This window comes from Colias philodice, chromosome 2 (genome assembly GCF_061535455.1).
Source record: "Colias philodice isolate Cphi_HAF_F1 chromosome 2, ilColPhil1 Martin Lab GWU primary, whole genome shotgun sequence".
Classification (NCBI taxonomy): Eukaryota; Metazoa; Arthropoda; class Insecta; order Lepidoptera; family Pieridae; genus Colias; species Colias philodice.
Window position 1 is genome coordinate 10,599,571 of NC_143087.1, and position 58,720 is coordinate 10,658,290.

Genomic DNA, 58,720 nt, shown 5'->3' on the forward strand with positions numbered 1-58,720 from the left:
TACCAGCCATCTGGTTTCCATAACACAAGCGAAAGCTTAGTACCTATGGGATCAGATCGTGCCGTGTGTGAAAATTGTCCTGAATATTTATATTTGAATATTTATATAGAACCTTAAGGATTAGGTACGCCGAGATATCCGACCTTCAAACTCCTACACGTTAACTCTTCTAAACGCTCTATATCAAAAACTTTTAAGTATTGTATAAAGGTGGGACTTAAAAGTGTTCTAATTAAGGCTTATACATGCGCTAATAACCTTGACCATACTTGACGGATCTCAAACCTCTCCCGCTGCACCTTCTTTTTTCCTCGCATTTTGTATTTAAAAAGATACCAATCAGTGAAACAAAAAATCCTCGTCAGGGACTGTTGTGTAACTGATAATTTATTAAACATAAAATTTTCAGAGCTCTAAGTCAGCAGGTTACGAAGTTTATAGAGTATTTGCGGAAAAATCGATGACCACGGCACATTTTTTTTCTAGAAATCTATTAACTTTGGAAAAAAGTCCTCGCGAGCAATTAAAGATCAAAGACCATCCTATTTTATATATTGTTTTCGGTATTGTGCTTTATGTTGTACCAGACTTTATAGAGGTTGAACATAGTCGAAATTGCCGGGTAACGCCTTAAATCTCTACATGTTCCTCTACATAGGAAACCCACTCATGAAATGTGTAGATAATCATATCTTTAAAGTCTTCTTTATTCGTCACCAGTGACCACATCCTACAGACTAAACTTAACAATGATCTGTAGCTTATTCTACAAATATTTAAATGTAAATCATACATTCCAGACCGTTTGGTATAAACCAAAGTTTATATGGATTAATTATTTTCAAAACAAAAACAGGTCTACCTGATATTGACACGATGTTCTGTTATGACCTAAAATAGCTTCATTGTAGGTACAAAAACAATTAGTATTAAGTTATTTAGTATGAAGTACAATCGCCAATCACTTTACCTTACCTTACATTGTAGAGTCGGCACATAAGAGGACTTCGCATACATGTGCAATATTATTGGTTACCATAAAACCTCGCTAATTTCGTGAGATTTCCCCTCATTAATGTCTAATATGCAATTTGTATTTAGTTCCAAAAACAGTTATTATATCTATGAAACTATTTATTATGTGCACAGTGCATCTAACGGCCGCCGACTTCTTCATAATTTAGTGCACGTGATTTGTAATTTATTTATCGTAATATGTATGATTGTAGTCCGTCTATTTGCATCAAAGAATATGCAATATATTTTAAATGCAATATTAGAGAAATGTAATCAACAAAAACGTGAGATACCCCGGGAGAAATGATCGGTTGTAAATTATATTACATAAAGGTATAAACCGACTAGCCATGTTATGCATGACTAGATTTCAAATAAAATTGCAATTGTTTAATAGCACTTATGTAAGTATTCACATTTCGCAATTATGGATTAAGACTTAAAGATGTCAATAGGTAATTCATACAAAAACAACAGTTTTAAAATTCTATTGAGATTCACTGCAGATAATAATTACATCCTTTTAATTGGATTTTACGTAATTCAAGCAATAATAAACATAAACAATAAACATAAACTAAGCTCTACTTAGCCTTATCTTAATTTTACTTATATGTATTTCGGTTCTACATATTATTTATGTAGCTAAACGTTAAGCTATGTAGACCAAGAAGACTGTGGCTAACAAACGCATATTTATATGCAAAATCACATCATGTCAGGTCTGCCATCAGCCTTACACATTAGCGGACAGGAAAGAAAGTTATTATAGCAGAGGCGCAAAAAGTACGTTAGTGATACGCCATTATTACCTCAATATAGTCGTCATCCACACGATTGACAAGTACACAATCTGCTCGGACTATTGTAATCGCATTCGTATGTTTGATTGCTTGTGATTTCTCTTAGAAATGTGTGTAATGAAAAAACACATTCTTTACAGTGGATAGGTTTCAAAATTGAGTATTAATTTAGTAACTGTGTGTTGTTTTACGATTTAAATTAGTTAAACGGTAAATAATCTTCAGCTTGATTCAAAAACCGTCTCTTTCTTATGAAGGCAAATTTTCAAACAATCTTTTTGTTACTCTTGCATATTATGTATATCAAGAAAAGCTATCCAAAACCACATACCTACTATTATATCTTCCACACTTAAAACCTCGGGCCTATTTAACCTATAGTTCATGTCATCAAATAAAAAACACTAAACGTTTACGTCTAATGAACAAACATCCCACGTAAACCATTTTAAATACCCACAACACATAATGCCTGTTGACATAGAAAGTCCCATAATATGAAAAATTCAATTACTAAAAGAAAGGCAATCAAAGATGCTATTAAAAGGTATTAATAGAAAATAAACATCGTTCAGGAACAAACTACGAGCGTGATTAGGGCCGATGTCACGCCGATAAAGGCCCGAGCCGAAAATTGAAAAGGCCGCTTCATTATAAATACTATATATTACCATTTTTAAACGGGCAGGTGAATTTTACGGCAGATGACCGGGTGACCAAATTAAGGCAGAACTTTTTGTACCGTCAGTTTGGGTTGAAATTAATTCCAAGTAAAGTTCAGTTGAAACGAAATTTTGTACATTTTCCTCCTCGAATAACAATTAACAATTACAACAAGAGTCATTTATTTGATTGTTTATCAATTTTTACACAGATGACTTTGTCCAGATAATATGCTACCTATACTTTTATCACGATTCACGTGCGAATTGATAGATTTTAAGTAAGTAGGTATGCCTAGATTTTTAAATCTTTGTTTTATATTTGTTTTTGCTTTAACAAATTAATCGATATATTCGCATATATACGACATAAAACTAATCACACAACTTTGCACTAAACTTACCTACTTATAAATTAAGGTATAGTACTCGAAGACCTCCAACAATATCTCCACAACATTTATTTACAAAATACACAAAAATCATATATTTTGTCCCAATAGAGTCCGCAAGCATGGTCACTCTACACAATCGAGGCGGACTGAACGCCCCGTGGCGTTGATCTAATGAAATAAACTGAAAATCAACACCGCGCCTCCCGCGCCGGTCGCTTTGAGCCGCCGATCACGAGATAATTAACGCTATAATTTATTGGGACCCGGGCCTATAATATCTCAAATCGTGGTCATGCTATTGTTTTTGTTACATGATATTTTGTGAGCTTATGTGGATATGTATGACAAGATTTGAAGGTTAGCAAGAAACGGAGAAAGAAAATTTTGTACCTACTAGAAAATACTGTAATATTCGTAAATAGTGTATTCAATGTAAATAATTCTTATATTTAAATTATTAAAGCACAGAGTTTCAGCTGAGTCCATAAACATCAGTCCAATATTGAAAATCTTGTTTCACTGTACTTAGTTGCTTGTTCATGGTACTAACTAAACATGTAGGTATTATTGATAGGTAAAATAAATATCGATCGAATAGAACAAGCATACTATTTTGTCTGGCATTCGTCTTACAATCATTGAATATTCCTATAAAATTTCAATATAAATTAAATCAATAAAACATAATGAAAAACGATTTGTCTTTTCATATCTCATAATCGGCTACTATACATGGCAACATACTGATTGAATTAAACACATTTATCATTTAAATTAAAATGGACCAATGTGCATGGGCGTATTCTGATGGTTATATTTTTTAATAATAATAAGGCAGTAAATCAATAAGTTGGAAATTGTATTTGCTCAGTGGATCTTTAAGAAAATTGATATTGAACTTATCTATGATGTCATTTATGTAAAAAAAATAAGTCTGTTTCCAAAGTCTGTTTCATATTTTGTTCAATAGGCATAAAGTAGTTACCTATGCATTTAGGGCTGTTAGGTATTATGTGTGTTTGTATATTGATAAGAGCTAGGTTTGGTTAGGAATTTAGAAAATAACGATAGTCCATACAAATTATAACCGCCTTTACCTTGTTTTTATCACCCTTTTAAATATGGTGATACCAAAACCTACTCACAAAAATTCCTCCACTATCTACAGAATTTCTTTACAAATAAAGTGCGTTATTAAAATAAATAAATATATCTTCAATATTCAGAATACACCCGTATAATAATATCAATACAAAACAGCGATAGGGTGCGCGCATTCTCAGCGTGATGTCCATTTCCTCACGTGTCTCACAAAAGAATTATTAATATAAAATCGATTACGATTCGCAGGTGCTATTTTTTTATAAAATAGGCAGATGTTTTCTAAAATGCATGATCTATCAAATTTATATTATAATGTCTCGGCAAAATAACCTTCATTTCAAATATTAACGCAAGGAATTTAATGTGAACATTAATTTATTATTTAACTCTACTTTTTTATGATTATGTATATCGTTGTTTAATTATTTAAATAGATAAAACTTTAAATTTAAACTAATGTATTATTTCAATTTAATCACTGAACAAGTACATGAAGATGTTAAAAAGAATAACAACAACATATAACCATAAAGATCTTTCAAGAACTCTGGATAATTTTAATTCTTTGAAATATAATAAACTTTCCAATATTTAATATAATCCTTGATGATGAATCTATAACAGAATTATAAATACTTATATATTTTTTCCCTGACAACTTTTTATATTAAAAAACTATCAGTACTAACATTATAGGTTATAAGGTGAAGTCCCGTGTCCCCGTAGTGGGGTAGGGGGCAGATGCATTATTCATACATCTGTTTCACTGATCGATTTTTCTTTAGGGACAAGTAGGTGATCAGCCTTCTGTGTCCTAGCCTGCCAGACCGAGACATTTTTTTTTTCGTTCGTTTTATAGGTTATAGGTAGGTAAATATTCTCCTAATACATTGTATAGGTATTACTAATAATTTATTAACATTATGAGGACAATATAAACACATAATAATGTAAAAATATAATAATACACATACAATTTCTTTCCATTTAATAATAACAACACACTTGGACGTTTCATCCCATACATAATTTATTACCTTCGCCACCCATCGGTTGTTGTATGTAAATATTGTTTGAAGGTGGACTGCAAGCCGAAATCAAATTCACTTTTTAATATAGGCAATAGGCATTGTTATTCTCTGAGGGGAAAGGAGGCAAAACATTTTATTGTACCTAAACGATATACGAAATATTACTAAGTTTTAAAAATATGTAAAAGTAATACTGAAATTAAAGTAAAACAGGTGACTTATTATAATATATCTTTTCATTTTCCTATATCCCAAGGCTGCCTGGAAGAAATCGCTTCAAAGCGATAAGTCCGCCAATTTGTACGGTGAAGTTTCATTTTGGATGTTATTGTATTTTTATATCTGTGCATTGTACAATAAAGTGTTTTTTTATTTTATTTATTTATTTACCTAATACAACAGTAAAACCAACTAATGTCTTACACGTAAATAAACTAAAAACTTCACTTAAATTACCTTGTAGCTAAAAAGTAACATGGCAGCTCAATTTGCCATTACATAGATTTCTCCACACGTAATAATTTACCGGAAAACTGTGCCACGATTATTGCTGTCCAGTGTAAGCCGATATTATTATCGTGGTGAGCGATGGCCCGCCCTAGGCATCTGTCATTCCACGCCAGAATAACTTGACCCCTGCATATCTCCTTAGATTAGAAATAAAACTCAAACAGTCAGATATCAGGCTTGAATGGACGGATAACCTGTAAACCCCATTCATTTGCGTTGTAAAATGATTGACACTTTCAATTAGTAAGGTGACCGAGAGACCTCCCAAGTGGGTTCAGAAAACTTCGACCAATCCAACCTGACCTTTGAACGCGCAAACTTCTCGCGATTCTTTTTCTTTATAATACATAACAAAGGTTCTCGTTGTACTGGCTGTTTGGAAAATAGTCCGTTCGCGGTTTAAATGTTGTTTTCTGCAATTAGCTGCTGAACGATAGCGTGTCTTAGAATTAGTATGCCTTTCATTAATTATTATTCGCTTTGCGATAAAAACTGCCGAATCGTGGCTTGGATCTTTTGATAAACAGTGAAGGTACTCAAGTTGGGGTTTTTACTACAAAAACCAATACACAAAAGGTTAGGCTCTCGACGTGATCCTTAAAAATGGCACAGTTACTGCCCCAGAACTCGTAAGTTCTACGTGATCTTGCTTTTTTGGACAGTACAATGTACTATCGCAAATAATGATTTTACGTGATCCGTAAAATCTAACTCGATTTTCCAAAGACTTTCAAACACGTTCCGAAATTTATTATCATTCAATTTTATCCTCTAAAGCTTGTGATAGACAAGCATCTAAGAAGTATCTCTTAATCAATCCCATTTCTTTTCAGCGGCAACACAATTAAGTTATTTAAGTTACAGTTAAACGTTACAAAGCAATGCAAGAATCACGCCCCGAATGTAATTACATACAGATGACTTTATTAGTCTCCATTAAATTAGATCATGTCTTCTACTTTTTATACGATCCGTCGATTTATATGACAAAGACCTCTTGGGGTATTCTATCTGCTCCGTAGAATGAGCTACTATTTGGTCTAGTTTTTATAGACTTACAATTAGAGATGCTATGCAGGCGATTGCTTGGTGAAGCTGTCATTGTACTTTTGATGTTTTATTTAAATACGCCCTATTTGTGCATATATCTTTTGCGTTTTAGAACGGTGTATGAAATGGGTGTCGAGAATCGCTTTCATTTTCGATTAATTTACAAAAAACCTAATTACGATCCAAACTCTCTCAATCTTAAAAAACATTATAATAATTTTTAAAAATACATACTCTAAACGTTATAGTTATAATCGTCCCAAGAAGAATAGTCCTATAATTGATCTACCGTATGTGTCATCGAACATCATTTATGAGCGGCGGCCATCTTTAAATCGTTGACGAATGTTGATTAAAGCGAGAAGGCGCCTTTCAATGCATTTATTAATAGACTTATGATTGCCGCCTTTTAAGTTATCACAACATGATGACGGGTTGGACATGAAAAATGTGTTTGAGCAACGACAAAGAATCATCTTGTATGTGTGTAGAATGTAGAGTTATAGGTATTGCCTTTCATAATATAAATAAAATAATATAAATAAGTTGTATCCTTGACAGTTAGAATTACACCAAAATGTTAAAAGCATTTCATTGCTGTTGTATAAGAGAAAATCGAATAAATACTTATATTTAATAGTTTATAATAATTATTTTTCAATGAATAAGTAAACCAATATAAGTTTCTGAACTCTACCCAAAACTTAATTAGTTTTGTACATTCTCTTTGTAATCTCAAGTGAAAGCACAGTAAAATAACTTGGTAATTGTTACCAGATTGCACATAAAAACAGAATCCAAAGCTTTTCCCTAAATCTTTGACAAATTTAAACATTTAAACATAACTTTAGCAAACCTCGCGTCTCTTTAATTATTCTTTGACTTGACGCGCCTTAAGTGTAGCTCAGTGATTGAATGCGAGAGTAAATTATAGGTTAAGCCTGCATGGACACCTTATTACTGCTCTCGATCTGTTAAAGCAATTTATCTGACATTTAAATAATTCCGCAGTGAATGGGAGCGAGTGTAATGATGCTTTATTTAATGCGCTGTTCATTAACCTCAGCATCTACATGTCTGTCAATAGGTAATTCAACAAATTATTCCATTTTAATTGAAATTATTGACGTGACTTACTTATCAAGTCCAGTACACCTATAAGATCAATATTGTAGGTACCTAGTGCCAATAGATTGTACATATTCAATCTCAATAGCAATAGATTTAACGAACCTCTATTTTTACGTTTGAAGTATTGACGTTTTAAGTGCTATTTCGGGGTCTATAAATTCTATGCTAGTCGTAAAAATTATAAGATTAGGTATGGTACATAGGTATGGTATATTCAGAAAACAAATGCTCCATTTTGGTAGAGCGTTGGGTAGAGCCCATACGTAAGTATAGTGTTTAATGTTGACTTATATACTTACAGGCAAAATTCGAGATCATAATATAAATACTAAGATAATATAAGGGGAATATAATTATTATGATGAATGATCGATGAAAAAACTGTTAAATTGAAAGTCAAAAACTATTATAAAACATTGCGGAAAATCAAATCCAAATAGAGACAGAAAAAGGCAGTTGATAGATATATACAAACATGCGCCACACATGCATTTCAAATATTAACAAATACAATGTAACAAAAAATACATGAAAAAAAGACAATCTTAAACAAATTCAGTGTCAATTACAAGCCCAGAGGTGCGTTAGCGCAAAGTGAACTTGAGCATAATGATAGTGGTAGAAACATGTTATGAAACATAATTATGAGGCACAAAGTCCGGTAGTTAATTGTCCTAAATTGTTTAATAGGCGGTGGTTCGCGAACACAATGTATGTAATGCGCTTGGAACAGATTCAGTTTTTGTAAACTGCTAAAATATACACTTGCCATATAAGTGTGGGAATTAAAATTTCAGCTTGGCAGCGTCGGGCTGTTTTTTTTTTCTTTTACTTCGTAGGTATCACAATTCCATATCTTAATTCAATCAACTAATTGATATTTGTGACACATAATGAAAGAGAGTTTGTTTGGTTTGGGAATTACGAATGCAGGTATTAAGTAATTAAAAGTTACTCTCACGGCTTCTTGGCATGAGGCCTTGGTAGAGTGGATATTAGATATACATATAGCTGTTATATATCACTGTACCGATATCCTTAAATATTTGAAATTTATCTGTAACAACTCATAGTTCGTAATAATTAATATTATTATTTAATAATGCCAAAGTTGGATGATAAGATGGATGATGATTACATAGTCTTTGTTTTAAACTTTGAATCTTGCTGCGCAATAATTACCTACACAATATGAATAATTTACCTAATTATTAAGACAGGGATAGGTATACATAAAACGAATATAACGAGTACATTATAAATGCATCAAACGAATGGGTAAACAGTAGATAATATTTTCATAATCTTACTAAAAATTAAAAACTATCCTTCACGAGTAAAAGATAGAAGACAAACGATGGGTAAATAGACTTTAGGATGATCTTTGTGTTTTATATCTATGTAGGTAGATTTACTGGTACCGATTTCTAGGTTTTCTCTTTCGTACACTTTCTTATTTGTCTATAATATTGTAAATGTAGGCAACTTCCTAAAATTTCCATTAGGAATTTAATAAGTACTTGGTGTTGATAATTAAGTGTTCTTTCTTGAATTGAATCTTTCACCGCTTCATTAGCCTCTGCCATTAAAATATCTAAACATGTAGTAACCATCTTAAAAACTACACAAGTCAACTTCGAACAAATTACACGTACTTAAAAATCACATAAAAATTATTGAAAAATGAACCATACACCTACGTGTAATTGGCTTCTTAAAATCGAAAGGAACCCATCCCAAGAATATCTTTTAACCAACATAGTAACGAAATTGCTTTTAACACGAGGCTATAAAATAAATAATAATAATATAGTCGAAGAGGTAACTTTATTGGAGGTATATTCCAACAATGTTTATATTTTTTGCATTATTGAGAAGGTCCAATGGACTGTGACTCTATTCCTTTTTTGTATTATACGATTATTCAACCAATTATGAATTGATTTTGATGATTGTTTTTTTATGAATTTGGGTGGTCCCTTAAGTTTCATCAACATTTACATATTCAACAATTATTTAGATTCGTATTACGAATAACCACATACATACAGTATTTTTGTTCCATTATAGTTTATTTTTTCCATTAGGTATATCATTTACATCATCTTAAAATGTATGAGAATTTGAATAAGAAAATTAAAGATAAAATCTAAAATTTTAGATAGTGTTACAAATTCTTTCTCATGCTCCTAGACTATTCGGTCTCCTCATCCTTTATTCTTCACTAGCGACCCGCCCCGGCTTCGCACGGGGGCAATGCTGATACTAAATACACTACAGAAAAACTGTGAACGTTGTATATAAAAACATAGCGGCCCGCTCCGGCTTCGCACGGGTATAAAATAGATAGCCGGGCGGCCGGCCGGTACCGCCGCAAACGCTACGTCCCGCAATTTTTAAATCTGTAATATCTTCGAAAATATTCACTTAAATCATACGGTGTAAGGGGCAATATAGATCTATATTAAATGAACAATGTATTCAAGGTATTTAATTGGTTAAGGATTAATGCTGTATTGGTTAAAATGGCATCGAAAATTAGCCATTATTTGTCGTAAAAAGTAAATGACAAAAAAAAGTTATTGTGGGTTATCCATAAGAGATAGACATATACCATCGCGGACTTTTCTGTAGACCTTTTCAATGTGTATAATACTTAGTACATTATTTTGATAAAACTCGTAGGGTTCAGCCTGCGCTTGCAATGTAAGCCGTAAAAATGTAATTTTTTACGACATCACATAAGAAACCTCAAAAATAACAGTACTTCTCCACTATTTAATGGATGTTATTATACATATAAACCTTCCTCTTAAATCACTCTATCTATTAAAAAAAACCGCATCAAAATCCGTTGCGTAGTTTCAAAGATTTAAGCGTACAAAGGGACATAGGGACATAGGGACAGGGAAAGCGACTTTGTTTTATACTATGTAGTGAAGAACTTATAGAGTGCTGACTTATCTGCCTCCTGTGTAACCCTTTTATAACCAAGTGTTAATCTCTTTTACATAACTACGTAAAAATGTATGAAAACTTTACTTCAATTTGTGGGACGTCCTATTCAAATCGGGTTGTATGAAACATATATATAAGAACTGCATTATTATGAAAAATTTATCTTTGAAACACTTAGCCAAAAGCCCAAAAAATGTACGTACTTGAGATTTCATAAATGCTGATTATTGTCAATATACTTACCTCTATAAGCTGCCGTTGTTATAATCATTTCTCCTAACCCAAAAGAAATAAATAAAAAGAACAAAAAATCATTTGAAGTCAGTAATTGAATTTTAATACCTTTCGTAAATGATTGATACCTACGTGGATTGAAAAGTTTCAACATTGTAATTAATATAATTGCAAATTTTCCATCAACATAATACGTTGAATTTAACAAAATGGTGAATCAACCGATAATTACTGTCGACAATCAAGACAGTTTATAAATATAGGAATGCGCGGTATTCAGTGAAATCTCTCTGCGAAAGACCATCTGCTGTAAAAAAACGTCGAGTTTGTAATTAACATACAAACGGCGAAATCGCAAGAATGAATCAAACTGTTCGCTATAATTGATTAATTGCCAATTGTATTCGGAGATCGAATAACCGATCTTAACTTTTAAATTAATAAAAAGAGGCACTAATTACACAGAAGATGCAGTTGCCCGTCGGATGTTGCACGTGGTGACTGTATATTACTCGTTTATATATCAAAATCTATTGAAGGATTTCATTCAGTCAATATTATGATATTGTTTGCATTTTTAATGTATGTAATTGAACTCTTTATTGAAGGATTAAAAATTGACATCTATATCTATTAATCAGAATTCATTTTTCGTTTATTTTCCGAAAAATTCGCCGCATAGGCTTTATCAAATTTAAGTACAGAAAGTAAAGTAATAAAAACATTATGCTTATGTCTAAAACGTAGATATAACGTAACGTAGGTATGTCCTACTTATAAACTAAGTATACATATTACATATAAAATAAATATATAATGTTGATAAAATATGAAATAATCTGTAGCTACTTAACTATTCTAAGCTATTTCCACGACTTAACAGTTCTCCCCTTTTCCTCATTTACGTTTACTGTTATTATCTAAAAATTGGGAACATTAAACAGGTTTTGATTTAGAATTTTACCATAAAAATTACTATTTGCAAAGCCAGTGCCACCAGAGCAAAGAAATGCAGTAACAATATCAGACAGAATGAATGTGCACTCTTCGTGAGTTATGAGCCGAGATGATAATTCCTTATCACCAGTCCGAACCCAGACAGATTTATGTTCGCGTATTACTACGGGATTGCCCTACTAATACTGTTACTCATTTTGTTTTGTTAACAATTACATAATGTTTTAATATCATCATGGAATTGAAACGAATTCTATTTTTAAAAAACATCAGCCCCGCTCTTGAGAGTGACTCTATGTTAGCTCTATGTAAGAAAGTTTGCAGTCTATGTTTTAAATTTTTAGTCGACAATAATTAGTTTGATCTAAAACAATGAAATCTTAATTCACTCAGCAAATATACTGATAAAATAATTTTAATTTATTATTTCTTGTTATTTCTGTAGCAACTGCCATAATGTCCTTTCAATTTCATCGACTGTGGTGATACAGAAAATTTCAGCATCAAGTTACGTAACAACTTCATAAGAGCTTAAAACATATCCTTATCATGTTTATAAATGCATCCATTTAAACTGTAATGTATTTGTCAATAAAATCTAGGGCAATAAAATGAATACTGAAGGTCACACTGGTGACTGGATTATAAGATGCAGCCGCATCTGGTGGTTCGTAATTTAATTAAAAAATTCACAGAATCGAGGGTCGGCCGCTTGCAATCTTCAAAATTACCCCGCTCGTCGGCTTTAAGTATAATTCTTGCCTTTATCGTAAATTTGAAATTAACCGGTGAATATAATAAGTGTTATGCGCTGTTTTGATTAAATTCCCCAAAACCAATATTTTCAAGTTACTGACGTTCCACGCTGACGGTTATCGAAGGCCTTGTTGATTCGAGGTGTTCCGTACGTACCTTTTTATGTCCACATAATAACATCTAATTCAGATTTTGGGAAATTAGAACCTTCTTTCATAATGTTCAGAATGTAAAGTAACCATTGAATACCTATAGGTATGCACCTTAGGTATGCACAAATTGTTATTTTATTTACTGGCAAAATGTTTGCATTGCTTGTATGTTGTATCTGTAATTATTCGAAAGTTTATTTTGGAGAGTAGTTTTTTTTTTCATTACCTAGGTAGGTAGGTACATAATATGATAGCTGTATGTAGTTTTCTTTTTCGATCAGGTATGATCTTACATAATATTGTTCGGATACCCACTTACACTCTAATTTCCATTACCATAAAAACATTCGCTTAATAAGCCCGTCAATATCAACTGATTGCTGTACTTACGCCGCATTACAGGTTCCCGCCATTTTTTAGCGGCGCCATTTTCTCCACTTGTCTCTGGTAGCGGTTGTAATTTGAACGATTATGGCTGGCAACACTTTATGCTGCATTTGCATAATGAAATTACCAACAACCACTAAGGTATCATCAAAGATTGCAAAAAATATCGATCTCAAACGATGCAGATATCGTTTACGGTATTAAAAAGGGGCTATTTGAGGTTGTTAATCGAATATCCTGTTTTGAACTCCTCTCGGTGCTTCATCACTGAATGCTACTAGTACCAACCGGTTTTTGTGTTTATTAATGATTTATAAAATTCATTTTTGTATTACCTAGACTTAATTAGATGGTAATTCTAATAGATATTAGAATGTACAGTAGACTTATGGTTTAAATTTGTTAATACACAACAATAATTTAGGAAAGCAAATCTTCGGGTATTTTGAACTCCAGCAAGTTTAATTTTAATAATGGTAGGTAGGTATCTGTAATTGAACGTGTCTTTAAAGTTCGTATGTAGGTGTGACTGTAATACCACGTATTACCACAACCACTTAGTATCAATTTACGCATTACTAGTTGTTAATAAATATAGAGCGGTTACAGCCTTAGAAACGTTTCGAAACTTTAAAAGTAGTTAACGTGATTGACACTAACTTCTAACATAAAGATAACGAAACTCAGCTATTTCCACCACATTAGCTAAAACCTTATATTTAACTTAACACTCAATATACGCCTGAGACGAATAATTAACGCTAATGTTTAGTATTTTACGGTATATTTATTATATGAATTTAGCATTAGCATACGGTATTAGCTCATAACTATTAATTTCTAGGATAATTGGTATAATTTGAAATAGTTGTTACTAAAACGCAACGGTAAATATTTTATTCTAGTCAATAGATATACCTAATAATAAAATTCAGACATTCGATTCAAACCAATTTGCTCATGCTTACATTTTTTTTCAATTAATATTTCCCTCGCATAGGTTAAGGATATTAAATAAATACAAAAAATATAGTTCAATCAAGAACCGAATATTACGTGCAATTATCCAGAAGCGATACAGAGTGGCCAGGATTAAGCAATTTGTGGTAATCAAGGGACAACCCAGTAATCGTTATTATCCTTTGTCGGTCTTAGCTAAACAACGGTTGGCGGGGAAAAAGGCAGCGAAGCTCTATTACGGAGTTATTAGATGTAATAAGTCTAATTAAGTTATTATACAAGCCTAGACAGCTGTAAACAAACAAAGCAACTTCCTATGTTCATTCAAAAGAATTTTAATGGTGTCATTTATGGCGTGCTTTCGAACAGGGTGATGCGAATTCCCAACAAATGGAATAAATTGACGGCTCTGTTAGTAAGGATCGCGTATAAGTAATTTAATAGCCGGCTAGCCGCTTTACTATTAATTTATTACCTAATATGTAGACTTATTCTATACTAATGATTATAAAAAATGCAAAACATCTAACTTATTAAAATATAGTAATAGGCTTATGTCTATCTAGATGTGTGATAGTGTGTCTGTCTATAATTCTATATATTGTACACTAGCGGTCCGCCCCGGCTTCGCCCGTGGTACATATTTACGTTTTCTCTACATAAAAACCATCCTCGTACTTCAAGGAATATAATAAAAAAAGAATTATCGAAATCGGTTCAGCCGTTCTCGAGTTATGCGCTTACCAACACATTTTGCGATTCATTATATATATTGTACACTAGCGGTCCGCCCCGGCTTCGCCCGTGGTACATATTTACGTTTTCTCTACATAAGAACCATCCTCGTACTTCAAGGAATATAATAGAAAAGAATTATCGAAATCGGTTCAGCCGTTCACACGTGATGCCGTGACAACGCGAAACGGGTGCAGACCCGCCGCCTTTTTATAGCTCCCGCCGCGAAGCGCGTCGAACGCGGCAACTGATACACAAAAATAATCCTTATGGCATGATTCTGTATTCACGCGCGATGACTTATAGCGTATTTCATGTATAACTTTGGTGTTTCTACACCGATTTACATGATTCTTTTACTATAACCTGCCCAGGAGTATGAAGAATAATTGTGCCAAATTTGGTTAAAATCCGTCGTGTAGTTTTTGTTTCTATAACGAATATACAGACAGACAGACAGACAGACAGACAGACAGACAAAAATTTTACTGATTGCATTTTTGGCATCAGTAGCGATCCCTTATCACCCCTTCATAGTTTTTTTTTAAATATATTTCATGTACAGAATTGGCCTCTCTACAGATTTATTATAAGTATAGATAGATTATTCTGAGGGGCAGTGGGCACTAAATATTTAATTTAAAATTTTTAGTTTTGAAGCATCAAAAATCTTAGATATTGCTTATAAATATTATTTGTTTTAAATTAATGTAACGAACTCGGCCGGGTTAGATGTCGCCACGGTATGTACGGCAAAAGACACTACGCAACCTCGATTGACGATTCGCGCCTCAGGGTTTTACTTTTTTTTTATTTATGGCAATGAGCGAAGAAGAGGTTTAACTTTTTTGTACCTTATTTTTTTAAATACCAACACAAACAAAATGTTCGTTAACGGCCCCAACCCTCGGCGTGTGTTCGTGCCTATACCCAATGATATTTTATGTATAGATACGTTATATACTCACAATATATCCAAAAAAAATGCTTCATATGCAGTGTCAGGCACACACAAATACAATTTTCATTTTACTTAATTTATTACATTGACAGACTGTATAAGAGAGATGGCTCTAATAAAATGATATAAACAAAAAAGACAAAGATAGTTTGTCACTTCCGCGCAGGTGTAAGCAAAAGTCATAAGAATTCACCAATTAAATATAAATAAACAAATAGTTGCCATGGTAATTGGCATAGATTAACGACACAGAAGGTTCAATGTTATAGATGTTAGGTTTCCTGCACAAGTAAATAAATGTGACAATTTCATTTACTATTTTATGATTATTATGATGTCGTATTAAAATGAAAAAAAAAATAAAAAACTTTTTTGGAGATATAACTGTATTAAGTATTTATTACTAGCTGTGGTGTTCGTTTTCGGTCATCATCATTTCACCCGATAATCACCCACTGCTGAGCATACTGCATATAGTCCTCCTTATAGAACTCCATAAGGACCGATCTTACGCTATTCGTTTCAAGGCAGTTCCCGAAACCCGTACAAGGTCATCACTCCAACTTGTAGGATAATTATAATAATAGTGGTGCCTAGATGAAAAAAAAGGATGAAATAAAAGAAAGGATGAAGTATACGCCTTTTTTTATCTAAAAAACAAATAAAATTTATGTTCAATAGCTATTTACAGAAAAGCAAATAGCATTTTTCGTCAGTAGCGATAATCTTTTCTTCAATGTATACGTATATTCAACATCATTTTTGCAAACAAACATTTTTGCCATCACGATTTCATTGTATATAATAAATAGATATATTTGTTAATTATATGCACTGTGTGGATTTAAATATAAAATTAATCAAGTATTTACCCAAATCGAAATTAATAAAATAACCGTTCTATTTTCAATAATCGTACATATCTACATGATAATCTTTGAACACAGTGTACGCTAGCTTTGTCACACTAGTGATTGAAGCAATGTTTTATCCCTTTCATTATTTCAATACACGTGTCAAGCAAGTGTCATTAATAAAGAATTGTAAATTGTTATTTTACTCTTAAACTGTAATAATTTAATATATTTTGGTGTGATATGATATTTCTTTATCTTTCTTTATTTTTTTGCACGAATACGTGCACTTTCTGAACACACAGGAAGGCATTTTCGACAACTTTAATGTACCTATCGGCACATGCGCTCACTGGGACCGGTGACAATCTGACTGATTGCATTGGTCCCAAATAGGACCAATTCACGGAATCAGTTTTGGTGCGTTGATGACGTATCTACCTCTTGTTTCTATATATAATATCATTGCCTATACCTAACCAAATCAACGCGTTTATATATTTTAGAAGAAAAAATGGATGAAAAATTCATTGCTTCAGTTTTCACAGGGGGACCTATGTGGAATTCAGTCAATGTACTACATGAAAATGCCGTTATTTTAAAGAAACTGTGGGAAGAGCTAGTTTTCGAAGTAGAATTTTGTATATAGGTACCTACCTAACACGTGAGGCGGGTTTTCAACTTATTTTTTTTTTTTGTGCCTGATATTTGACATTAGATTGAGTAACTTTGGCTTTGGTAAAAGTTGTCTTCGGTCTTTGTTACCTACATGAGAAACCAGAATTAAAGTTACACGATACTTCATTCGTCGAAAATCTTCGCAATTTCTACTGTACATACGTGTATCCTCGTAACGCCCAGGCTATTTTTACCAAACATTGGCTTGCAGCCCAAGTACCTTTTAAAAGGTTCACATGGTGCGGACCCGGAGGTGATGAAATCTAAAAAAAGTGCCTTATTATTTCCGTATGAGCGTGGGATTTTTTCTGCATGTAAATGTATGTCAGTGGAAGGTTTTGAGACACTAAATAACCCCAAATTCGTTATTCTTTATTTAGGCATATGGGCTTTAATGTATTACAAAACCCGATTTCGCAAAATTCGTATTTTTTAAATTATTGATTAGCGGTAGACAATATAGGGTTTATTTTATATTACAAAAAACAATGAACATAAATATTTGGATTAATACATGTCTTCCAAAATTTTAATGACCAAAAAGATATCTCACACTAACAATCTGAGAAAAAAATATCAATTTTTGAACAATATGATCATTATTTTCTGTACTTATTATTTTTAAAGGCTAGTTTATCACGTGTTTTAGGATTTCTATCAGAAGAAATCCACTTCCAACAGATGACAGAAGCAAAAATTAGCAAGTTTCTAAATTGGACCCAAAAACACTATATAATAGCAACCCATATACCTTTTAAAATCAGAATGATAGTAGGTAAATAGTTGAGTTTTACTTACCATTAAAACTCGTATTATGTCCAGGAGCCTTATTCGAGGCCTTTAAACAATAATGAGAGAGACATCTTTGATTTCCGGCCGACATTACGTAGTTGTAGTTCCAATTATCTCCACAGAGGGCCTCGTTGTCGCGCTTCCGTGTTTACCAGAGTGACGTTTGTACAGCTAAGCTTATAAATAACGGTTTTCGCAGTAATTAGCTCATTGAGTCTCATTATTTTTAATAATTTAATTTTATTAATTATTTAATCAAACTACCAGGCAGGACTTAATGTAAGGCCTCGAATAAGGCTCCTGGACATAATACGAGTTTTAATGGTAAGTAAAACTCAACTATTATGTCCTTACGCCGTTATTCGAGGCCTTTAAACAATAATGAGACATTGTTTGGTTTCGCCTGGTAAACAAGACGCCAATGTGATTATTTACAAAAAATAAATTAATATAATCATTTCAATTTATTATTGTGATAAGGGCTCAAACAGAGCACATAAAGAATTATTCTGATTATTAACCGGTCTCACTTCTTTTCTATAATATTTTTTGAAGGTATTTTGTGACCTCCAATTTCCCCTTGCAAGAATTTTATCTATAGATTCGTTGTCTAACCAGCTCCTAGAGGCAACAGCTGATCGAACGCTACCAGGAGCAGCTTCAACACCCGCCTCTCTCAAAGCAGATTTCACCCAACCAGCTATTACAGTTCTAGAAGCGGCTTTCGCCTTGCCACAAACGGTTACAAATAAATTATCTACGTTAGCCGAGTTACGCCTATCCATGCCCAGATCTAATAACTTTCTAATCCAAAATACGGGGTCGATATTACAGTTACTTGCGTTTGACAATAATTTCCAACCCGATTGAACATATGAATCCGAGTCAGTCTTAGATCCATGTTTGGGCCAAAAAACTATAGAATTTTCTACGGTACTATCTACATAAAAGCCTTCTGCAACACTCAAAAGTGTCAAGTCATGTATTCTACGACCTGAACACAATAATAATATAATGGCACAACGGCGTGAAATTTCCCACAAGTTACTACTATTCTGCACATTATGATTAGTTAACCACGATATCAAAATGGAGGTATCCCAAATGTTACCCGCGCGCAATTTTGGGCTAGTATTTGCTATAGCTTTTAAAATCTGTTTTACTAAAATATTCGAACTTAACTTAGAATTGTCCTCCGTTTTACATAAAGTGGACACGACTGATTTATGAACTAAAATTGTCCTATATGCAAGTTTTTCGACTAAATGTAAATCAGCTAAATATTTGGCTAAATCAGATCCTGTTGGATTCTTAATGTCGACATTGTGTTTTAAACACCAATTAATCCACCGTTCCCAAGCAGGTTTATACGTTTTAAGAGTAGAGCCTCGCCATCCTGACCGCAACAGCGATTTTTGCTGGCTTGACCATGTTTCTAACGCTTGCGACCACCCCCACATTTCCAAATTTCGAGAACCATATTCTTTACCTTTGGTGGAGGGAGACCCGTGGTCAGATCTATTAGTTTGGTCTCCAGGTGGCGGACGGTGAAGGGTGGTGCTATCGCTCGCGACTTCAGATCTGCTCTCCAAAATGCCCGCGGCCACCTCGGTGCTACTATTAGGTACATACCTTTCGCTCGATTGAGATGCATCAAAACTCGGGGCAGGACACTCGGAGGAGGAAATACCCACGCTAACCTGAAGGTCCACTCCCAAGCAAACGCGTTGTGTTTCCATGCTTGTCGATCCCGTTGGTCTAGACTCACATATTTGGGTACCACATGAGCTCGTGTTGAAGCGAAAAGATCTACATCTGGTACTCCCCATTTCGCAAACACTAGATCTGTCGTTGATGGTAGTAAATGCCATTCCGCGGGGGACATGTTCCGCGATAGACGATCTGCTTCCATATTGTAACTGCCTGGAATGTGGTGAGGAATCAAATGTATGTCGAAAATGTCTAACAGATGGTAAACTTCGTAAGTTAGTTTCATCAGTTCCGCCGACCGACAACCCCCTTCGTTTTTCAAGTAGGCTACAACGGCTTTGTTGTCGCACTGTAGAAGAACTGACGAATGAATCAGAGAGGGACCCACTTCCCTTAAACATTTGACAACAGTGAGCATTTCCTTTTGGTTCGAATGAAGTAAGCTTTCTGCGCCCACCCATTCTCCCTTCATATGAATACCATTTAGCTCGGCCCCCCAACCCGAATCCGCCGCGTCTGTTGTTAAGAAATGTGTGGTTGAGGGAGGATGAATTCGAGAGAACTTCTCGCAATTTACCAACCACCACTTGAGCTCCTTGACCACCTGTTGCGGCAGATGAAACGACGTTCGGCCTTGGTGTTTCAGCAGTCTGTTTGAAAGTGTTAAAAGACAACGGAAATTGAGCCGGCCCTGGGGTATAACGAGACGGGCAAAGTTTAGAAAGCCTACAGTACTCTGAGCCTCTTTCAAAGTTATGACCTGACTCTCCAATAGATGTGAAATATTTACCTTTATTTTCCGGATTTTGTTTTGTGGTAAACACTTCCTGTTCTGCCACGTGTCCCATACTATACCCAGGTATTCTAAAGAGGTCTGAGGTGAGAGTATCGATTTGTTGGTGTTTACCTTCCAGCCCAGCTCCTCTAGACTTTTTAGCACGAATTCCACTTGGTTGACGAGCTTGGCTCTGTCCTGGCATACAATTAAAAAATTGTCGAGGAAAACAATGATTCGAATACCTTTCTCGCGCAGAAATTCCGCTGTCCAGTTCGTCAGGGACGCAAAAACCTTGGGTGCTGTTGCGAGCCCAAATGGTAAACAGGTCATCTGTAACATCTGGCCCTTGTACATCAACCTCAGAAAGCAGCGATGACTCACGGCCACGGGCACGTGACAGTACGCTTGGGTGAGATCGATTTTTACCATGAAATCGTGCGGCTGTAGAAAATCTGGAACTCGATGTACCGAAATTAGTCTGAATTTCGTTACTTTGAGATATTGATTCAGTCTTTTTAAATTGAAAATTGGACGCATTGAACCGTCGCTTTTTGGTGTTAGAAAGAGGGTAGATAAAAAACTGGGCGTTTCGGGGGCATGCTGTAAAATATTTTCGGTTAGCATATTGTTTATTGCCAAATCCATCTCGACAGATGGAACAGTTTGATAGTGGACTTTGGTATGGCGCGGCATGACCAAGGGCGGTTTCGCTTGAAAAGGAATTTTGTAACCTGTTATTATTTTTAGCAGTGCTTCTGGAGCACCCCTCTCTTTCCAAATACTCACAAACTGCGTTAACCTGCCCCCCCGAAACGTCTGTAAATAGTCAAAATCTTTTATCACCTTTGCCTCTTGGACGCGAGGCACTAGTACTGTTAGATTGCGGTCGGTTAAAACGCATTTGCTTAAATTGTGATCTAAATTGAGGTCGAAATAAACGCTCATTAAAGTCATAATTAGGACGCACTCCTTTGGGAGGTGCATAATGTCTAAAACTTTTATTATTATTATAATTGAACGCAAACGGTGCAAAGGAGCGACCGGTTTGGTTTTGAATAAACGTACTAGGTCCAGGTTGCGCAGCCTGGGACCCAGAAATAGCTCGCTTTTCTTGCGCAGAAAAGGAGGATTTATTTTGCGAAAAAATTTTATTAATACCGCCATTTATTTTTAAAAATTCAGAAAATGCTTCCTTTTCAAAAATATATTCACAAGAAGGCGGAATCTTTTTTAAACTAACCCTTAAAAACTTATCTTTTACCAAATTTAAGAAAAAATCCCTTCTTTGTTCAACAATATCCGCTCGTCGACCGCATACTAATTGTAAGCAATCAAGAGAAATTTTTTGAAAACTGCCCGAAAATGTCTCTTTAATTTTAGAAAGCAAGGATTCTTTGTTTATTTCCTCACTGTTATTAGTCCATTGTAACAATTCCGATACGCCCTTTTTTAACGCATCGCTTTGCATAATTAACGCATGAGTAATAGCACTTAACGACTTTTCAGTTGCAATTAAATTATTAGATTTTTCGAATTGTTTAATTTCATCGTTTACTTCAAGATCAACAAATCCCGGACGAGCGTTATACAATTTTTGAATATCGGCATAACGTACGTTTGTCCAATTCTCCGAATTGAAATGTTGAAGAGAATTTAATAATTGCAAATGTTCAGTTGAAGTATTTGCTACGGTTGGCTCTTTTAAATTTGTAGTCAAATCGAAGTTAAAAGAAACGCTCGGCTCGACAGCCGGTTCGCTTACATGATCACAATTATCTAAATTAATTCCATCTGAACAATAACTATACCCCGGCGGGTAGTAGCCAAAACTAGAGGAGAAATTCGCAAGAAAATGCTGTATTTCACTGACCTGATTTGAAAGTAATGACAAACTTTCATTTTCCTTACGTGTTTTCTTGTTCTTACTAGGTTTGCTGCTTTTTCGTTTTCTTTTAACCGCCTTTTTAGGTGAACGTACGACCTCCTCTTCATCCGACGATAACGACGACGAAGAATCGCTGGATACCAAATTATCATTTGGCATCTTCTCACTACCTCCGTCACTCATTTTAAATACACTTAACACGACAACTTCTATTTAAATTTTAAACTGTAACTAATTTTAATATTTAAAACTTTAATTTCAAAACGTAATATAATAGCAAACTACAACTTTTATTCCAAAGGATAATAAACGAACGCTAACAGCGTTATCCCAAGATATACTGTCGGTACGAAAATTAAGACGCCAATGAGCTAATTACTGCGAAAACCGTTATTTATAAGCTTAGCTGTACAAACGTCACTCTGGTAAACACGGAAGCGCGACAACGAGGCCCTCTGTGGAGATAATTGGAACTACAACTACGTAATGTCGGCCGGAAATCAAAGATGTCTCTCTCATTATTGTTTAAAGGCCTCGAATAACGGCGTAAGGACATAATTGATATATTTCTATAGAAATTTTAAATAATTTCGCAAATGAGAGTTGGTTTTTAATAAAAAAATATTATTTTCAGATTCTTCAGAACTGAAAGAGCTTTCTTGGTTTTGGTTTATATGTTGTAATCCTCATCTCCAAATAGTTCATACTCTTCTATATCTGACTGATTTAATACTTCTAAAGCTTCTTCGATTTGCTCATCTCTCATTGGGTTACCTGAAAAGGATAGGTACTAAAATATTCTGTAACAGGCTAAATAATTTACTTTATATTATGAAGGAGAAAACGGTCTAAATCATAAGTTTCAAAGGCAAATCAAATTGATTAGTGGTTTATTCCCTTATACCTTTTAAAATCCAATAATATGTTAATACTCTTATACCTTCTAAAAGGTATCCAGATTTTACGAGGTTATTTTACACGCATATTCTTTATTTTCGCGTAAATCTAAATGTAATTATAATATTTACTTATTTGTCAACAAGCAGAGTAAGATACTCTCAGTTAAAAACCTAAGATTGCATCAATAATCATGGATTGAACTTACCACGTCCTCTAGTCAGTCGAGATGGCCAGACTTTTCGCCGGAAATTACATATATTTTATTTTTCTATTGGCACTATTGCTTAACCATAGACAAAAACATACTTTCCAGTAGCCGGATAAAAAACAGTAATTAGATTTGGCGCGTAATTTAAAATGTTACGGCGTTTTCAAATCAGATACTGTCAGATACCTTTAAAAAGGTACCGTGGGCGTTTATGTCATAAAGTTGGATAACAGCTTGGGCCGGTACCACTATCGAGCTGCATGCCTTTTAATAGGTATCTGGGCGTTACGAGGGTATACTTACGTAAATTTGTCATTTTATTTTAATAATAATTTACATCTATTTTGATTTTTGAATGAATTCGTTGACCATTTCAAAAAAAATGAAAATAAATTTAAAATAAATAAATAAATTTTTCTGTATATAAATAACTTAAAATAATTTGTTGTTATTAAGTGCATAAGGTAAAACAATAAAACACCACATTATCGCACAATTTTAATACCACAAATTAATTGCTATTCTGTTTCGACTCTTTAGCGTTTTGCAGCGCTTGAGTCAAGTACACTTTAGCGAGACTCTGCGAACAGAACTGGCTTATATGTTGACTGTAGGTATTTATTTGTCCAGCTACAATCATAGGGTTGAGCCTTGGTGGAACTGGTAGTGGCTTGAATAGTTTGTTAACGTCTTCTTCAGGTAGCGCAGGTTCGTCTTTGGCAGCCCTGGCCGCATTCTCTTGGGCCCTTTTCAACAACCACCTGTGCTTGTCTTGTTGCTGACGAACAACCAATTGTTGGTATCTGTTGAACTTGATTGCTTCTTGGTTTAGTTCATCGACGCGTTCCATTAGGCTGCGGAGTTGACCTGTGAATAATTTGTTAAGAATTTGTAATGGAAAATAGTTCTAAAGTATATAATGTATGCTAGGTTCACATGTGTATGAATAAAAATAAAATAAATAAAAATCATTTATTGAGCAATTTGTGGGTTAGGTACAAACATGTAACATAGATACAAACAATAACAATTTAAATCACACAATTTACCATATCCCACTAATATTATAGATGCAAAAGTTTGTAAGACCATCATGTTTACTCTTTCACGCAAATAATACTGAACCAATCACAATTAAATTTAGTATGTAGGTAGCTGAAGACCCAGATTAAGAAATAAGCTTTTTATCCCAGAAATCCCACAAGAACGGGAACTATGCGGCTTTTTCTTTGAAAAAGCGGGAGAATGCGCGGACGGAAATCTAGTCAAATATAAAGTGATTGTGATTAGTAGTTGAAAATATACTTCGATTAATAATGTGTAATAACATTTCAATAAATATTTTAATGGTATAAAGGATGCAACTTTATTTTAACAGAACTGAAAGAAAAAACATACCTTCAAGAACAGACGCAGTACCGAGGTCCAAGAATTTAGAACCCTCTTCCTCAGGGATCATCTCCGACAACTCTGACATCATGATATTTGTGAGCGGCGAATTGCGGATTACAATTGGCACTTCAATGAACAGACTCTCGTAACCAATCTTTAGATTACGGAGAGCCTCTGGTGTGTAATCACCCTCCTTGTACATGGCTATGGCCTGGAGATCAATAATATTATTTATTAATGCATTCATATTGAAAAAATGGTACATTCTGTTCACTCCAAAATTATATCTATATAAAAATGGAGTGCATTTAAATCTATTTATGCCAGTAAATACACAGATTATAAAAAATTATATGTATTTTCTTTATTAATGCCTAGTTAATTGTACCATCAATTTATACAAGTTATTACTAATAAAAGCTCGTAAAGAACACATGATTTATTAATCATACAGAATGGTGTCCTTTATTCCAATCTAGAATCATCAATCATGTTCACAATCTTCCCAAAACCTATATTTTTTAATAAAATTGTGAAAAAATATAAATTAACTAGTGACAAATAACACAACGACATAATTAGTGACAAATTAACAACTACAGTTACCATATATCTTATAAACTTAAAACATTATTACAAAATAACAAAAATACTGTATGTAACCATACCTGAGGAGTAAGACGATAAGCCTTAAGCGTTAAGAATCCTCTAGCTGACTTCTTAGTGTCGTAAATAACAACGACACTCTCTTCAATTGAAGTCTGGTAGTGGTACTGGGACTCCAGAAGCGATTGACTCAAGAAGTTGCCAACATCTGCACTTTGGTACCTGAAATGTATGTATAAAATTTTTGATTTTTAAAACACATTTTTATTACAACACAGCATTTTCTTGTGTTTGGTTTTATGCGAGGATTACATTTTGAAAATAAAAAAAGCAAAATGTCCAGTTAAATAATATAACGAGTACATGTAATATGTATTCAGTTTTAAATTGTTAATATTTTATATTAACTACACACTTTCAACAATTAACCATGCACCAACATCAAACTTTTTTAGTAAATAGCACATCTAAATAATATGTAGTAATTAATAATATCAAATCTTTTTTATTTTTTACTTTTCCGTTTTTGAACTCTGTTGTTTATTGTATAGGTACAGTGTGAAAATTTTCGATGGGCCCTGGGTATCTCTTTACAACGACAACACTTAATTTTCTTTCTTTCATTTTCACATCACATGGTATAAAGCAGTCGCTTCTGTCCTAATGTCTGTATGTATGTATGGTTAGATCTTAAAAACTACACAATAGATTTTGATGCATTTTTGATGTGAAAACTTCTTTAGCGGCGTTGGGTATAAAATCTTAAACTCTAGTCAGGACACGTGACCTGATCGAAAAAGCGTAAGACGGATGGATATCAAACATGCTCAACGTTAATAATCAAGTTTTCACTTCTGCAGGCACTCCCGGAGTGCAGCCCGTCTTTTTTTTTATAGATTAAGTACTAAGTAGGTATTGAGGGACGATTTATTATACAATATGTTTTGTTTTAGAAATAAAAACATTGATATACACACCATCCAACATGGAAATGATCGACATTGACTCTTCGCAGGCGTCTCATCATATCCAGCTGGTATTCCTCCTCATCCATGGTATCATCATGCTTGGGGAACGGGAAGCAGTTGGTGATCTCCAGGCGGTTCTCGACCACAAGACCCAGCAGGGCACCTTGGGCGACTTCCATGTTACTGCATGATTCTTCATGGCAGTGCTTCACTATTTTCATCACCGCCTGAAATTTTTTATTGGTCAAATAATGAAAGATCTTAAAATAGTCAAACATTGTAATATATTTATTAATGTGAAAGAAATAAGAGATTATTAATTTGTTACACTGCATTAAAATCACAGAATATGTGACCTAGGTATTTTGTTGTCTTTATTATTTGTCAATAAAAGAGGAAGAAGCAACGGTAGGCTATCTGCTACATGCATTTCATAATAATCATTGTGAAGAGCCATTAGCCAATTCATGACACAGTTAAATGTCGTTTTATTCACTAGAACTCATTGAAAAAGTCGAATAACGTCATCCACAATTTAGAAAGTGACGAAGTGAGTGTCCCAAAACAGCATATGAGTCATAAACATTATTGTCCCAGGTAAATAAACTTTTGGTCACGACATAACCTAACTGGATAAACTTATTAAAATTTTTCAAAACAAAATAGCAAAATGAAGCAAACAGAAACAATGGCATATAGACTACTCTAAACTAATACTGTGGTACTTTTAATGATGTTTAGAAGGATGCAACTAGTGAAAACCACAAATTAAATGTGTAAAACATGACGCGTCAACTAACTATAACATAGGACATATTTTGATAAGATTTTAATTCCGCAACATTTATATCGCAATAATATCACTACGTACCAAGCCATCACATTGAACATATGTAATAGCGGCTTCATTTTCAGGAACACGTCTAGATGTACCGCCGCGATTCGCCATTTTTGAAGGGAAAGGATATTGACCAGACAAGGTTTTATTCGTCTGACATATTATGACAGTGACATATTCGGTTGAACAACCTCTATCATAGACTGTAGCAGTGATACAGATAACAATGTATTGTATTATAGCTACATTTCTAGTCACATTGCATGTACATGATCTTAAGATGATCTTAGTACATGATTATAGAATTCTACAGTATGGAAATTTTCGATGGGCCCTGGAGGGAAATTACTTATTAAATTTAAACTTTTGCTAAAAGGAGCAAAATTTGCTATCTTCAGTACTACTCGACCAAGCCAACTAGACGCTCGGGTGGAATGCGGCCTCCCCGCCCGCTTACCGCCTCAGGTACCGCGTTCGCCTTAGTACGGTTCGCAGCATCGACGCATTCGTACGTTTCGCATCGCTAGTTATTTCTGTACTTTTTATTATTAATCGTTAAAGCTTGTTGTTGACTGTTAAGTTTTTCGTTGTTATTTGTTTAAGTTTTTACTGTGTTGTTATTCATAGACAGCCCTCGAAATGGGGAAAAATAAGACTATTCATAGCGGAGAGCGAACAGTGATATTATTAATATTTTTTTTTTGCTATCTGTACCCGAGACATGGGCGGGTGACGTCACAGTTGAAAAGGGTCTAGTTGGCTTGGTCGAGTAGTACAAATGGCAACTCCCAGTGTCAATTTAAAATTTCTAAATATTGAGATGTCATGTGTCAATTTCAAAACAGTACAAAATTGAAAATACAAATTGATAATGTGAATCGTTAATTTATTTTACTATAATATCAGCTAATTAATTTAATCAACCCACTAATATCAAATAAAAACATTCTTCAATATTTAAAAATACCTTGTTAATTAGTTTTGTATCAAATGTGTGATTGAAGGAAATGATGTCGAGGAAAGTAGATTATAATTCTTAGTAATATGAATACTACAATATCACATATTGAATAAAGGTGTAATAAAATGAGTCAACATAAATTTTGGAGAGGTATTGAAGCTTTGAAGGTTTCATCAGCGCAGAATGTGCCAGAAAAGATTGTAAAGCTTTGTTCACTGGGCGCGGATTTTCTCGCACTAGGAAACGACCATGGCCTCTATTATTGTAGTATTGAAGAAGAAAATTTAAATTTTAGAAAAATTTGTGGCGTCTCTGCTATCGACATATCATATCATGATGATATCTTGTATATTATCAATGAACATGGAAGACTCTACAAAACAAATTGCAGTTTTAAAAACAAAGAAGAAATCATTGTTAAGGAAGAATCGAAATGCTGTCCTCATGGCTTTAAGAGTAACAGCTCTAAAGTAAAGTTTAGGAATGTTGTTACTAGTGATTTTGGACAGCTGTATATAAGTAGTGATGGGCACTTATGGGGCTCAGGGGTTATGCCCCAAATAGGTTTAGATACAAGTAGTATTAAAAAGATTCCATTTTTTGAGGGAAGAACAGTCTACAGTGCTTCCATCGGCCAAAATTTTGCAGCTGTAATTGCTAGGAAAAATGTAAGGCAATCCGGTAATTGTGACACCGACAGTGATAATGATGATGAAGAAGTTTTTGCATCAAATTGCTCGCAGTGTCAAACTATAATTGGTCTTGCATCCCCTGCATCTGTCCCATCTTTATCGGAGACTTGTCCTCTTGGAGTTCATATAAGTAAGTCAAGTGAAGACTCAAGTAGTACGACAGCACCTCAAACAGATGTTCATGTTGATGCTCAAAGCTTTACAGAAGATTCTAGTCCCTCTTCAGAAGAATCCAAAGTTGCTAAACAAAATTCTCCCATACATGTAAATAGTAATTTAGAATTAGACAATACATCAAACATTGAAGATACTGATGGTAATAATACTGATGAGAATGAAACTCCACATGCAAGTACAGAGAAGCTGAATAATATATTTATAAATACAGATGCAGCTAGACAGTTTCTAAGCAGACAGTTATCTTGGGTATCTGCTGGGGAAGATTATCTAGTTGAATATACAGAGAAACCAACGAGAATCATTAAAGAAAATGTTACAAATATAACAAATTTTGTTTATGAAGGCGTTAAAACTGTAGGAGATAAAGTGGCCACATTATCAAGGCATGTTAGTGGCAGTAGTGATAATAATGATATTGTCGAAATTCAAAATCGTAATTGCAATGAAGAAATGATTAGTTCCCTATTGTACAGTTGTAATTCAAGTAAGTTTGATGATCTCCAATTTTCTACAAGTACAATAAGCAGTGAAAAGGATTTTGAAGCAGCAAGGAAGAATGAGACTTTGAAGAGCATGTCAAAACTTGGTAAAAATATTTTGGCCACTGAATTATGGACTTGGGGAGACATTACCCATGGTCAGTTGGGTATAGGAGATACAGTTAAAAGAGTGAAGCCAATGGTAGTCATGAGCCTCTCAGGTTTTGGTCTTCAGAAAGTTTCTTGTGGAAAATGGCATTGTGCCGCATTAACTTTAGATGGGAGATTATTTATGTGGGGATATAATCATTTCAAGCAGGTAAGTTTAGATTCCAGGGAAGACAAAAGTAGTCCGAAACAATTTACAGAAAATTCTGACAGTGATCGTATCAGAGATATGATAGCAACAGATAATCACATACTAGCCTACACACACAATGAAAATATCTACTATATGGGCAAACATACTGATGGATTCACAGAAGCAATAGTTAACTTAAATGAAAAATTAAATGAAACTGCAAATGATAATGAGAAAGTAAAGACTGTGAAACTAACAGAGCCCCAAAGCTTAATTAAACCCCAAAATGTTTGCTATCACTGGAGGATATTATCTAGTGGCAGTATAAGTTATTGTTCCATAGAAGAATCTGCCATTTGTCCTGAATTTCAAAACCTCTCAATTGCTCAACGTTATTTAGAGGAGATGCTACTGATATATCATTCCCTTATCAAACCATTTCTTAAGAAAAGTAAAGCAATCAGTTCAAATTCCAATGTCTATGAAATGGTTTGTGATATATTTAGTGACATATTAAACTTAACAGCATTAAATGTGCTTTCAACATGGCAATATGCTGAGAAACACATAAATGAATGTGATATATCATTAATAAAAAATTTAGAAGAGTTTATTTATTTGTACAAAAAGTATTATATAGCTGTAAGCAATTTGATTGTTATTGGTGGTTTCGCTCAAATAAACAACATTATTGATGTACCTACAAGTGTTTATAATTTGTTTAGCGATCAACTTCCATCCAATAAGCAGAAGAATAATAAGAAAACGTCTGAAGCCATTATAGCATTAGCGTTTGTTCAACCCTTGACAAGATTAAGCTCATATAAATGTATTGCTCAATCATTATTAAGGTACAGGACGAAACGAAAAAAGGGTGAAACGAAATCGAACATAGAAGAAAGAATTTCGAAAGTGATCTCGACATTAGATATATTGAATGAGGAACAAGAGAAAAGACGAAAGGACGCCGATGTTACAAAATTGTTTTGGGAGACTATAGGAAAGAGTTTAGAGCAGTACAAAATTCCGGAACGTCGACTTTTAAGGGAATCTAAATCAAAACAACTCAATCTTGTTAATCCTGGTCGATTTTCCTCTCATTGGTTTATATTATTTAATGATTTGTTTGTTCATGTCAATGGTAGTACGCCGATTCTGCACCCATTAGAAACGTTATGGGTCGATGCCGCGCCTAATAGCGACTCGCTTCAGAATATTTTGCAAATCACAACCCCTGAAGAAATTATATTGGTGTCAACTAATTCTGAACAAGAAAAAGCAGAATGGATTCAAGCATTGAATACGGCCATAAAAACAGTTTTAAAAAAGGACACCATTTTTAAACCTCCTGCAATTAGAAGTGCGAGTTACGTATTTTCGAGTAAACAAACGTTTTACAAAGATGCTAAGTACAATGGCAGATGGTTGGACGGTAAAGTGCATGGCAGTGGCAAAGTAGAATGGCCTGATGGCAAGGTTTATGTTGGTCAGTTTCAATTGAACGCACTCTGTGGCCACGGAAAAATGGACATACCTGGAGTAGGTAATTTGTGTTCTAAATTTCCCTCATTGTTTTTACTTTGCACAAAAATGTTCTTCTATCCATGAAACGTTCTGTTTTTCAGGTATATACGATGGCCAGTGGAAAGATAATCTTCAGAATGGTTATGGTATCATGAAATACGCGTCTGGGGACATATATGAGGGCTACTTCAAAGACGGACATTCTCATGGGCATGGCATTAAAAAACAGGGTGATTTTACGTCCTCTTCCGCAACCATATATACCGGGGAGTGGGTAGCAGGTGTACGTCAAGGGTACGGCGTCATGGACGACATTGGTAAAGGTGAAAAGTATTTGGGCAACTGGAGCGATAATAAAAAGCACGGCTGTGGCCTTATAGTGACCCTCGACGGTATTTACTACGAAGGATTGTTTACGCAAGATGTTTTAACGGTTAGCGCGTATTTATTTTGTTTATTATCGCGTAATATTTGCCAATGAAATGTGTCTTATTTTCTATAGTATTTATCATTCGTTTAGCGAATTGATAATACTTGTTTTCTTTCGCCTTAGGGTCATGGAGTAATGGTTTTTGAGGACGGAACACATTATGAAGGTGAATTTCGATCAGCTGGAGTGTTTTCGGGGAAGGGTGTCCTAACATTCTCAAGTGGCGATCGAATTGAAGGTGCCCTAACTGGCGCTTGGACAGAGGGCGTGAAAATATCCAATGGTGTAATGCACCTGAATGTTTCAAACCCCGCTCTACCGGCGAATTCAAAGCCAAAGTAAGTTTCGTACTTGAAAATAAGTATTTATGAATTAAGTTATAGTACTTAATTTTTTGAAATTTCGACAGCCTGCTTTAATTTTTCTGCTATAAGATTCATAAAAACTTTTAAATATTAAGTCTCGACATAGTTTGTCGCGAGTCGTATTCAATTTAATTAAATTTCAGTTCTTTCGGCAAACTGAGCGTTGCGCCAAACCAGAAATGGAACGCCCTGTTCCGACAATGCTTCCACTGTTTGGGCGTTCCAGAGACAATATTGACGCCAACCGGCAATCATTTCGCAAACGGTCCATGTCCCACTATCGAAAATATGAAAATCTGGCAAAACGTAGCCGTCGCTATATCTTGCTCTAATAAACAACACACGAAAAGCCCTAAGAAAAACAACGGATCCGATCTAGAAAAATCCGTCGATTGCCTAGAAGTGATCCCACATTTTGGACAAAAGAGCCTCAGTCTGAACGATTACACGGAATTAAAACAGTATTTGTACAATGTGAGTAAACATTTTTTATCTTTATTATGCTTGTATGCGTTAATGAATCTTACTATTTTTTATCTGAATAAATCATTGTTTGTTTTATCTAAATGGGGTTTTTGATACATTGTTTCTTTAACTAAATTAGCGTATCTACTCATTAATAATTAAAATGGATTCTTAACATTGCGATCGTATCATAAAACTAAATATAGCTTTCGCGTATAGATATTCCTACATTACTAATATACATACTTACCATATATTTACTACATCTATTATAAAAAGATCTTTAAAATACGAAAAGATGCTGACGGTTCGTAAATCGTTAAAATACTTGGATAGTAAATTGGAGCATATTTTTTACGATCCCTTAAAATATTATTCCTGCCTTTTTCGTTGACTTCTTTTGGCATGCGGAAGAATAGAATATCCCAATATGCAATTTCAATAAAGCAAACAGTAAAAGTAATCTAATGATCAATTTCCAGGCCTGTGAAACAACCCACCACCCCCTTGGACAACTAGTACTAAGCCTTACCAACGCGTTTAACACCACATATGGGGGTGTTAGAGTCCATCCTCTCTTACTAAGCCATGCGGTGAAAGAGCTAAAGAGTATAACAACACGATTGTACCAAGTTGTGAGGTTATTGTTCCCGGTATTGCCGCCAGAGGGCACGGATATAGTGTTGCCGTATAAGGACAGTGAGGATGGTATGGAGGATAGCAATCCTATTGATGGGTGAGTTATATATAGCCAGCGTATTGTTATGTGTAGTTCATTAATGATATTACCGAGTAAGGCACTTGATTGACATTGATGTAATAGTTATCGACCCCGACAGTAGTAAAAGTAGCGATAGTCATCAAATGTTATTTTATGCCTTGATCGTCATTTTATCCAATATCTTTAAACACATCGCTCACACAGCACAGCAAGTTGCGAAATTTAAATTCACTAGTTGCGAAATTAAAATATAGAAAAAAAGTTCAAAGTAATACAGCTTTTGTTTTAACCTAAAGTCTTTACTTGAACACGACAGACTTCAAAACGTTCAAAGTACAAAATACACATAAAATCTAAGGCCTGTTACACAGTGAGGTGGTATCAGCGGCATCGCTCTTACAACCCACACTCCTGCCGCGTGTGCATCCGGCCTTATTCGTGTTATACGCGCTTCATAATAAGAGAGAAGACGATCTGTATTGGAGGAGACTGCTCAAATGGAATAAACAACCGGACACTACGCTCATGGCGTTTCTGGGGATCGATCAGTAAGTTAGAAATTTTATGTGAAAGTTGTTAAAGAATATTGCAATTCTATAAATTTTAGGCATTGTTTTGGTAAAATGTTCCTTCGTGCTGTGTTAAAATAACGTCTTCTGCAAATATTTAAATTAATAAATAACTTATTAACTAGTGGTCCGTCTCGGCTTCGCCCGAGCCACGAACGAAAGCGCAATATATTATACATTTATTCTGTCAGTTTCTGCTGTGGTTCAGCAATAATAAAATAATTAAAAAAATAAGACGGGTTGCACTCCGGGAGTGCCGGCAGAAGTGAAAACTTGATTATTAACGTTGAGCATGTTTGATATCCATCCGTCTTACGCTTTTTCGATCAGGCCACGTGTCCTGACGCGAGTTTAAGATTTTATACCCAACGCCGCGGCCGCTAAAGAAGTTTTCACTTCAAAAGTTTTCACTTCAAAAAGCGGTCTAGAATAAATGTTTCAATAGAAATCTTATTATATTGATCTTAATTTCAATTAAATTTGTTTTGAAAATCCATACTAATATTATAAATGAGAAAGTAACTCTGTGTCACTGTCTGTTACTCAATCACGCCTAAACTACTGAACCAATTTGCATGAAATTTGGTATGGAGATATTATGATACCCGAGAAAGGACATAGGCTACCTTTTATTGCGAAATATGTACCACGGGTGAAGCCGGGGCGGACCTCAAGTTATTAATTAATTTAACCTTCAACCGAAATTTAAACTTCCACCTAAAATTTACAGAAAGTTCTGGACGAAAACCAACAGCCAGTCGCCGCCATATTCTCCCCGCGAGCAGTTCCAGGAGGCGGTGGAGACGCTGCAGCAGCTGAAGACCACCTTCTCGCCCATGGAGAAGCTGCTGGTCATACGGAGCACCTTCCAGAAAATGACTACTGCTGTGCAGCAGGAACTTGGTGAGTGATTTTTATTAACTAGCTTACCGCCCGCGGCTTCGCCCGCGTTTTCAAGGAAAAACCCGCATAGTTCCCTTTCCCGTGAGATTTCCGGGATTGGGTCATTTTCCCGGGATAGAAAGTAGCCTATGTCCTTTCTCGGGTATCAAAATATATCTATACCAAATTTCATGCAAATTGGTTCAGTAGTTCAGGCGTGATTGAGTAACAGACAGACAGACAGAGTTACTTTCGCATTTATAATATTAGTATGGATTATTATTACTAGATAATGTTTCCATATCAGATGATTCACGCAAATTGAAGTGTAAAGTTTTAAGCGAAATTCGACAATCGTAATGTGTCATAGTAATTCTGTGACTTTGTGTTATTGTGCGTTTGGCGCGTGTGTGTTCCCCAAAAAATGAAAAGCCGCTTTCAGTAATACACTTTTAATCTGTGTGATGTGCGTGTATGTACCTAGTAATAATTACTAATATACATTTATTAGCCGCGCAGTACTCATGCTGTACAAAGGCGTGGCGGATTATGTTGAATCTATACGTATGTACACGAGCGTGCGTGTGCATGTGTGCGTATGAGTGCGTGTGTGCGTATGAGTGCGTGTACGTATGTGTTTTTGTGCCAATGCACAAAAACACATACGTACATGAATCAATATTCATCAGCCAAAAAATGTGTCCAACGTGAAGTGCATATAAAGCATATTTCTGATGTCTCTCCCTGTGCGTGTGTGATATGTATAAAATGGTAAACGTTTGTCACGCGCGCAATACGTGTTTATGTGCGAGTCTTTATGTAGATATGAGCGTGCCTGTGTTTGTGTGCGTATGCATATCAATTTGTATATTACGTTTCATTAAAGAAACGAATCTTCAATGGCGGCCAAAGCTGACACTGACGTATGGTAGGGTCAGCAAAAAAGAAAATAAAAATAACGTAAATGGATAATTATTTTAATATTTTACTAATTATTTCAAATTGTTTGTTGACAAACTTTTTTGTTATGGTATTTGTGTATTTATATGAATTCTCATATTTACGTATACAGAATGTAACAAAATCCCCATAATATTTGTAATGAGCCCATAAAACTGAACAACTTTTCCCAAAGAACATATTTTGTCAAATTCCAATAAAACATTATTTACTTTCGCAAATGCATAATTGTTATTGTAAAATGATGAAAACTATTATAGGGAAAATCAAATACATTTTAGTGATTTTATTTTTCCATTTTTTTTTGCATGCCGTACGGCCGTGTGTAAGCGAGAGGGAATGATAAGCGCCGCCATTGAAGATTCGTTTCTTTAATGAACTACGTTATAACGCTTTCGTCCAGGTGCGCAGTACCTCTGGAGCATGGACGAGCTGTTCCCAGTGTTCCACTTCGTAGTGGTCCGCGCGCGGGTGTTGCAGCTGGGGTCGGAGCTGCACTTTGTGGAGGACTTCCTGCCGCCCGCACTGCACCGCGGGGAACTTGGGCTAATGTTCACCACGCTTAAGGTTAATACAGGCTTTAATGATAAATGAAACACGGAAACTAAAGGTTCTGAATTAAAAAATAAATAAAAGAACAGTCGATAATTTTAAAAACCAAAAAAAATACAATGCGTGCACTAATTATATAGGGTGAAATAATTTACTGAGACTTTAAAAAGAGCGTGTGTGTGTTGAAATTTAACTCTCAACGCGTCTTAAGAAGTTTCACTTCAAAAAACAATTTATTTACGATCTATAACATATAAGTGAAATGATTTCAAGGATAACGGTGTTTACACCAACAGCCTCTATAAAAACCGCTTCAAAGATTGTTCTTATCTATTTCTTCAACCCTGTTATTAGATAAGTACTAAAAAGTATTTCAAAAGATAAATAATTAAGTTAATAATTATTTTTTTTTTATTCCAGGCCTGCTACTTCCAAATACTTCAAGAGAAAATGTCGATCAATTCGTTATGAATAAGTTTAGTTCTCGAAATAGGTACTTTATATTGTTGGTCAGTGTTTGCTGCAGCAGATAATTGTATTGTATCTGCCATGTTTGTTTGCTAAACCGCTAGAAGTGTGCGTTATATAGTGTTAGTGTCATGTTTTAACAGAACAAAAATATAACCAAATTTTATACGAAATAAAATATGTTAAAGTCCTACATCCCTAATAAAGATAGCCGTAATAAACAATAGTGATAAAAATCGTAATTATTAAAATTTATTTTCGTACTAAGTAATTAAAATTTTGTTCGTGTAAAACAGCTGTAAAGTAATAAAAACTGACCATAATAAACTCTATGAAACATAAAAATATTAATTTTATAAATTTTTCGTAACAGATGAATTTTCATTCGAGTAAGTCCCAATTTTAAGAGACAGAACAAAATAGGTATTAGTAAATTTATGAAAATCAGTATAACCAAATATATTATTGAAATGAAAGAAGGCGCAGTATTCAATTATAATGTTGCTGTTGTTGTTGAAAGTAGTATTTTATAAAATTAAGAATTTTAAAATTAGGTAACTAAACGCTGTTCAATATTTGCAATAATATATTATGGTTTATTTTAACTTATACTAGTAAGTAGTTATATTAAATTTTAGACATTCCATATTTATAATCTCGGCAAAAGAATAATTTTGCATAATGCGAAAGTACTTTTATAGAAACTTTAGTTTTAATTTCAAGTAATTTCTCTCGAGCCTCGTATGATCAATAAAATTATAATTTACATAATATGTCAAAACAGACTAAATATTTATTTCTACATAATATCTTTAGGGCGTATTCAGAAAGAAAGCTTGAAACTTATAAGCGCTTATCGGCGCTTATAAGCGCTGGTAACCCGCGCAGGAAAATATATGAACATGCGCAAGCGCTGATCGGCGCCGACAAGTTTGTTGAAACTTGTTGGAACTTGTCGGCGCCGATCAGCGCTTATAAGCGCATGTTCATATATTTTCCTGCGCGGGTTACCAGCGCTTATAAGCGCCGATAAGCGCTTATAAGCGCTTATAAGTTTCAAGCTTTCTTACTGAATACGCCCTATAATCTTATGTATGGCATGTTTTATTATATTGATGTTTATAAACATTGCATGTTGTTCCAATAACTCAACATTTACACTTTACAGTATGTCTGTAATTCAATATTATAATTATTATTAAAAACATAAATAGCGATAACTATATTGTATAAAAAAGAAATTCATTGATACGGAGAAATATGAGGTCAATGTAGTACGTTACTACGTTGGAATAGTATTTGTCTGATTATGTATATGTAATTTATTAATTTTTAATATTATAACCATAAAATGAAAAGTACTAAGTAGTTATTTCGTTATTTAAAATTGTCCGTTTTATTTATTTATTTAAATGTTTTAACTTTTAATTATTTTAACGTTCCATTATTTTTATTATCTGACTTGCCATTGTTTAAAAAATATGTTTTTCGTTAAAATTTTATTTAGATACTAAATTGTTTTAATGTTATTTTTCTGTTGGATTAATTTTAGAACGAAAGAAACGAGGTATAACTGAATGCGAAATATTAACATCAAATATTTATTTTTAATATTTAATGTTCATGCATAGCTTTAATTATTATTGATCCAAAGTTAAGAGTACAACTGTTGTTAATAGTTTAGTTAACATTCCCAAATTCTCATACATAAGTTACGTGTAGCGTATTTATTTTCGTGTTATAATATTGTTTAGAGAAAGAAAGGAATAGACTAACTCAAAACAAATATGATTTTTTTAGAATATAAATAATTATCATCTGTCGTATACATCTATTGAAAAGTAAAATGCCAAAATGTTTCTTGGTCTATTGCTTTCGAGATTTCACCAAAAATTTTCACATTTTGTTATTTGCTTTCGGCATAAAAAATTAAGACAACATATCATAAACTAAGTGAAAATATAAATTGTATATCTCATTAAAGTGTCATTGTGAATTTGAAGAAATTTAAAATATAAAAGTTCTATGATAAATCCTGTGTTTTATTGAAATATATTATAAGATTGTTATATGTATACCCTAATTACACATTTTCAGTTGCTTTAATTTTATCAAATCAAATTACGCCAAGATTTCCTGTTTCGTTAAGCTATATTTTATGAAGTAACAGTAACTATGTAGTATATTATTTGTGGTGGTATTAATACAATAAAATTTGTTATTGAAAATTGGAGAATATATCAAAAAGGGTTAAGTCTACTTTCTTTGCAATTAACAGTATACGCTTGGAACAAAAATCCTCGAATCGTGTAACGAATATTTATAGAGCTCTTGTCACGGAATAAGAATAATAATTTATTCACAGAAGCAAATCAGGGGAAGAAATAAAACCGATAAAAAATAATAGACAGTTATGTTTATTAAGGCTATTTATTTCATTCCTATAAAATAACATACCAAATGTCTCTTTTGTACAACGTCATATCAAAAATGTACACCATTATATAAATTTCGTGTCAGGTAAATGTTACCTAGCTACTCTCCCGATTCCATATATATGGCTATTACATACATATATAATACCTCTCACTTGTCTATTTTCTTGTGGGTACAGTCGCTCCCAAATGTTCATTCAGTTTGACTCATTCAGATAGTATAAAAAAACAGGTGTATACCGTTAGATACAATTCAACTATTGGGGGCGACTGTACGAGCTCATTATACCGTCCTTTGCTGTACAATATATCTACACGCCAACACCTAGTTATTATATTCAAACATCGACAAACAATAACATTAAAAAATCTAACCCGAGCTTTAAATGAACTGTTACAATTAAAATATCCTTCGAGCAATCTGTATGTTCAGAAATGAATCAGGTGATTACCTATATAATAAAATTTAATTTATACTTTTTTTAAGAATTTGCTATCATTAAATTTCCAAATATTTATATACTGAACTAGTCCACGCTATTGTGAAGGGATTATGTATAAAGACAGAGCGACTGTTATCTGAACCATTTATCATTAAATTTATCTAAACGGTAACATTTTACAGGGATACATAAAATACTAAAAATACTGTAAATAAAATTAATTAGTCATAAAATATTCTATTTACAATACTGATAATAGGACTGTACCGTTGTAAAATGTGATCCAATTTGTGAAATAGGCAGTGACTAGGTGGGTCTCTATGGAATCCGAAATTAAAATAAATCATAAGCAAAACTCTTACAGGGAAGGCCAATAATATGAATGATATGTAGTACAGCATAAGCACAACCTTATATTTAATATAAAAATAACGGACTAAATCGCTGTTTTGTTCGCATTAACTGCTAACTGATTTGTACTTTGTTTCGGAGCGAACTAAAATACAAGATAACTATGAAGGGCATTAATTAATGAAAACAATATTTCTGCACTTATACATATTTAAGTAGTTCACGGTATTCATATGGAGGCAACACTAGATAAACATCAAAATCAATATACAAATAAAAGGCACATCGACAATTACGATTACAAAATAAATAGCTAGATAGAACTTTATATATGGCGCATAATTTCTCATAATTATTTCACGCTTGCCTCGCTACCAACAAGCAGTAAAGTTAGCTAAGAATCCAGACACATAAGTTATTGCGTTAAAATCACTATTCTCTCATTAATATACCTTATTATTAAAATACATCATAAAAAAACATTTTGAAAAATTAATATAACAACGAATTCCCAATCTCGAATAATTAAATGTTACTACATAAAATATTTTTTACACATAAGACATTAATAGCGAAATATCAATCGAGTTTTATTGCATGCATTAATTTCATATCAAATTAACAATTAATTATTATTCATAACTACTAAATAACATAGTTGGACGATTTCGACTGTCAAATACAATAATTAAAAAGTATATTATCGAAAAAATTCACGGGGAAACACGTTTCATGAAATCTGCGTTAAATAAAACGTTATTTAAACAACGGAACGCTTAAAAACTAGAGAAATCAACGTATATATTACTATAACATCCTACATCTATCGTGTTAATGCTTATAAATAAATGCTCTACCGTGGTTCATGGATGATTTCAAATGTTACCAAAACTTCGTAATCCACGTTACGTGTGAGGGAACTCTTAAATATGTGCCTAATAAGGCGGATACTTATTACGATAAATGAAAATGCGTCATTCAACGCATTTAAGGACGGTCGATTCATAATTAAAAATGAACATTTATGATTGGCCAATAGATTGTATGATACGAATATCGACCAATCAGATATCAAGATGTCTGACAGATGTCAGTGAACATTGACGTATCCCCAATTTGGCGGGAAAGAGTGGATTACAGGTCACTGTCGGTTATATTACGTTAAAAAGACAAGGATACGAACTATGAATACCGTACATCTAGTAAATATAGGGTATATACATACACCGTCGTAGTCACTAAATAACAAACATGTACATAAAATAATAATTTTAATTTTAGTGAATGAATCGTGAAGACCGTACGAGTCGGTCAAATAAAAATCTTATTTACACGCCTATTACCGAAACAAATATTGCTTATAATAAACAAATAAACAATAAAATTAAGATTTTTTGCTAAGCAAAAGAATAATAAATAGCTTATACGCCACGATTTTGTTAAAAGTAAAAAAAAAATTATACCAAACCTTCTCCGAGTTAGTGCCAAATGTGCGTTTAGTGCATAAGTCGTTTTGTTCATTCGAATCGTTTTTGTTGCTTATAATAATACTGCAAGCACCATCAAGTTTATTCCTTATCCAAAACTTACGCTTAAAATGACATTTCTTTTTTTGATGAATTTTAGAATTTAATCAAAAGAAATTAATTTTAAATATTATAAAAGGGAACATTATTTATAAAACTATTTTATGCAAAGAACTTTAGTAACTAACCGTTTATTAAAAAAAGTAAAAGCATATTTGACAGACAATCAAGTTCCACTACTTTAATTCATTGCCTACATGATATTGACGCGACGACTTTCATAATTTTACTCTCTTAGATTTTACGTGTAAAAATATATTTAAACCACAAGGTTCTCTAGTAATATGTTTCATGGCATCAAATTCTACAAAACTAGTTAATACTGCGTTATATATATTTTATGTCCATTGCAATATGACTGAATAGAAGCAAACAATAATATAAATTTATATTGAAATCTGTAAATTTTTATAAGAAATTAATATTTAATACCAGTAAAATCGATAAAAAGCTTCCACACCATTTCTCTTTAACATTTAAATCAATGCATAAGAGCGAGATAATTATGTTTTACCGAGTTTTATATGTTTTGCTTAAATATATTTTTTATTTATTTAACGGTGGATTCAGAGTAATACATTCAGTAAGACATTCTTCTATATCCATTCTTTTGCAAACTATTACATATAAGTATATTATTTATTATCCATTAAACCCATATGACACCGATATAATTTACTTTATTGTCACGAAAAAATACGAAACGATAAGCGATGCATTTTTGTCCGCGATAACATCAATGCTTTTGTGCAAATTGTTGGAGACCAAAATTACACTATCCATTTATTTATATTTTTACACTGACCTATTGTATATGGGGGCTACTTCTATATTCTATAGGAAAAATAAATATACATATAGTAAATTCCTTATTAAAATTCACATGAATTAAATAAAATAATGCACCAAACTCTATGGGATAATGTAATATTGGCCTCGTCTGTGTTATATCAAAATACTTTCGACCGTTTAAAATTATATTCTTATGGTTTATTATTTACACTGTAGTCGATCGATAATGTACCGTATGCTAACGATTTAAGATACGATTTCGTTTAAAATATATTTACACAGCTGTAAAACTTACAATAACAGTCGAATTGCAGAAATTCGTGATCACATCGAAGTCTATGCGGAGACGTGAGCGTGAAGACCGAGCGGTATACACTAACTTACTGATATTTGATCCCAAGCACGATATAAAAAGATAAAATCGATCGTCTCAACGTCGTCAATAACGCAGCGGGATTAGAGTCGAAACGTTGCGGCGACACAGAATAGTGAACTCGCGTCGCCGATCGGAGAGCTCGGGGCGTCGGAGGCGAACAACATAATCACACGGACCACTTACGTACTAGGAAATACCTAAATTGTAAAATAGGTACAAACAAAGTCCTCACTATCCAGAAGGCAAAATTGGCACTTAAGACAAAGTTCGCTCCCTTTTTGATGAGGGTCTGCAGCGCGGCGGCGAGCGTGCGCTCGGGCGGCGCGACACACAGCGCGTGGGATACACACTCGGCACACTCGTACTGCCCGCACGCGTACCGTATGTGTGTCTCGCGCACGCCGCACTCGTGCCGAATGTGGCTCTCGCGTACGCCGCACTTGTACCGCACGCCCCGACCGCACGCGTGCTGGCGGGTGTGCAGCACGTCGTGCGCGCACACCCGCTGCCGCACATCACTATGCATGTTCGTGTCACTCAGGTCGAACTCGTAGGTGTCGCGCGCGTCAGTCGCGCGCCGACCGTCGCACGCGGCGCACGCGTGGCGGAGCGGGTCGCGCGGCGGCTACATGGACGGCGACGCGTTCTGCGTGGGGTTGTACGGGTGGTTCGAGTTGCGCAGCACCGCGTACACGCAGTCCACCTTGCTCAGCTTCTCGAAGAACGGTATCAGGTCCAGCAGCTCCGTGTCCGTCATGTCGTCGAACCACGACGCGACGGGTACCTGCAAAGGATAATAAATATTATAGTCTTTTAGCTGCAATAATATAATGCATCTATTAATGTAAAAATGTTAAGATTAACCCTGTCTTGTGATAGACGCTTTATTTCTCCAGTATCACTAAATTATACAGCTGCGACATTAGACACAGATAAAAATTTACTCGCAAAAATAACACTTACAACAACTGCCAAAAAATTAAAACGAAACAGGCAAAAATTGCATTGGTTCTAGAACAAAGTCAACCATAAAAAATAGCATTTAAAGACAAGCTTCCCCCAAAACGAGCATTAACCCTAACATAACCCAACCAAACAGAATACGTACAGCATTATCCGGATGGAATATATACGAGGCGGGCGAGTTGTCCACAATGACGACGCGTCGCAAGTCGCGGCCGAGCGTGTTGAGGTCCTTCACGTAGTTGCCGCGGTGGAACACGCAGCTGTCACGGAACAGACGCGCGCGGAACACACCCCATCTGGTGGAACACACACATTTCATTTTTAATGACGTGACAACGTCTTATAATTCGATAGAGCCGGCTGCACACACGAAAAAACATGACTCATGCGGCGTTACCTCGCTCTGAGGCGTTCCATGTAAGGCTTGAAGTGCAAGCGAGAGCGCGGAACGAGCGACAAAGAAGCACAATCGGACGTTGTCACGTTCAACTATCGTCAGTAAACCGACTTTACAGACAGACATTTTTTTTTTTATAATTATACTAGCGACCCGCCCCGGCTTCGCACGGGTGCAATGCTGATACTAAATACACTACAGAAAAATTGTGAACGTTGTATAGGTATAAAAATATAGCGGCCCGCTCCGGCCTCCGGCATCGCACGGGTATAAAATACATAGCCGGGCGGCCGCAAACGCTACGTCCTGCAATTTTTAAATCTGTAATATCTTCGAAAATATTCACTTAAATCATACGGTGTAAAGGGCCATATAGATCTATATTAAATGAACAATGTATCCATGGTATTTAATTGGTTAAGGATTAATGCTGTATTGGTTAAAATCGCTTCGAAAATTAGCCATTATTTGTCGTAAAAAGTAAATGACAAAAAAAAGTTACTGTGGGTTATCCATAAGAGATAGACATATACCATCGCGGACTTTTCTGTAGACCTTTTCAATGTGTATAATACTTAGTACATTATTTTGATAAAACTCGTAGGGTTCAGCCTGCGTTTGCAATGTAAGCGGAATAAATGTAATTTTTTACGACATCACATTAGAAACCTCAAAAATAACAGTACTTCTCCACTACTTAATGGATCTTATTATACATATAAACCTTCCTCTTGAATCACTCTATCTATTAAAAAAAACCGCATCAAAATCCGTTGCGTAGTTTCAAAGATTTAAGCGTACAAAGGGACATAGGGACATAGGGACATAGGGACAGGGAAAGCGACTTTGTTTTATACTATGTAGTGAAGTTAATAAATTTAACTGCAGGGAATAAGTTTACTATAAGCATGTGTATCGATTGACAATCGTGTTAAAGCTAACCTAGGTACTTGTAATATATAAAATTAAGATGGAAAATAAATATGTAATTACATATTATTTTAAATGTTTGAATAGAATCCTACTATAGCATCAACATGGTCACCTATTTTTTTCATTGCTGGAAGTTATAGTTCTGTCATGTAGATTGTATTTGAATCATAAAAATCATAAATATTAAAAAAGGGTAGATAATATTATATCTATGAATAAATCATCAGAAAAATTAAAAGCAAATCAAACAATATTAACACACCATTGTTAAAAATAACATCAATTAAGTACACACTTAATAGAATGCACGTGACTGTTTAAAGCCATTTTAATTGATATTATGTTGTATTCACAAGTGCCGTGATTGTATCAAACATAATTTAATTATAGGAACAAGATTATCGTGATACAATTAAGTATTCTCTTATATAATTTCCTTCATTTTATATTGTGGTAAAATTGAAGAATATCTCGATACCTTTACAATCACATCAGTTTCAAACCTCGAATATTCTATTCTGTTATTAAAAAATTAAGTAACGCGAACCGCTTACTAAACCCAACCCAAAATTCATCTTCTAATAATCTTCAATCTTTTTTCCTCAACTAGCGATAGAATGTTTCTATGAAATTTGTCACGAGAAATATATGTAGTTTCAATACAAAACAACAGGGTCACATTGGCAATGTCCAATTATGACACCCCAGGTGCAATTTAGCAATTTGCCTCTTGCAATAAATTGGGGAGTCTGAGACTGTTTCGCGTCAAATGCGAATACAAAGTTCGCGCTATTATCGGTCCCCTAGCAACGATTTAAAGGACCCCTTTATGCTTTCCTGAAAACATTTTATTCTGAAGTTCAATAGATCTTGAATACTTTTGTTCCTTTCTTTGAGTCTTTTGTGTATTGCACATGTTCTGTACTCATCACACTGCAATGCTTATGCCGTATGGCATAATGTGCGATGTTTATGTGTTTGTTCAAATTTTAAGTTTTGTTTTGCCACCTGTGCTGGTGTTGATTTTCTATACTTTGATTATAATTATTATATGAATCTGGTATTACTTGAAATTAAATCATTGTACAACAATCTCTTTTAGAATCTCGCTAAATACGGTATGACTAATTAAGATGTTATTTTTCGATTACTTAGATATAAGACTTTCATTTCAAATCAATCTTCTAAAGTTATGATGAATCCTCCTTCTTATTCATTAAATTCTCGTATAGGACTGGTGTCTTTCTTAATACAGAGTTTCTCTTTTATTCCGAATTCTCCCACAGCAAACATCCTATAATGTAAGTGACTTTTCTCAATTGGCTGTACATTACCTGTCCAGTAGGTCCGCGACGGGGTCCGCGTACTTCGCGAGCGACGCAGTGAACAGCACGCACTCGTACAGCTCGCCGCATCGCCGCAGGAACTCGTCCACGTGCGGCCGCTTCAGCACGTACACCTGGTGCACCGCGCCGTCTATCTCCACCGGCACCACGAAATCGGCGTTGTTTATTGGCTGAAAGTGCAAATTGAATGTTAATAGTGATTCGGGACTTCTTTTTTGGGGCTAAAAGGTCACGCGTTATATATAAATCTTTAGGAAATTAAAGAGAGTTTTTTTTTTATTGAATAAATAAATCACGTGGGTCGTCTTCTTTAAAGATTCCCCTCCACGTTGACACACACGACATTGATACACGTAATATTGTTGTTATTGTACCTACTACAATGTAACTATCTCTGATAATATTTTCCATCCTGATAGGCATACGTGCATTCTATACTTGTATACTTAATTGCTTAAGATTTGACAGATATAGAAGATTTTGTACAATTATTTTTAAACATCTAAACGCATCGCTTAATAAAGTATTACCCGTGTCAAAGTTTCGCAATATAATATTTATCGCAATTTGCTATTGACTGCGTGCAGTTGGCATCAAGCCATGCATCTAGATCAGATCCATCACAGTGGACAGGAGATCTAGCTGTTGTCTCATTTGCTTACTAGATTATAGTATACGAGTATTATTACTACGCATTCCGTATACGTATCACGAAGAATAATTTGCAAAGAATAGGACTTCCCATCACGTTATCGAAAATCTTTACTATTTTTTTTTTTAATTTATCAACATAGTATAAAATTAAAGACTTGACCTATTTGTTAAATTCCATCTAAATGTGATGTTACATTGGATTTCAATATTAAAAAATACAGAACCATCCTAAACCGTAGTAAATGTCATAACAAATCCTACATAGTTATGCCGAGCGCATCGTTACTTTTGTCGCAACATATTTTGAAACCAACCACTACCCAAGGGATATTTGTCATAATACATATAAAATGATTTTCGAGGTTACAAAGTCATCCTTATTTATAGTAAATGGATATGGGTACTTTAATGAAACAAATCGTTTAAACCATGTGTCACACATCTTTGTTTTAATTAACGATGTCTGGAAGACTAAGGAAACTACTTCATAACCACAGTCTGCATATGAAACTGATTTAATAAAGATTTATTTTAAATAATTGGAAAATTATTTGACTTAACTACAATTTTTATCATCAAAATGTATTTTATGCGTACGTATGGTATGATTTATGAATGACGAATGGATGATAACTTATATTTAGTAACATTAAGCTGCCAGGATTCTATTTTTTACATAATTTTTGTGAGAAAAAATATGTAAGTGTTTCCGATATACCTGTTTATTGTCAGTGAACAGAATAAAATAATAGCAATGAACTACCTGTTTACACGTGTCAAGCCGCACAGATCCTATCGAGTAAATCATTCGAAAACGAGATCAGTGTAAAAATTTATATTTTACAACTTTCTCTATAACTTTTGAACAATAAATTCTAATTGAAAGTAAGTAGTGTAACACTCCACATTTCAAATGTATGTTACTATCACTAATCACATATTATTTGCAAAGTAGAACGAATTTACAACGAGCATGCTTCGATGTATTCATCGTAGGACCATAGCAGACAAGCCTTTACAATTTCTAGGCACGTTTCGTTTCCATACAAAAAGGGAAACAATAGGACGCACAAACATCCTCGGCACATCACCCCGTAGCTTTTATAGGTATATTAAAAATCCGTCGAGTTCGAAATAAAAATATGGACGAGTGGAATACTGGGTCACCTGAGAATTGTTTGAAAATATGTATATCAAATGCGAAGCTCTTGTTTTATACGAGTTTTTGTTGACCATTTCGATATTTTGTCTGTGATCATAGAGAATAGTAGAAGAATATAATGAGAGTAAATTAGTATAGAACTAATTTGCAAAGTAACTAGAAAAATCATGAGGAGTGTAAGTAATACAGAACTTCCTCGTTTTAATTATGTAAATATCCCATCTACACTAAAGACAAGCCTTCCGAATGATCCTAATCTAGTTTTAAAGAAATATTTATTATTAGCCTGATTAAAGTCTATTGCAAAGGACTATTGATTTTCTAAATAAAATTTTGAATGAGACAATTAGAAAATTGAAAAAAAACCTCATATTTCGACGACTCTATCGACAAAACGTATCTCGGTAAAAATAGAATGCAGCTAATACCAATTAGAATTATTTACATATCTAGTTATAACTTCAATGTATGTCGTTTACCTACTCGTTAACAATTTTCCTGCAACTTGTGCCACGGCTTTATACAAATGGTTGCCTTTTCTAGCCATTGTTTAGAAAAACATACATTCAGTTTAATTACTAAGTCATTTCTCTGCATCCTGATCGCGAGCATTTTACAAGATGTATGGTCCGGGAGCCAGCAGCAGATTTTATGACCAAGTTCCTCTCAAGCGGTAATTAGTAAAATGCATCAAAGTATAGTATTATGAAGCCTCGTGAACGTCAGCTGGAGCTCGGTTGGGGGGAAGAGCGGTTGTAGCCTCCCGTATCAGCTGACGGTTTTTCCACCAAGATACAGCCAGCTGACATATATATTTATCCACAGTTACATATAAGCTATCATCAGGTAAATTTTTGTTTGAGAGGAAATAACGGAAAATAAATTTTTCTTTAAATTTAACTTTCATGTTCGAGACACCAGCTGACGTATAATACACCATGTTGTAACCAGCTGACTATTTTTTTTCGTTGAGATATTGGGTTAGCTACAATTTGACAAATTTTTAGCTGAGAGGAAATGAATGAATGAATGTATTTTTTTTCCTATGTGCGTGGGAGGCTACAACCGCTCACCCCCCCAACCGAGCGCCAGCTGACGTTCACGAGGCTTTATAATACTATACTCTCATGCGTCTGACGAATTATCTCTTGAGAGGAAATAGTTAACCAAATTTGCACCTGGCTCCCTAACCAGTATAATTGACTTATCTATCAACAAATGTCTTTATTAAATGAAATAATGGTTTTTTAATAAGAAATCGTAAGAAATATTTAAACAAAAACAATTCTATTAGTCAACAAAAAAATTATGTGTTTGAAAAAACAGTAACACAATAGTTGAATAAAAACATTAAAAAATGATTACTTGGTGTGCACAGTGCAGTGTCTACGAAACAAGAGTAAACAAAATAATTTCATTTTTTTTAATAATCTAATAGTGTTATACTCAAGAGCCGTGCATAACAAGCAATATCATTCTGAATGCAATTACATATTTTATCTCATTGCATAAATAAATACAAATATTCTTGACCTAAACAGAGGAGGCTAGAACACGGACAATAGACACGAGGTTAATTAAGTTTGTTTCAAACAAATAATGCAATCTGACACAGTTCCGGAACAAATCGCTAATGATATAATAAGTAACAAGTGCACCTGAATGGTCTTACCACAAAACAATTTAAACACAGTCTACTTTAAACCAGGGATCTGTCACTTTAATAGTTGTTTATGTTAAAAACGACAAAACCAGATTAAAGAGAACCCCCTTAAAGTTAAAACCAGTCCATAGTTTTTTGTAAGTAAGACAGTAATAGTTTTAAGTTTTAACCAATCTCTGAAATTAGCAGAACATCAAACAAATGCCAAAACATTATAACAACCCACTCCAGTTAATACGGGAACAAACTGCTCTAACCGAGGAATTTTTAAACTTCTAAACCGGAAGAGTATATTTATCAGTAAAGCTAAGCGTGGTAAGCTACGCACGCTTTATTATTTGCAAATTGTTTATGATACTAGGCTAAAAATTACGCATGTAACAAATCATGTTCTACAGTCCACACGATTGACTCTCAATCTCACTGAAGAACGCTGAGCGAGCTCAATTTGTAGCAATTGCGACCGTCAATTCCAATCGGGGAGAAAAATCTCTCTCGTAAGTGTGAGACTGATCACCTGTTTGTATTTGAATAATACGATCAAATAGACGAAAGAGGTCTATCTACCAGGTTGCAATGTCCAGTAAAATGAGTAAATCTATCTTGTAGGTGATCTAATGCTAAAAGACCACCCCGGAAAACTGGATCATGGAAAAATCGACTTCCTCTCTTGTTCCTCCCAGCTTAAAGGTAAAAAAGTTCAATCAAAACCGCGCAATAATGAAGCAAATTGCGTACCTTCCAACTGTTTATTTTACTCTATTTAAACAACGATTTAAATAGTGCTACAAAAATAGCGGCCCACATCTCGAAATAGTCGGTTTTAATGAGGCATCGCACAGTTCCGCGGTACATGCGCTAATGCTTTCGATAATCGATACATTATTATAGTGTTTGTACAAGAAATAAAACATATTGCTACTACGTATGAGATAGACACGACTTTAACAATTTACGCATGTATAAAAATAACTCCCCGTCAATGCTTCTCAGCTTCGAAATGCTCATTACCAATAAGTACTATGCGGAATTAAGTTTTGATTGAAAATTTTAAATTAATATCCATATAGATTGAGAACGGCTAAAGGAATATATAGGATTTCTACTTCTACTCAAACTCAAATACATCACTTCCTTTAATCATGCATAGTTTACTGAGTGGTTATGAATGTCAATGTCAATATTTTAAGCCCACCCATTCAAAATGTCGCTTCACATCTGTAAGCTGATATAACAATCATAAACTAAGCTATCATAATTTCATACGATTTGTTTCAAACAGATTCAAAGTAAAAGCTTTATTAGAAACTAGCGGTCCGCCTCGGCTTCGCCCGTGGTACATGTTTACGTTTTCTCTACATAAGAACCATCAACATACTTCAAGGAATATAATAAAAAAAGAATTATCGAAATCGGTTCAGCCGTTCTCGAGTTATGCGCTTACCAACACATTTTGCGATTCATTTTTATATTTAGAAATAAAAAACTGAAAATTAAAGAAACTGTTATTACTTTCAGCATGTTTAACATGTAGAAAGTTATTTTCACATTTAAATGTTCCATATAACATGTTATTATTATCAACATACTGGAATCTACATAAAAATCCTGGCCATTAGTTTAACTACAATATATTCGAACAGCAACAAGGCCGACACCTTGGCACGCAAGGCACTAATTCGAACACTAAACCATTTTTGGAGTTCCGTACCAAATATTTATTAATCATTGTAATATGTCAGTATGGATATCCGATTCGTCATCAATGAGGAAATCTTCAATTCTCTGCTAAGGCTATAGATAAGTTTGGTTTTAATCCGTAATTTAAATACTACGAATTAGATAATCTAAACATTATTCAACATTGTGAATGAGGTCGATATAAAATGTCATAACATTCCCACTCTGAGTTATCAAAATACAAAAGAAAAAAACTACAAAATTACTACACATAATATATTCAGAATCGGTAGAAGAATAGCAGTGATATCGAGCTTCCTACTTTCATTGAACAAAACGTGGAGCCTTTCTTTTCAACGCTAAAATCTCTATTACAATGCATAGCATTTCAGAGCTAAAATACAACAACAAACTAAGAAAACACTACCTAATTCATACAGAACCTTACGCCATAAGAAAATGTTGTTATGCTTTCCAAGATTTACGTTATTTTGTTATTTTACGAACATATGTTAATGTATAAAGGGGAATGTGTAAAAATAATTTCTTTATGACCCGTCGTAGGAAAATGTACCTAATTAAGTAGAGTTTTTACTTTTTGCTAAATACAATTGTACCATTATTGGAGAATTTTTATAGTTGGGTGCTGTAAACGGACTATTTAGGGATCTGATTTATAAACTAACTAGCAATGCCCTGCGGTTTCACCCGCATAGATAGCGATATCGTTACAGTGAAAAGTCTACTATAGGTCGGACTATAGGTTTAATTTTTAATCACATGAAAATAACCTTTACCCCGTCCCGCACTACGGCCTTTTTTTTTGTTTTAGTGGGGAAATCTTTCATAGATACCCACGGCCTCCGGGGGAGGGGCCGTGCCCGTGGGTTATGTCGGATTCCTACCGACCAAAATCCCACTGTGTTCCGTCAAGACGCATATTGGTAGAATTCCTCCGTGACCCCCGCACTACGGCCTGCTCGAACAGTATACCTACTATTTTCTGTAGATTGACACTTTTAAAAATTCGTTATATCTTTTGAATGGAATATCCAATTCTTTTCATTTAAAAAGTATTTTGCTGGTATTGAAACAGTCTATAATAAAACATCATTTAATGGGATAAGGATTAATATATGTGTATGGATAACATGGTTTGATTACTGTCGGCAATTCTATTTACTTTGAAAACGTAAAAAAGTTGTTGTAGTAACATAACTACTGAAGATGGACATATGGTATCGCGGACTTTCTTGTAGATATTGATCCATTCTATAATACCGTAGAACATTTTTTTGTTCTATCTTCAATAGATTCCGCAGCGCACGCGATGACAGAAGTTTTATTGAGGATTTTTTTACACCTTGGGTTACTTTATTGCATTTTTGGTAAGGATCTCTAATTTTTTTGAAAATGCAATATAGCCTATGTTGCTCAGTAAAGATGCAGCTTTCTAATGGTGAAAGAATTTTTGAAATCGGTCCAGTAGTTTATGCGTGAAAACCATACATACATACATACATACATACTTACAAACTTTTCCTCTTTATAATATTAGTATAGATGTTATACAGACGAATTTGAATATTTTTTTTAATAAAGAAAAATTAGTTTAAACAGAAGTATTTATTTTCTTATCCAACGTTTCCTACACATTAAGATCTCAAGCCAAGTGCACATTGTGTAGCCTCTCGTAGCTAAGCCTACACTATTAAAAGCTTAGATAGCATCTATTTCCGTGAGTGTCAGAGTTCATTGCTCACCCTTCAGTCCACGACACAAATAGCAATTAGTTCACCTTTGTAAAGTGGGACGGAAGCGATTTTTATAATCTACAATATATTTTATATAAATATTATAGGGCGTATAGTTTTACACACGGACTGTTAGAAAAATTGTCTGGAATTGGAAAAAAAACCTATTTTTACATTACATTGATCTTATTTTCTCTGGTAATAAATTCGATTATATATTGGATAAATTCGATCTTTAAAGTGTGTCTACTATCGGGTTAAAATACTACTGGGTTAAAGGTAAGGGCTAATTCCAAAACTGCTGTATGGCTTTTCACTGTTTTGTGCAATCATAATATGAAGGCGCAGCGTAGGTATAGTAAATAACTAAATAGTGGTCCTATATGAGTTTCGTTAGTACACAATATGAATTTAGTCTGAAGTGTGAAAATATACAACAAAATAGCCCTAGGTAATTAAGGGTACATGCTTCATGACGATTATAAAATCTATCGTATCTTTATCAACTTAAATAGTTTAAGCGTAACAATTGCAGTTCACTAACCTCACTTTACACCTAAATAATCACAGCTTTTAAGTTTGTAAGCTATTGACCTCCAGATAAGGAAAGGCTTGCGTGAAATCACACAGCTAATTAAATCAACACAAGTCGGTTTTTTCACCATAAGTTTAGGTTTAAGTTTAATGCACAATATTATCTGTCACTTTAAAGGTATAAAATGATAATTAATAATCCTGCTTTCAAAAACAAACTTCGATAAATTGGATATAAACAGGATAGCAATATCCAACGTCGTTGGTAATGTTATATAAATATTTCGTAAAATGAAAAAAAAATTATGAAAGTATGTCTTATTATCAATGACAGGGAGGGCCGTTAGGACAAACATGCGGTAAATATGACCACAAATTTTATGTAATTAAAAGAAAATCTTATCATTCTTAATTTTAGAACAATTTACATATTACAAAGATTACAAAAATTTCTCATAATTATTATTTATGAAGTACATAATAAACTTATGAACGAGTAAGAACGAAACTATAAATACAATTCAATTTACCCTCTTTTTTCGCGACAGCCAACTTTTATTTTGGATTCGTTTTGTAACTGTATCGTGTCAATTTTAAGTAAAACAGTTTATCGAATTCTTGAGTAAATTATTTAATCGCATTCGCATATAAAATATAATCTTATATATAAAATTCTCGTGTCACAATGTTAGTCTGCATACTCCTCCGAAACGGGTGGACCGATTCTCATGAAATTTTCTGTGCATATCGGGTAAGTCTGAGAATCGGCCAACATCTATTTTTCATATTATGTACCACGGGCGAAGCCGGGGCGGACCGCTAGTATAAATATATATAAAATATATAGAAATATCCTTTAGTAGAAACAGGGGCTATCCTATATCAATTATGTATCAAAGGGTAGGTATAGAGCTATTTTTACCCACGAGCATTTTGTAACAAACCGCGGTTTTTAAAATCAGTCGCGGGAAAAACCGCAAGTCAGACCACTTGTATACGATCATAAAATCGCGTTCAAAAACCGCGGCGGTTTAGCCACAGTGCGGACTATGCCTAATATGTGTAATTTTATTTATTTTTTATTTTTTTAATGGACAAGAAAAAATAAAGAATACTAAATCAAACGTTATTATTTCGAATTTTTTAATAATCTTGAATTTTTTTTCATTCACCAAAAAATAAAAGAAATATTTTTGTCAATACGAAAATTTAACGAGGAAAATACAGGCAATGAAAAAGCTTATATGCATAAAATAACGTCATCGTTATCTGTTTATCAACGCAACGCAACGAACAAAAATGTAAAAATGAGAATTGCGTCTGTTAATTTGATTATTAATTTCGTAACAGTTTTTCTCGTGTAATTTATTTCCCAGAATGAAACATAAATATAGAGATATTGTGTGGATTTTATTTTAATTCTACGAGTAAAGAAAACATTACGAAGGCATATTAATTTGTGTACGACTCTCTCCAAATATTATTTTCACGTCAAACAGTAACTTGATCATATTATGTTGAAAATATATTTATTTATACAACTTTCTACAGCGGTTAAGTCTTCAGAGATGAAAACTTAATTGGATAAGTGAAAAAAATTGGGGCTATTTTATTTTCATCAAAGGACATCTGGCAAAGGTATTTCGCTTTAATATAATTTCCGAATAATTAAATTGTCCCTATTGAAAAAAATTACCAAGTTGTCCTAAATAGATATCATGCTAATATTATAAACGCGAAAGTTTGTTAGCATGGATGGATGTATGGATTTTTGTATATTTCACGTAAAAACTTCTGGACGGATTTGCATGAAAAACAAGAATATAGATTATACATCAGAATAACACGTGAGCTATAGAAATACATGATTTTGCATGTGGGTACGCCTGCGAGTGAAACCAAGCGGCATAGCTAGTTAAGATAACATGGGTTCGTCTCGGGGTGAAACCGCAGAGCGCTGCAAGTTTACACATAATCAAGTTAACAAGGAAGATTTTAATGCATTGAATGCTTTCATATAATTTATCATTATCAGGCTCATATAACACACCACAGCAGAATGCAGAAAAGACATCAAATTATACTGACTAAACCATTGTTTCATCTTTAATCGGTTAGGAGATGTTTTCTATAGGGCTAACATTGGCTCGCTACATATTTATCAAGCAACAACTTTATAAATTTGATTATGTATAACAATTTAAAAACCTCAAGAATTTGAGCGAGCATATGTTTTTTGTCCTATTTTAAAACTTTTTGTTAAAATATAAATTTTTGTTTATCTGTTAAAGGAAAAAGTAACTTTTTAAAATATATAATTATTACATTTTTGCATTTTATAAAGGTAATACTTGAGTAAGATTGGAATGCACAAATTTAAGATTGTGAATGCAGTTTGCAATGTTGATTACATGGAATTTTTACTTTATTGTTGCAACTATCTTATTGTTACACAACAAACTATCAAAAATTTTAAGTAAGTCGTTGCTATTGCAAATCTACACAGGATGATTACTTCCTATAACTTATGTAGAGCAAGTTATTCTGAATGGAATGGAACCAAGAAAATGGTTAAAAAACAACCAACTCATGCTGATCACATAGTTCTGCTGGGACATCCTAATCATCAAAAATAAAATAACATAGATTCTAAACAATATCCGCAACCACAAAACTGAGTGTCTCGTCAGAAATGGTCCTGTTAATTTAAATATACTGCTTTCTGTGCAGTGGAGGGCTCATATAGCCCAGGGCCCTTTTTAGGGACCTTGAGAAGTAGAAGTTTGATTACAATCAATGGCAAAATCATTTTTAATAAGAAAATTTGTAAAGAGGGTTACGGACCGATAAAATGTTATAGCAAATCAACTTTTGAAAACTACTTTCTGAATGAGACATCATTTTAATTGAACACTATTCTATAATGAGTTTTGCATTTGTGTTTGATAAATATTAAATTCATATGATAAACTTGTTTTAAATATTTTTTACAAAACAAAAATCATAACCCTTGAACTTTTATAATGTTCTCGAGAAACAAGACTCGTTAATAACAATAACGGCAACATGGATGAGTCATAGCGGCAACTTAATGGTACCATGAGAAAATTATTTCTACAGTATGTACTATGTTACATACTCAATTTTGAATTAAATCAATATACCTAAATATAAAGAATTTTCATATTATTTTTAGTGTTAAGTTTTGAATGTTTACTCTTTCTTTATCATTAACAACAAGCCATCAATAAAATTAAATAATCAACTCAAAACTAAACTGTGCCATAAAGTGCAAATCAAAATTTCTTTAGCTGTTATCTCAATATATTATATAAATAACAATTTAAGTATAAGATCTGTAAGATATGATGTATAACTTTGACTGATATATGATAAATTGATAAACAAAATAGATAACAGCACACAAAACATATGCAGTCCTTGATAATACAACCACATCTTGATATAATTCTAATAATATAATGTAGAAATGGCAATTGTAATTTGTAAACATACCTTGAATGAACTGTGCACTAATGTTTCATCTAGATCTATCACCATACATTTTTTGTGCATGTCCTGATGTCTCACTGGTGGCAGTAAAGGTCGTGGCGCGTGGTCCGACATAACGAGAAGGGGGGGCGAAGCCCTGCCATCGATGCTGTTAGTTCCATTTCCACTAGGTGGCCCTTTGCCTCTGCCGCCGCGCCAACAACAGAGTAGCGAGCGGAGGAATCCACCGCTCCCGCTCGACTTCTTAGTGCCAATTGGGGTGGAGCCCGATACTGGGGTTCCATCCCCGTCATTATGCTGCCCACCTGGAGCCGCTCCTAAAACAACCATATACCATTAGCACCAACGCATCACACGCGGACATACACTCTGATTTCGTGTGGGATAAGGGATTGGTTCAAGACAAGCCTTCAAGGTTGCAGCCGCGAGTGTTATCGTAGCAACATGTCTCAATTGTTTACCTCCGACTTGCACTTGCACTGTAAACACTATTTAAGCATCAGAAACTTCACATTAAACACTTAAAATCCTTGTTACTTTAACCCACACACTAATAATCACGAAGAGGTAACATTATACGCTCCAATTTGATGGCAGTAGGTAACAGGTGTAACTCCGTTTAGATTTTACCTCTATCAGATCCATAGTTGTTTAACTGCTCGTCATCCCGTGACACCTGAGTTATAATGGACGAAGCGTCCATTTAAACATTTGTTATGGGCCCTAATAGAAATGGCAAAGAAGCTTTTATGAAATTTTAAAACCATAAAACTATTTTTTATCTCCCTTCTATCTTACAAAATGGCAGGCAGAGTCTGGGCAAATACCAACTTTGACTTTAGAATATTGCCAACATAATGACGAAATATTTAACATCTCACTCATAAATTCATATGTGTGAATGTGACAAGGCTATGTTATTCTCATTCTTGTAAGTTGCCACTACTGTCAAAATTAAAAATAGTTAAGGGTTGTCATCCTTGACCATTTTTGAAGTTTACGTTAATATTTGGAGTTACCATATATTACTATATTTTAAACAAGAAAATAGGACAATGTAATTTTTTTTGAACTGGGAAAATGTCCACTAAGATGTCCACCGTGATGTCCACCATTAAACTACAGAAAATAATAGCCTTCGTTTCGCTATAACATCTAAGGTCAGCAAATATGC

At 34.0% G+C, this 58,720-nt stretch overlaps 4 protein-coding genes across 4 annotated transcripts; 1 reads left to right on the plus strand and 3 right to left on the minus strand.

Annotated features, from left to right (window-relative positions):
* Positions 1–19,418: 19,418 nt before the first annotated feature.
* Positions 19,419–23,077, minus strand: LOC149490757 (uncharacterized). Its single transcript, XM_089708200.1, has 2 exons — positions 22,486–23,077; positions 19,419–21,067 (listed from the first exon to the last, which is right to left on the minus strand). Exon 2 carries the CDS (start codon positions 21,042–21,044, stop codon positions 19,563–19,565), a length of 1,482 nt encoding a protein of 493 aa, XP_089564326.1. The 5' UTR covers positions 21,045–21,067; positions 22,486–23,077; the 3' UTR covers positions 19,419–19,562.
* Positions 23,078–24,093: 1,016 nt separating this feature from the next.
* On the minus strand, positions 24,094–27,599 carry eIF3h (eukaryotic translation initiation factor 3 subunit h). The gene is made up of 5 exons (XM_089708209.1): positions 27,446–27,599; positions 26,584–26,801; positions 25,669–25,828; positions 25,007–25,211; positions 24,094–24,475 (listed from the first exon to the last, which is right to left on the minus strand). Exons 1-5 carry the CDS (start codon positions 27,521–27,523, stop codon positions 24,120–24,122), a joined length of 1,017 nt encoding a protein of 338 aa, XP_089564335.1. The 5' UTR covers positions 27,524–27,599; the 3' UTR covers positions 24,094–24,119.
* A 653-nt stretch (positions 27,600–28,252) lies between these two features.
* On the plus strand, positions 28,253–37,767 carry Als2 (Amyotrophic lateral sclerosis 2). Its single transcript, XM_089708217.1, has 9 exons — positions 28,253–31,568; positions 31,651–31,982; positions 32,103–32,317; positions 32,488–32,818; positions 33,292–33,545; positions 33,902–34,078; positions 34,830–35,002; positions 36,345–36,508; positions 36,914–37,767. Exons 1-9 carry the CDS (start codon positions 28,499–28,501, stop codon positions 36,962–36,964), a joined length of 4,767 nt encoding a protein of 1,588 aa, XP_089564343.1. The 5' UTR covers positions 28,253–28,498; the 3' UTR covers positions 36,965–37,767.
* A 1,605-nt stretch (positions 37,768–39,372) lies between these two features.
* On the minus strand, positions 39,373–58,382 carry hzg (CTD small phosphatase herzog). Its single transcript, XM_089708226.1, has 5 exons — positions 58,177–58,382; positions 57,550–57,863; positions 46,575–46,756; positions 44,053–44,206; positions 39,373–43,728 (listed from the first exon to the last, which is right to left on the minus strand). The coding sequence occupies exons 1-5, from the start codon at positions 58,247–58,249 to the stop codon at positions 43,570–43,572; spliced, it is 882 nt and encodes a 293-aa protein (XP_089564352.1). The 5' UTR covers positions 58,250–58,382; the 3' UTR covers positions 39,373–43,569.
* Positions 58,383–58,720: the final 338 nt, after the last annotated feature.

Coding starts and splice junctions, on each gene's coding strand:
- LOC149490757 (XM_089708200.1), bottom strand. CDS start 21,044: ATGGTAAAAATCGATCTCACCCAAGCGTACTGTCACGTGCCCGTGGCC.
- eIF3h (XM_089708209.1), bottom strand. CDS start 27,523: ATGGCGAATCGCGGCGGTACATCTAGACGTGTTCCTGAAAATGAAGCC. Junction 26,802..27,445: donor ATGTTCAATGTGATGGCTTG/GTACGTAGTGAT, acceptor AAAAAATTTCAG/GCGGTGATGAAAATAGTGAA. Junction 25,212..25,668: donor CTTATCGTCTTACTCCTCAG/GTATGGTTACAT, acceptor ATTGATCTCCAG/GCCATAGCCATGTACAAGGA.
- Als2 (XM_089708217.1), top strand. CDS start 28,499: ATGAGTCAACATAAATTTTGGAGAGGTATTGAAGCTTTGAAGGTTTCA. Junction 31,983..32,102: donor TTACGCAAGATGTTTTAACG/GTTAGCGCGTAT, acceptor CTTTCGCCTTAG/GGTCATGGAGTAATGGTTTT. Junction 32,819..33,291: donor TAAAACAGTATTTGTACAAT/GTGAGTAAACAT, acceptor ATCAATTTCCAG/GCCTGTGAAACAACCCACCA.
- hzg (XM_089708226.1), bottom strand. CDS start 58,249: ATGGACGCTTCGTCCATTATAACTCAGGTGTCACGGGATGACGAGCAG. Junction 44,207..46,574: donor GTCGCGGACCTACTGGACAG/GTAATGTACAGC, acceptor GTGTTCCACCAG/ATGGGGTGTGTTCCGCGCGC. Junction 43,729..44,052: donor TATTCCATCCGGATAATGCT/GTACGTATTCTG, acceptor TATCCTTTGCAG/GTACCCGTCGCGTCGTGGTT.